This window comes from Solanum verrucosum, unplaced genomic scaffold (genome assembly GCF_900185275.1).
Source record: "Solanum verrucosum unplaced genomic scaffold, falcon-dt-bn FXZP01000210.1, whole genome shotgun sequence".
NCBI classification, from domain to species: Eukaryota; Viridiplantae; Streptophyta; class Magnoliopsida; order Solanales; family Solanaceae; genus Solanum; species Solanum verrucosum.
In genome coordinates this window covers 484,179-556,267 of record NW_026020045.1, presented here as the reverse complement: position 1 = coordinate 556,267, position 72,089 = coordinate 484,179, and the positions used below count along the sequence as shown (strand labels likewise).

The window sequence follows — 72,089 nt, the reverse complement described above, 5'->3', positions numbered from 1 at the left end:
GGCTGCCTTTTTTACCTAGCTACTGGACCAAAGGGTGAGCTAAATGGTAGGTCGCCAAGCTGGTTGGCGTGTCTCCCTTTAACCCCCTCCAATCGCCCTATGACCAGCCCATTTAGTGAGCTCACTAGAACAAAGGGCGAGCCAATGGTGCACTTGGCGAGCCCAAGTGTCCAAAGGGCGAGCTAAGACGGGAAGGTGCTGAAATTTTAAGTTACAACTTGTATTATGGTCCTTAGTCCTTTTCCAAAATTAAGTCCCTATTATTCTATTCCTTTCCTAGCAACATTATTCTATTCCTTTCCTAGCAACTATATAACCCTTTTAACACCTTCTTAGACCTAAATCCTTTCATTTAAGTCACTCCAAATAGAATCAAAAGAACCCACTTCCTCTCAAATATTTCTCTCTCTATAAGTTCCCAAAGAAGAAGAAGATGGAGCTAGGGTTTTGGATTTAAGGCGTTTCTTCATCAAATTTCTTGGGGAATCTTAGTAAAGGTATGGTGATCCTTCATCTAGGGTTAGCTTTCACCCTAAAGTCAATTTCAAAGAAGTTTTCAAGGTTTTCAAGTTCATGAAAAACCAAGGGTTTTACTCAATCTCATGGGTTCTTTCTACAAACAATTTCAAATGGTTTCTAATGGCATATATTGATTGTGTTGATGTTTAATTGAGGATTTATGATGAAAATACTATATGAACCCATGATTTCTCTCAATTTCTAAATTTGTGACTTATGAAGTGGGTCTATTGATTATGAATGAATGATGGTGGATTTATGCTTAGATTGATTTAGATTGTTGAATTGTATCATCATCTATGTCTAATTATGGTGAATTGTTGATGAATTGAGGTTTTGTGATCATAGCCTTGAAATGGTAAGTTTGACCTAATCTCATGTTTAAGTAGAATTGTGCTTGAATGGTTGATCCACTTGAAAGGTGGAGGTGTTTACTTACTATGTACATTGTGATCATGGCCTTGAAGGCATAGTTTGATGAATTGAAGTATTATCATGATATTGTATATGTGAAGGTATAATGTGAAGGATTTTGCATGTGATTTCAATGATATAATGGTGATCTTGTTTAGAAGTTAATTGTGTTAGGATTGAATGTTATCTCTCTATTAACACTCATGAATGTTGATGATGGGATGGGAAGGGTTCTATAATGTAATGTTGTATATCTTGAATTGATAGGCTTAAGTACCCTCTTCTTGATAAATGAAAGCTATGTTGAATGTGATATCTTGACTTGGTAGGCTTAGGCATCCTTTTCTTGAATAATGAATGTATCTTGACTTAATGTCCTAATGATTATGAATCGATAGGTCTAATGTTGGTAGCCCTTTCATAAATGACTAATGAATGTGTAGATGACTTAGAATTGGTAGACCTAAGGTTGGTAGCCTTTTCTTAAATGAATGAATGGATGTCTTAGATTGGTAGACCTAATGTTGGTACCCTTCTATAAATGACTAATGAGATATTTTAGACTATGTCTTGAACCGGTAGACCCAGTGTTGGTGGCCCTTCATAATGAGTCTAGAACCTAATGTGAATGTGTAACCTTGAAGCGGTAGACCTAATGGTGGTGTCCTCCTTCTTGTGTGAAATGATAAACTTAGAGACTGTAGACCCAATGGTGGTGGCTCTCTCTAGGGAAGTCAAGAGCTATCCTTAAAGTACCTTGAATCGGTAGGCCTATTGGTGGTGACCCTTTCTTGGGAAAGTACTTTGGGTCGGTAGGCCTAATAGTGATGGCCCTCTCAAGTACAACAATGTATGAATGAACTACTCTATCGGAATAGAGGCTAAGCACCGAGTGGATATGACCAAGATGGTGGCTCTCCCAATGTTAGGCTAGAGTCCAATGAACATCTTTCATACCCCATAACTATGTGCCTATATAGGATGCTTACTAGTTCTACCCTTGGAAAGTAGAACAACTCTTACGATGTGGGATAGTACATCGAATTTCATGATTTAGCTCTCATGGTCTAGTCGGTTAATGCCTATTCCAATCATGTGAGATGTGCACTCTGGTTTCTTGATAGGTACTACAAAGTGTAGGTAGTAGTATGTGATGTTATCTATACATTGCACGAGTAGGCTTTGAAAGGGCTATAGTGAGTTCTCTAAGCCTTAATGGCTAAATGTGTGAAAGTCCTCTAAATGCATGAATGTGTCCTAAATGAACCTAATGAAGAATGTTGGCTTAAATGCTTAAATATAAAGATGCATGCTATACTTGGATTGTATTTTGAGTACTTCCTTGTCATGATTTATTGTATATGAATGTACCTTGTCTATGGTGACTTCAAAGGAGTACTTAGTGTGAGTAGTAGTATGGGATGCTACTTGCACATTGCACAAGTATGACTTAGAGTTGTCTTAGATGATGGTCTTGATGTGATGATGTGATTCATGTGATGTTATGTGTCTTATATGATCTATTGTGTAAAGGTGAGAAGGATGAATGGTAAGTTCACTTTTGGTGACCTTAAGGTGGTACCTTAGTGTGGGTGGTGGTATGAGACGCTATCCATACATTGCACAAGGTATAGCTTGAGGGTTACTTGAGGTGAAGGCTCAAGGTGAAGGTAAAGGGTTATGTGTGATTTTGACTAAATATGTGACTTTGTATGTTGGTTGTGACTTATAATATGCCTCTTTGATCAATGTTCATGAAGTTTTACAAAAATGGCATAAAAGCACGACTTTCAACAAAATGTCCCCTTTTAAGCATGTTTTTGCATGGCCATCATAATTAGTACATTTTTGTAACCCATATTCTCTTATTTTTACTACAAGTGTAGGTTCCGACAAGTGATTGCATTCTCTAGTGAAGCTTGGTATTAGAGTTCTCTCAAGACATCTTTTGGTATGTCCTCATAGATCGAGGACATGGACTTTTATGTTTCTAGTTTTTCTTATGTTTTAAGATTATTGTTAAGACTTTGATTGTAAAGGGTCGTGACCCTATCTTGTTAAAGTTTGTCTAAGATTGCCATGTGAGACGTTAGACTTCTGCTTGCGTTTAAATGCTTTTAAAATGATGGATTGTATGATTTTTGAATAAAAAGTTTTAATTCCGTACTATTTTTATTACCTATGCGATGAATGAATGCTATGAGGCTTGTATAAGACCCCTTCGGGATTGAGTACGCCGTGTTACGACTAGGGAGTGCTCTCGGATTGTGACATATTTGATTGATTGGAACATGTCACTTATATATGTATCACATTTTTATTGAATTATGATTTTCGCATGTTATGTGATCCTAAAGTCTCTTCTATTTGATATGTATAAGGAACTTTTAAATTAAAATGATATTTCGGACTCAAAATTTGAATTTGTCATTTATAACTCAATTAATGGATTAGCCCATTGAATTTGGGCTTTGGACACATTCAATTACATAAGTTCATGAAAAAACTAGGAAAAATTAGTTAAATAGTCAAAATCTCTTACATAATTATTAAAAATATCAATATGTTAGTTATATAGCAAATAAACTACACAATAATATAATTAATTTCCTTTCCTTTTACTTCTCAAATTAGGCCCACATTGGACTCATTTTTACCCCACTACCCGATGAAAAAAGAAAAAAAAAACCTCATTACCCACTTTCCCCTCCTTCTAGGTTCTTATCCCAATTCCTCCTTTCTCTCTCTTGTGTTTTTTCATCATTGTTCTCTCCTTTCCTTTTCTAAGTAAATCATCTCTTCGAATTTCCTCTACTTTGTTCAAGAAATCTCACAATTATTTCAAATTATTTTTCACCCACCAATAAAGGTAAATACAGTGTCACTGAGTATCTTTTGAGATTTCCCTCTTTAATGTAATTTGAATTTTTCGTCTTTTAAACCGTAATGTTTGATTTTTTTGTGATTTGTTTTCATATTTGAGATATAGTAGATTGTAGTAATCTACATTAGCCTTCATATATTATATTGTTTGATTTTTTTTATAAGTTCATATCTAATCATTTTGAATTTTGCTTATAGGATTTTAGGTTTGGAGAAAGTAGCTGATTGTCACCGTAATGTTTGATTCAATGAGAATTACAAGAAGTGAACCAAATAATATTCAATTTTTTGGGATATTTCCTTTCATTTGATTTATATATTATCCAAGGATTGCTTGAAAATGTAGGTTCTGCGACTAAAATGGTGCAAGAGACAAATTGAAGTTCAAACTGATGAAGACCAACTTTCCGACTGTCAAAGCGATGAAGAGGTATTAAATTATGTTTCACAAAATTATTTGAAAATATTTTGAATGTTCCGTAGTCATAGTTAAATTTTTGTTTGCATGTTTATTTTTTATTGAGTTATATGTTGAATGTACAAACACAAAATTTGTATTTTGTTTTGTATTTGTATCTAACCCGTAATCGTATTTCATAGTCGACTTGCTGTGTATATTAATTATCCCCCTTTAACACAAATTTGTATTTTTTTTTTGAGAAATTGTATTTATTTTTTATGGTTATAGTCACCCCAAGAGTTTTTTTTGCAAATATGAATTTTGTAATTCATAAAAAATCAATTATATTCTTGCATAGTTTAAAGTCTCTCTTTTATTAGCTACATTATTATCTTGGGTTAGTGACGAAGAATATTATATTCTCTTAGCTCAAGTATCTATCCCAGATAAGTTGTATCCAAACTATAAATTATATTAGCTCAATCATGTAGTTGTTTAACATATGTATTCATTTGAATGTTTGTTGACACCCAATTTTGGTCTAACATTTTTAAAATTTGTAACTTTTAAGTTTTATTTATTCAATAGTTCAAAATACATTTTTAATAATTTTAAAAAAGTTTTTCGATATTTATCTTTATTTGTCGAAATTTTAGGATTTTCTATCCATTAATTGTAATTATAATATTTTTTGTCACAACTGGTTGACTACGTTCAAATATTTTTTCATTTTGATTAAATCATTATTTCTAGTAAATTGCATTTTTACATGACACTCGCTACGTTCATTACATTTTTTAATATTCATTTTATTCATTACATTTGTTAATATTCATTTTGATATCTTACATAGTTTAGAAATTCATTCAAATATGGATAAGATTTCTTACACAAATATTTTATTAACTAGTGATTTTTACCCACGGTTTCAAGATAATGGTATTGTACTATAGGTGGTTTCGATTTTCTATTTAAGCTATTTCTTGATCATTAAGTTAGAGGTGGTGGATAAGATTTTAGAGGTAAATTTCTTTAGTGTTCACAATTTTCTGGTAACAAGTCGCCGGACTCCGCCGGAATCCGGTGAGTCCACCACCCAAAGACTCCATTTTTCCTTTGTTTCTTCCTCGCTCAACAATTTTTCCTTTGTTTCTTCCTGGCTCAACACAGTCCCAAATGACCCACCTGAAACCACCAAACGACCCCATTTTTTCTCGTTTCCATCCAGCCACCATCACCCACCCTTCATTCTCTTCCTCAACCAGAAACCCGTTAGATTTCATCACCAAACAACCACCACTTCAGCCCAGTGGCAGAGTCAGGACTTCCAAGAAGGGTTTCCAAGTGCTAAAGTGAACCTGCTCTTCTTAAAAAGTGATAAAAAAATTGCTACACGAACACTTTAAATTTGTGTGTCTTTACTCTTTCAAGGCGCCTGAAACCACTAGGCTACATCATATTGTTGTGTTAAGGGTGTTCAAAATATGTTATTTAGCCATTTTGTTTATCATTTTACTTGCATATACGGTGTAATATTCCGACAAAGGTAGTCCAAGACACCTTGACACAAGGGTGGCTACGCCACTGGTTCAGCCCACCACTACCAGACCCCAAACGAGTTGGAACCACCACCAAAATCTCCTGCCATCAGACCAAAACTCCAATTCCACTAGCGCTGCCCCCGTCTCTTTGTTTCACCATTAACTCCGCCGAGCTCCAAGCAGCGAGCTCAACCCAAAACCCCATTCGTTTGTTCTTTTTCCAGCGAACATCAACAACAACTCCAGTGAGGAGTTTCAAACTCCAATGAGCCGAAGCAAAGAAGAAGAAAACGAGCCAGACCCCTTTCTTTTTTCTCCCTTTCGATTTTTTGTTTGTTTTTTTGCAAGTTATCATTGAGCTTTACTTCGGCGAACAAAATCCCATTTCCATTGTCCATTTTTCCCGGCTACCAAACCTCAATTAGACGAGCACCGAGTTCTCGTTTCGGTCAAATTTTTCGTCTCCAGTGAATAGCATAACCGACCATTAGTAGTGATTTATAGTATAGTAATTAATAATATATAATATGTAGTATTTAAGTGGAAGGTGGTGGGGCTCACTTATATATTTTATATAGTAAGTATTGGACATTTGTAGTGATTTTATTGGAACAATTGTAGTAAATCCTAGACTCTTCTAATATATAGTAATTATTAGTTTACAATTATTTTTATCCTTGTTATTGTTTTGTATAATATTCATGGTTATGATTTTAGTTGTTATTATTTTATTATTATTAATATTTGTTGGTAGACTAATTTTATATTTGCTGTCTATGTTTTATTATTGATAACATTTGCTTCGTTCTTCATTATTTTAATATTTTAGTGTAGTTATTAAGCTCTAAATCTAGTGAAGTTATCTCTTGTTGTTGTTGAGTTTTTTATAGAATTGTTATTCTGTTTAAGTAATTTGATTGCGATGACAAGTTTTTAGGCGACTAGGTTAGTGTAATTCGTTTTTAACTTGGAAAATATTTGTAAAGCCATTGTTAACGCTATTTTCATATTCACTTTGGATTCTTTCGTTTTTAATCGTTTGGTTAAATTCATATACGTTATTAATTAAAATTGGCCGATAAAGAAATTGTCGTCGATTTTCAAGGCTTCTCATGTTCATAAGACAGATTTTTATTTTAAGTTATTAATTATTTCATTTATTTTTATTCATATTTATTTATTACTAATACTTTTACTAAGTGTCTTTACAGATACCTCAGAGTCGCTTTCCATTGAAGCTAATCGAACGGAGTTCAAATTATATTTTTTATTCATTATTGTGTATATTATTGATATTAGGCAAACCTTAGGCCATTTTTGATACTATTGTTTGTGTATATCACATGTTTATTATACTTATATAGTATTTTTATCTCCTCCTCAATTTGAAAAAATAAATTCAGTCGGAACCTATAGTTGTAAATTTCGAAGGATGCCTAATACCTTCACTTCAAAATAACTTGAACCTCTTACCTAGAATCTATTGGTTTCGTAGAATTTTTTTATTAATTAATTGGTTTCCTAGTTTTTCCTAAAATTAGGTAACGACTCCTTTACATTTTTCTTTTTCTAAAATTGAATTAATTGATCATTCTTTGAGTTACCACGACGTTTCACCTTATTTGAATAAAGTAGGGATGTAAACTTTGTTCTTTGTTGATCTCAATTCAATTAGTATCTAAATGAAGAAGATTGTATTTATTTTATAATTTTTAGTCATAAATTCTTGTCATTCTAGCTTCTTTGTGTATCCCAATTTAGTTGTATCCATCATATGAATATATTAGATCCATTATGTCTCATGTTTATCTATCCTTGTATTTTTTTTTTTTGTATATTAGTATCTTTTCAGTTTGTATTTTTTTTTTTGTCTTAGTATGTTCTCTAATTGTATTCCTTTTCAAAATGCATTTATATATCAGTAATTATGTATCCATCAGGTATTTTAATTTAGCTGTATCCATCCTATGAAATATATTAGATCTTCTATGTCTCTTGTTTATCTATCTATTTTTCAGATTGTATTCTTTTTTTGTGTACTAGTATATTTTCAGATTGTATTTTTTTTTTTTTTTTTGTGTATTTGTATGTTCTCTGATTGTATTCTTTATTTAAAAATACATTTATATATCAGTAATTACAACAAATGTGTATTCATTTATTTGAACATATGCAAATAAATGATTTTTATGTGAAAAATCCACCTACAAAAGCTCCACATGTTTAGTGCATCTTTGTAACACCCCATAAAATTTTCTGAATTAAGACTCGAACCATCCTTCGTGTGAGTAGAATTTTACCGAGGAATTTAGAATTTCTTGAGTGTTAAGGTCACTAGATGAAGCACCTTGAGTTCCAAGAAGAACCAAAGAGAAAGTATTCAAGTCATTCCTAGTTCTTCTAAATTTTGGGTCAACTTCAAATGACCATAACTCCTAGTACATGATGGGTTAGGTGGGATACACAATGTCAAATTAAAGGTCTTCGAGTCCTCTTTCCAACGCCATCAAGTTTGCTAAATTTTGAGCTCTAAGTAAAAAGTTATGACTGATTTACTAACGACGCACAAATCTGGCAGCAGCTCCGCAATGGCTCTACGTTACGGAGCCAATACGGACCTCACTGCCTGCTGAAATATTATTTCGACTCCCAGCTCGTTTTGATTATTTCTTTAAGGATATTTTAGTCCTAAAAACCCTTATGAGGTCATCTAAATTTCCCTAAACGTGTAAAAAGATCAGTTTTCTTAAATCAAACCCTCTTATCCACTCCAAAAATTCTACCCTTTAAGAATTCAAGAAACGCTAAGGCTAGGGTTCTTCTTCCAAGATTTTCCTTCAAGTTCTTCAAGAAGATGGTTCTTTCAGGTATGTGAGACTTTCATAGCGTTGGGCTCGTTCTAGAAAGTTGAAAGTTAATGATTTTGAATTGTGTTCTTGAATATTGGCTTTCGTTCTTGAGTTAAGTTGAGACTGTTGAGTTCTTGAGGAAATCGTGTCGATTTTAGAGTCATTTATGAATAGATTCTTGTGTACATACACTGGGTATCTGAATCTAAAGAGAATTTGAGAAAAAAATTGAATTTAGGCGAACTAGTGTTCAAAAACGAAGAAGGAAAAAGTCGGGTGAATCTGGCACTTCACTCCGCGTTGCGGACCTGCCCTCCCTATGCCCAAAATCTTTCTCCACGTCGCGGAGGGTCTCCCTCATCCTGAAAATTTATTTCACAAAAATATTAAAATGCATCTCCGCATCGCGGACTTGCTTCCAGACAGTGATTTCTTGATCGTTTCTCATGTTTAACTATCTAAAAACACTCCTAAACATCTCGATATCTTTCCTATCACAAATCATAACCTTAAATTCATAATTCAAATTCAAATTCAAGGTAGAGTTAAGAGTTAAGTCTTGAGAGTTCTTTCGAACATTTTAAGAAAGTCCCTTTTTAGTCTTTTTGAGGAGTCTTCTACAAATTCAAATAACTTGTTTCAAGACTCGAGCAAGTGAGTATGCGAATGAGGAGAATGTATTAATGAGTCTACCTTATCATTATGATATCCTTCATATCATGAACCGTAACTCTTGAATGCATAATTCAAATTCAAGAGAGAGTTAAGACTGGAGTTCAAGAAAGCCTTTGACTTCAATTGTGAATCCTTTGAGATCAACTATTGATTCAACCTAAGTTTTGAGAAAGTAAGTATGAGAATGGGAAGTGTTGTATACATGAATTCCATGTTGTTTTGTAGACCCTCGAGTCGAGTCGAGTCGTTCATGCCCATAAATTCCGCATGAACTCCATAATTTTAGTATCTTGGAAAGGAGTAATATCTTCAAGTTCTAAGTCTTGAGTATTGATCCCCTAACCCTTTTGAGATTTTATTCCTAATCATGGGACAATTACCTATTGCCCAAGAAGTCCTTGAGTTATGTTGAGTTGTTCAAGCCCATAATTTCACATGAACCCTATGAGTTGAACATTCTTGAGATGAGTAGTATCCTAAAGTCCATGAGTTGAGTTGTTCATGCCCATAATTCCGAAGGAACCCTCTGAGTTGAGCATTCTTGAAATGAGTAGTATCATTAAAGTTCTTGAGTTCTGAGTTGTTGAGTTTCGAGTATCAAGTTCTATATATGGTTATTGAAAATCTTGAATTGAGTCGTTCACGTCCATCATTTGTCATGAACCCTCTTTTGAGAAGTCTTTTACAACTTTTTCTAAACTTGTTTTAAGACTTGAGCACTTGAGTTGAGATTGAATTGAGTTGTTCACGTCCATCATTCGGCATGAACCCTATTTTCAGAAGTCTTATACAACTTTTTCTAAACTTGTTTTAAAACTTGAAGCACTTGAGTTGAGAAAGAGTAGAGTCGAGTTCATTTTCCTTAAAATATTATATGGGAACTAAGTAGTCCCAAGAGTAAATGTTTTCACATTTAAAAGAGAAGGAAATTGAGATTTCCAAATGAGTTTTGAGTAGTTGAGTAAAATCTCTTTTTAGAGAAAGATTTTGAGTAATAATCTCAAACCACACAAAGGGTTATGTTTTTAAACATATGAGCTGAGCATATTTTGGGAGTAGTATTGAGCACCGATATGGGGACAAGTTCAGATAACTCAAGTTTCCATAAACCATGTTGCCAACGTGGTAGAAAGGGTCATACTTTGTAGATGATTTCTTAATGCTTTTAAGCATAGTTAGTGGATCCACTTAATTGAGAGGTCTTATGCCCTGACAAAGTATAGGACAGTTATGGCAGTGTGGGCGAGATGCTGTATTATCACATAACTCATAGTGATGGTTGTCGGCTAGAGAATATCCCACAAAGTTATATTATATTTTACTATATACAAATTGAGTTGTTTTTGCATTCTTCAATACATTGAGTTGCTATTTACTGTTTTAAAAGCTTTCCATATATTGCATCTTTTATTGTTGCTTTATCTTGAGTTGAGTATCCAGAGTTGAGTATCTTAAGTTGAGTACCTTAGAGTTGAGTATCATACCTTTGAGTTGAGTATCATATCTTTTAGTTGAGTATCATATCTTCGAGTTGAGTATCTTATTCTTGAGTTGAGTTTAGTTGAGTGCGTTGAGAATAGGTAAGTATGTTTCCTTTTTATCCAGTTCAAGCTTATGTTATGCTTTAGAATTCCCCTTACATGCTCGTACATTCCACATACTGAGCCATTTGGCCTGCATCGTTTCATGATGTAGATATAGGTATTCAGGATCATCAACAGGCGCTTCGTTGATATCACATGCAGTTCAAGTTAGCTATGGTGAGCCTCCTTGCTTCCGGGGGATTCCATTTACTTTCAGTTTGGTCAGGATGTCGTGGGTCTTGTCCTGACTTTCATCTTTGTCATTTAGAGGCTTCACAGATAGACAATAGAGTTTTAGAAGTCTGTTCATATATTTTGTTAAATGTTTTAAAGACTTAAGTCTCCTATTTATTGCGAGTTGAATATATTATTTTATTCATAGTTATCAATTTAGTATTGTTCAGATTATTTTAAAAGTTGGGTTTATTGAATTTAATTCAGTTTTTAAGCTTTGTATGCTTGAGTTAGTCTTCCGCTTGTAGTCAGCCAGGATGAGGGTTTGCTTGGGAACCAGAAATGGTTCTCGAGTGTCAGCCACGTCCAGGGTGTAGGCTCGGGTCGTGACAAACTTGGTATCAAAGCTAGGGTTTCAAGTGTCCTAGGGTGTTTATGAAGCTGTGTCAAGTAGGATCTTATTTATGGTTGTGAGGGCCCCACTTCTATAAATGAGGGACTACAGACATTTAAGAAAAGGTTCCATTCTTTCATACTTTTAATCGTGCAATAGAGCTATTTCATAGAGATTTATTCATACTCGTGCGTTTCTCAGAATCATTCGACTACCCATCATACTAGAGGTGGTTGAAAAGTAAAGCCCAATATCCTTATGGATGAGTTATTCTTAGCAAAAATATTGAGGAAGTCATGAGACTCCAGAGGGGCTGGAGAGAAGCCCATGAGTGAGTTAAGTGTTGAGTTTCAGAGGAATGCACTCATATTATATGAATCGTGCGTTGAGCTAAAAGAAAGTTGTACTCTTTTCCTTAAGCCTTGTTTCAGCTAAGATCCTTATGAGGAAGTATGTTTAGAGCTTGGGTAGTATTTTTACCCTAAAAGATAGTATTAATGACGAGATCATGAGCAGTAGTAGTGAAAGAGCCTAGGGTCAGAGGAAATTATGTAGAGGTTTAGTAATCTAAGTAAGGGAGATGGTGTTTTGACAAGCTATGTTACTATAGTCATGCACCTAGTAAGTTATTGATGAGGAGTTTTCCCTTATGGGTAGAGTAGGAAGTGATGAGTTGTGAGGATCTCATGATATGAGGTAGAGTAAGAGTTGCTGGTCAAGATGAGATATCATATATATAATTTAACCAGAATAGAGTTGATGCCGATGTGCCACCGTGTTATAAGAGGCTAAATTCATGTATTGAATAAGAGAATATAGTATTCATAATGTGATAGAGCTAAGATAGGCTTATGATTTGTTTGAGAGGGTCATGTTGACCAGAAGGTTATAGAACTGATCAAGTAATGAGGTACAGTATAGTAGGCGAGCAATCATATTGATATTCAGGTTTAGTAATAAACATTAAGCTAGAATTTGAGATGATTGGCATGATCAAGAGAATGATAACATGAGGGTGATGATGTTAGTCTTGAGATTTGATCTAGAAGACTTAACATAGAGTAGGTGAGGAATTGAGGTGATAGCTGCAATAAATATGAGTCGTACAAGTGAGAGACCCTAACCTTTAGATAAGGGCAGTAAATTGTGGCTAAGTCACAAGAGCAACTAGAGCATTAAGAGGTTAAGAGAAACACGTTAGAAAGAGGTCATAGTACCTGCTTATGGAGAGTTCGGTAGTCATGAGATAAACTTCTCCTGAGTAGTAGAGTAAAAGAGAATGTAGACTAGTTTAGAGATGATGAGATAGGTCCATAGCTTTCAAGTGTCAGCTTTAGACCTAAGGGGGAGATGATAAGATGAGAAATCAAGTCAAGTGTTGAGAATTTCTTAAGGAGCTGGTTAGTATGAGTCCATGGAGTTGTTAGAGTACTAAGCTTGATGTCACGACCTTGGGGTATACCCTAGAAGTAACACGGCGTACTTGACCCCGAAGGGGTCTCATACAAGCCCTTAGCATATCATGAAAATAAGATATTAGAAAAGTACAGAAAATTTTAAAACTTTATCCATACAATCGAAATCTTTATAAAATACAAGTAAAAGTCTTTACTACACTTTGTCTCAAACCATCTATACTCAACTATGAATTAAAACTCTTGGGACGCAACCCATACAATAGTCTCAAACATTAAATAAAAGACAAAGGAAATAGTGGGTTTTGTCCTCGAAGCTATGAGGAGTCACCGAATCTTCAACTTCTTGCTCCTTAGAAACCTATCTCCAAGAATAGAACTCAAATCTCCAAACCCTACATTTGATTAGAATGTAGGCAAAATATGCGTTATTACAAAATGTACTAAATATGTTAGCTAACATAACATCATAAGAGCATAAGATAAGGGTTAGTCAACATAAGACATAATCCACAATCATATGAAAATACTTCATGAAACATCAACTATAAGCATAAGAGACAATATTATCATCACAAGTAAAGTCTTCAATATAAGCATCATATAGGCATTATTCAACTCTTAGTCATTTATACCAAATAAGACTACACTCAAGTAACCTAAAAGCATACTTGTGCAATGCATGAATATCATCCCATAATACCATCCAAGCTAAGTATCCCTTTTTGGTCATCTTAAACATAGTCTATATACATGGTCAAGTCTTAGGCTTTTCTACCATAAGGGAACTATACTCCTAAGTAACCTCAAAGCACACTTGTGCAATGCATAAAAGGGATCCCATAATACCATTCACACTAAGCACAACCTTTAAGTCATTATAGTCATACTTACCCTCATTTGGTATCATTATTAGCTTATTTCATATAGACAAGGGAACTATCACCTTCAGTCAATCATATCATGGAAGGCAACTATAGCAACAACCCAAGCTAAACTTACACTATATAAGAGAACACTTCATAACTAGTTTAAATTAATACTTGTGAAATGCACGAATGACATCCTATACTACCACTCATACTAAGTACCACCTTAGGCTATCATGAGTGCTCACTAGTTGGGGACTAGTCCTTCCTTTCTATTTGCCATTAATCATTTAAGGTACTTCTCTATTTAGTACAAGGCATGTCACAACACATGAATGAATTCTATTTCTCAATTCAAGGCTACCAAGGAATGACACCCTAATAGGCTAGACCATGCTATCATCTTGCTAACATATGATGCTAATGCAAGCTACCCTTAGGAGAGTATGATTCTCAATCCTAAGCTACCCTTAGGAGAGTATAAGTCCTCTATCCTAAGCTACCATGAAATGGTCTTGGCCAAACCAAGTCATGCTATCATGAAGGCATCCAAATAATGCTAGTTCAAGCTACCTTAGAAGAGTATGAATCCTCAATCCTAGGCTACCATGACTACCACTAACTCAAGCTACCCTTGACATGCATCTTACAATACTAAGTGAAGCTACCCTTAGGAGAGTATGAATCCTCAATCCTAAGCTACCAAATCTTGGTTTTGTCTTACCAAGTCAAGCTATACATGAAGGGATTATATGTCACAACTTCAAGCTATTCTAGTCTAAAAAGCTTTGATTGATTTTAGGTTATTAAGCCAACCCAGATCATTCTATGTGAGAGAACCTTGCATCTCCTAGCATATTTGTGTCTAAGTGTGTAAATGAGAATAAACTTTCAACAATACACAACAAGATCACATTATATTAGCTTTACTCTCAAAGCCCTAGCTATTTTGATTACAATCCTTACTCTCAAAGCTTTACTTCTTACTATCATCATTATACCTAGATTTCAAGGTATTCTAATCACATTCTTCATTAATGGGTGACTCTAGTCATAATTGATCATAAACGTTCAATTTCAACTTTACTAGTCATGATCCATCATAGGAACTATAATATAATTCAATTCATGTCTATATATTCCTCTTCTTGAACAATTACTACTAAAACATCAAATTCTAGAAGATCAAATCTAAATCTTCACTTTCACCTTTCATGGCATAAACCCACATAATATCAAGTTCATCAATTAAACTAGGGTTAACCATGGAAAACACATAAATCATCATAGTATCATAATTCAATACTAAAACAATCAGAAACAAGTATTATCCACTCAATTGGAATCATACTCAAACACTACCCACAAGGTAGGAAGAAACCCTAGCTAGAATTGGGTTTTTGTCTTCACAATTGAGGGAAATCTGGGGGGGCTCTATGGGTGGAAGAACCCATAGATGAATAAGCTAACATACCTTGATTCAAAGCCCTAACACAATCTTGAAACAATGGAGGAAATCCACCCTACTTCCTTCTCTTCTTCTTCTTCTTCACTTCTAGAGAGAGAATTTCTTGAGAGAATTTGGGGTCTTGGAAGAATGATTTGATTGACTTAGTTTAGGGTTCTATTAGGCTTATATAGGTTGTTTAATAACTAAATAACCGACCTCACTTAACCCCTAACTAATTACCAATTAACCCCCAATCCCCTAACTTAAAATGATTTCACTTAAAATCTTCCCTACCCATGAGATCACACCCACAGACCGTGGGTGGGTCTATGGACCGTACTGGTCACTCATGGATGAGGGTTTGGGGATGGAAGTTGCAGGTAAGCTCATGCCTTGACCCACGACCTCTTCCCATGGGGCGTGGGTCCATCCACAACTCGTGGATGCCCTTCGTGGGAGGCCACTGTTTTGGACAGCTTTTGGGCTGTTTTGGGGTCCTCCTCAAGGACTCCTTGGTTGGTCCTTGAGGGGTCTTACCTTGACGCCCTAACCCTAAAACCCTCATTCTAAGTTCGGGAAGTCATTTTACGAGCTTAAACCTCATATCCAACTCTAAAAATCTCATGCAAGACTCTAGAACTCTCTAGTTTAGCTTATTAGTTTTCCGGGTATTACAATATCTCCCCCTTGGGAACATTCGTCCTCGAATGACATTTCTAACACCTCTCGGAATTAAAGACTCAAGACTAGCAGCCCATTATGCATGTAATACATCTAAATGCACACAACCAAGGAAGAAAGCTTCAATTCCAAGCTAAACATATTCAATGAAACACAAGGGAGTAGAAACTACATCTACCAACCCAAAATGCATGAGATTCTATATTTACTCATTTTCAAGGAGGAACTACCATCTCCTAACTAAAACATGCTCAACATATACTCATGGAGCCTAAATGCAAATTACTCTAAAAAAACATTTATTCATGGAGGAATCTTTCAACTCAAAACTAAGGCATGCTCATTAATTCATCTTATGAAGTCTATATGCAACTCTACTCGAATGCACTACAACATGAGGCAAAACAATGCATATAAGTCATTTCTATCAAGACCTAAACTTTTTCATGAACATGCATATAAGGAAATCATGGCAACACATAAACACACAATAACCTTGCTAGGTAGGCACACCATCTCCCCCTTGGGAGTAAGCCTATACAAACTCTTCTAAACATCATTCATACTAAAGACAACTTCAAAGTCCAACATAACAAGTCACAAAAGACAAGAAATCTGAAATTTACTAAAGCATGAAACACATATCGGTAGCAGCATGAGGAGATCACTCTTGATCTTCTCTAGATTGGAGAGCATAAAACCTATTCTTCTTTTGAGGCTCCACATCCCCACTACTAGAGGCAACTTGCTTATCCTCTCTTCTTGTAACCCTTCCCTTTGGACAATCTTTCATCTTGTGGCCACTCTCACCACAACTAAAGCAACCCTCTCTACCGGCCAAACACCTACCCTTATGTCCCTTACCACACCTAGCACAAGGGGGCCATAGGGACTCATTACTTATCCCTTGTGGCCTAGAGTTAGACACCCTTTCACCCTTATACTTAGGAGCATTAGAAGAGCCTTGTTTGGAAAAAAATTGTCGATTTCTAGAATGACCATGTCCATCAGACCCCTCATGAAAAAACTTATCATTATCCATCCTAGACCTCTTTTTCTCTCTATATTTTTCCTTTTTAAGTTTATCTTCCTCCATTTGTTGAGCATACACCATAAGACGTGATATATCCATATAATCATGGAGCATTGTCGTACGACATTCTTTTGCAACTATGCTGGACACCCCCGTCACAAATCTACTCATCATATCCCTCTGACTTGCTACCATAGATGGAGCATATTGATTTGAGCCGTCACAGTTTGGGCTTGGGTAGTCAAAGCTTGGGCCAACATTTGGAGAGCCGACCTAATCTCCGTATTTGACATCTCCGGGCAATCAATTGGAGCTTGAGGAGGAGCTTGGTGTGGAACCTCTTGCTCCACATTGCCTTTCTCTTCTCTCATAACATTTGCCCTTGTATTAGCCATACCCTGAAAATCAACGGGAACGGATTAGAAAAAAGACCTACTAGAGCCAAACTCTATGGCACGACTTAGAGAATGAAGAAGTGAGATTTCCTAAGCATCCAATAGCCTCCTATTCATAAATGTGGCACACTTCATATTTATAAACAAGACTCTACTAGACTTGTTTTAGACAATCCTAGAACCATTCTAAACTTTGTGCTCTGATTACCAAGTTTGTCACGACCCAGGGGTATACCCTAGAAGTAACACGGCGTACTTGAACCCGAAGGGGTCTCATACAAGCCCTTAGCATATCATGAACATAAGATAATAGAAAAGTACGGCAAATTTAAAAACGTTATCCATCCAATCGAAATCTTTATAAAATGCAAGCGAAAGTCTTTACTACACTTTGTCTGAAACCATCTATACTCAACTATGAATTAAAACTCTTGGGACGCAGCCCATATAATAGTCTCAAACATGAAATAAAAGACAAAGAAAATAATGGGTTTTGTCCTCAAAGCTATGAGGACTCACTAAATCTTCAACTCCTTGCTCGTTAGAAACCTATCTCCAAGAATAGAACTCAAATCTCCAAACCCTACATTTGATTAGAATGTAGGCAAAGTATGCGTTAGTACAAAATGTACTAAATATGTTAGCTAACATAACATCATAATAGCATAAGATAAGGGTTAGTCAACATAAGACATAATCCACAATCATATGAAAATACTTCATGAAACATCAACTATAAGCATAAGAGACAATATCATCATCACAAGTAAAGTCTTCAATATAAGCATCATATTGGCATTATTCATCTCTTAGTCATTTATACCAAATAAGACTACACTCAAGTAATTGATACGCTCAAATTACACCCCCCTAAAGAAGTATACGCGATCGTTATCAAGTAAATAACCCAACTTAGAGGTTGGGGTCGATCCCACGAGGACTATGGTTTAGACTTAAACTTAACTTACAATTATATTCGTTTAGTCAACGTACTTCCGAAACAAGTAATTAAAGGAGGGGTATTTGTGAAAAAAATTCTGGAAATTATGTGAATAATCAGTGAGCAAGATTCAAACTTTAGTTGTTATCAAGATGAGAGAGAAACTAGGGTGTACGTGTTCCCCATAAGCTTATAATGCGGTAATCCTAGTAATAGTAATCCTTTCCTAATGTATTACATGCAAAGTGATAAGTTAGGTATCTCTAATTCCTTGGTTCGACAACTAGAGAATTTCACCCTGCACCTTGGTCCGGCTACGAGTGTATAACTTACTAACCGTTACCTTTACCTCATATTAGACATCACATTAATGTATGGCTTAGTTTTCAGCCTCACACCAATTGACATTAGACTATTATATAGTATCACACTAAATCTATGTTGATAATTTTTTTCTTATGAACTACATCCTTGGTCCGGCAAGTAGCAAAAAGGCAAGTTCTAACGTTTACATCCGCTAAAAAGACTTCTAAACGAAAGAATTATCAATGCATGGAATAACACTCTTCAAAATTTACTTAGTTACTATTCATACTTGGTTAATCGCTCATGGTTCCCACAACCCTAGTTGTCGATTTAGTTACCCATAATAGCAAGAACACAATTCATATTTTAGATGAAGAAATCATGAACTTACGTAATAAGTAGAAGAAACCCAGAATCTCAACTTGAATTTCAAAGTGAAAATCTTCAAAACGAACTTAAGGAAAACAAGAATTGCTAAAATTGCAAGTTAATCTCCAAAGCCAAAAACTAGAACAAAAGTAATAAGGTCTAACCCCCAAAAACGAGGTTTACATGCCCTATATATAGAATAACAAGTCCCAACTAAAAAGGAAATGAAAGAGGGAAATAAAGTTTCTGGATGCGGTTGTAATTGACGAGACTGACCTACGACCGTGGACTGACCTACGGTCCGTAGGTCCCTTCCGTGATTTGAGACTTAAGGCAAATTTTCAACTTAACAAATCTCCAACTTCTCAGTACGGAATGACGACTCAACAGCACAGACCGTGACTCGATCCACGGTCCGTAGATCCTCCTACGTAGTTTCATACTTAGACTTTTGAAATCATGTACTGGAACCATCTTCTCCGAACCATTTGACGGAACTGCAGGACGGCCCGTAGGTTGATCTACGGTCCGTCACTTGTAACCGTGATTCCACACTTAGTCAAGAATTCCCTGATTTTCCTCTAAGCCTTTCCCATCGATCTACGCCCTTCACCTATGGACCGTGACTGGACCTACGGTCCATAAGTCACGTCCGTAGGTGGCTTTTTCTGCAACATTTCTTCAGCTGTCTCCTAACTCCCACGTCCGAACTTATTTCCTGCAAACACGATAAAAACACATTAATACCAATACAAAATGGCTCTAGACACACCCAACTCTTAAGTGAAATGTATTAAAAATACCGTGAACTCACGGTATATCAACGCCCTCAACTTAAATTTGTTGTTTGTCCTCAAGCGACACACTAAGACTCTAAACGACACTTGTATAAAAGCAAACATTCAAGCACAAGCAGTCACATGGCTTACTATCCCGGCTCTCTTTTTGAGTGCAAATCTTTTCTCTTAGACTCAACAAGCTAACTCATTCGGATCATAATATGACAAAGATTGACCAATCAACACACAACATACACTGTTTTTCTATCACCAAGGTACCAACTTTCCGACAATGTAACTAGTGCCCTTACTTCAAACGAAATCCCTTTTTCACACAATGAATATAATTTTGAGTACAAGGATTCATTCAACACACGCTCAGAAGTAATTTCAAGTACAATTAGTGCTCAATTCCTTAGGCTTGCCCTTATTTTCACTCCTTAGACTCTCCAAACTAGTTGCTAGGATCACTATAGGACTTTTCTTAACTTGTAACGTAGGCTCGGGGTGGGTTAGGTGTGGTACATTTAGGTACTTTTTAGTGACTTTCTGCCCTCCTTGACATTACATTGGTTATTTACCTCTTCCTTGACCTATTTTTGGCAACTTTTCATCTCCTTTCCCATAACTCTTTTCAACCAAGGATGCAACTTTTGACTCTTATTTCTCATTTTCTTCTTTTTCTTTTACTTTCTTTTCTTTCATTTCTTTACACACTTTTCTTTTGCTTCTGTTGCACAAAGTCACATCCTCTTTCATACCTTCTCCTTTTTTCAACACAAAACTCTTTTCATACCCTTTTTCCATTTGGTTTCCTTTTTAATAGCCATCCTCAACTTATGCATTTTGCATTAGTTGAGGCGCACAATGTCTGATGTCGGACCAGGGCTAAGATCAAGGTAACTTTTGGGCTCAGCCACCCTCAACTTAGAATTTTGGCCTAAGTCGAGGTGCACATGTCTAAGGAGGGACAGGGGCCAAGACAATGTTTTTAAGGGAAGGTGAGTTAGGTGAATCAAAAGAATTGGTCAATTTTAGGCTTAAATATTTGGATCAAAAGGGGATAATGCTACCATTTGGTTAGATCATTTTAGGCTTAAGTGGACTAATTTGAACAATAGCCTATGATCACTTCCTAACTTCTAGCTTAGATTATCCTAGCAGGACCAACGGGGCAAGTTCTAGATTGGTACAAAACGGTCTGAACAATCAACTATTCTCACACACTCTTGGCACATAGTTTCATTATCAGATTACCCAGTTCAAGTTATAGCTTAAGTCATGAGATCAAGTTGGTTCTTTATCATGCCATACTCAGAGCCAACACATTCAACTCATTCTAGCCTACATATTTTAGCACATATCACAAATTTTGGACGTGTATCATTTTTTTCATTCATTATTATGCCATCATGCTTCATTATTTCTCATGACTCTACACATACATTCCTAACACATGCCGATTCAAAAGAAATTAAAACAATTTCTTGGGGAAAAAGAACACAGGCAAGAAAACCGCAAGAGAGGATTATGAGTTGGGTTACTTAGACTTCACCCTATCACTTAAAATCTATTTACCCCACCCCCAACAAAATAGAGCGCAATTGTCCCCAATGCACAAAATGTAAAGATTAAACGATTGGGTGAAGCAAACCTGTGGCGCATAGCGTCGAAGACTCATCAACAAGTGGGTGGGTTCGGTTTCCCGGAGCCCGCTGGAACAACACTTAGGTCACCCTCAGTAGTGCCCACATCATCTATCACAACACCATCAATAGTGCTATCAATCACTCTTACCACACCATCAGTGGTGCTCACATCATCTTGCACAGTGGCCTCAGTGGTGGGCTTGGAACTCGAGGCTCCAAGAGTACTCTCACGAACCCTCTCCTGGCACAATTCCTCATCCACAATAGAGGCCTTCCTCACATGCTCATGCTGCTGATGCTCAATCTTCTTTGCCCTAGCATCCTCGGTAGTGTCAGAAATATGACTAGAGCAGTGCCTCTTCCCACGAGCACGGGTGGGCTCGGGCTGTGCTACGTCATCTATGAATAAAGCATCCAACACTGTATCATCAACCAGTGCAGTAGGTGCAGACTCTGGCTCGTCTGTGGGTGGGGCAATGATGGCATCAAGGTCAGTTCAGAGATTGTCTAATTCGGTCCGGATAGAGGAAAGATCTATGATGGGGGCTGGTCATGCAAGGACCCTTAACTCGAAGGCGTCTAGGCGCTTATGAACGGCCTGGACCTTCCAGTCCATCATGGTCTCCCTCCTAACCTCAAATTCTGCAATAGACCGCTGCATCCATGGCCTCACATGTTGGAGCAACATGTCCATCTGAGCCTCCAATTTCTAAACTTGAGCTAAGGGTACAACAACATCTCCTGAAGATGGGGTGGCTCTAGATGAGCTAAGGGCCCGACTGGCGGCCTGAGATGGGGAGGCCGGGGAATTATCAGTGTGGGCTGGAGGGGCAGGGTCATCACCCTGCATCTGCTCCACATCATCTACTAAATCTGCTCCTAATAGGAGCACCACAATCTGTGGTCCACGTTGTGGGGAAGCTACGTTGGCCTCATCTCGAATAAGGCCGATATCAAGAGTCTCAATCGCCTGTACCAAAGTGTCACAATGCCAGATAGGCACCCCAGAATCCCTGCACAACTGGAAGATCATACACGGGAAGGGTAAAGTGGTGGTGGTTCTAAATTCCCTCTCATGGATCTCCGCTAACAACATGTGGGAAAAGTCGATCTCAAACCCAACTACCAAGGCCGCAACCATCACTGCTATGTTCCATGTAAGCGAATTATCGACCTTAGTGGGCGATATCCTGTTTCGCACTAAAAGCCAAAAGAACGTGGCCACCAAATTTAGGGTGGCCTTTCGAATACCCAAGCGCGGTGTGCTGACCCACTCTGCATGCTCTACATCCACAGCTATGTGCCTGGCCATTTAAAGTAATACGACCTCCTTCTGCTCTGCATTCCGCTGGAACGCTCCACTCATCACAATGTCCCACCGGTAGTCAAATTTGGTTGTGTTTAGTGCCCAGACTGTAGAGGAATTGGCTGATGGTGATCTGCAATATGTCCACCGAAAAGCCTCGAACTAGAGTGGAAGTGAGAGGGTCCTGGGATGTGGGATTGGACCTCTTGTCGATAGAACCACAGAGTGTGGCAGCATAAGAGGCATATAATTCTCTCACTATCTCCTTACTATAGGTCCTAGGGCTCCAATCTATCCACTCACATTTATGTTTTTGATAGAGCCGGTGGATGTCAAGTATGGTGTGTAGGCTCCCCGTGAGAACTCTGCGCTCTTCAGTGATCAGTCGGGCCTTCTTCATCTTCTCATTTAATATCGAGACATCCCTATATATCTGCCATTGACCTTCCACACAACATTTATTAAGCTCTTCAGCAACTAGAGCAGGGTCGGTGTTAGGTGGAATTGGAATATTCCCCGAACTAGTAGTCTCATCAGACGAGGCAGCCCTATCATGTAAACTGGAGCTGAAAGCAGGGGAAGACTTAGAGCCAAAAACAGAACCAGCCGGTGACCCGATCAATGTGTTCTCCTCATCAAACTGGGAGTCAGTGACTACGTCGGTAACCACCTGCTGGGATTGATTCCGAGTAGCACGAGGTGTAGTAGGGGATGTCCTTGTGGCCAGTGGAACATATGCGGGATCCTTCTCCGCATCCACGTCTTCATCAATCAGCCAAAAAGTTGGCGCAATAGATTTTTTTGTCCCTCTTTATGTAGGTCACTTGGTCCCCGACAGCGGCGCTAAAATTTGATATGCTCAAATTACACCTCCCTAAAGAAGTATAAGCGATCGTTATCAAGTAAAGAACCTAACTTGGAGGTTGGGGTCGATCCTATGAGGAATATGGGTTCTGTGGTCTGACCTACAGTCCATAGGTTGGTTCCGTGATTTGAGACTTACGCAATTTTTTAACTTCACAAATCTCCAACTTCCCAGTACCGAATGACTACTCAACAGCACAGACCGTGACTCAATCCATGGTTCGTAGATCCTTCTCCATAGTTTCATACTTAGACTTTTGAAATCAGGTACTGGAACCACCTTCTCTGAACCATTTGACGGAACTGCAGGACGACCCGTAGGTCTATCTACGGTCCGTCACTTGTAACCGTGATTCCACACTTAGTTAAGAATTCCCTGATTTCCTCCAAGCCTTTCCCATCGATCTACGCCCTTCACCTATACACCGTGACTGGACCTACGGTCCGTAATTCACGTCCGTTGGTGGCTTTTTGAGCAACATTTCTTCAGTTGTCTCCTAACTCCCACGTCCAAACATATTTCCTTCAAACACGACAAAAACATATTAATACCAATACAAAATAGCTCTAGACACATACAACTCTTAAGTGAAATGTATTAAAAATACCGTAAACTCACGGTATATCAGTAACCTAAAAGCATACTTGTGCAATGCATGAATAGTAGCCCATAATACCATCCAAGATAAGTATCCCTTTTTGGTCATCTTAAACATAGTCTATATACATGGTCAAGTCTTAGGCTTTTCTACCATAAGGACACAATACTCCTAAGTAACCTCAACGCACACTTGTGCAATGCATGAAAGGCATCCCATAATACCATTCACACTAAGCATAACCTTGAAGTGATCATAGTCATACTTACCCTCCTTTGGTATCATTATTAGCTTACTTCATATAGACAAGGGAACTATCACCTTTAGTCAATCATATCATGGAAGGCAACTATCGCAACAACCCAAGCTAAACCTACACTATATAAGAGAACACTTCATAACTAGCTTAAAGTCATAATGGCATCCCATACTACCACTCATACTAAGTACCACTTTAGGCTATCATGAGTGCTCACTAGTTCGGGACGAATCCCTCCTTTCTATTTGCCATTAATCATTTAAGGTACTTCTCTATTTAGTACAAGGCAAGTCACAACATATGAATGAATTCTATTTCTCAATTCAAGGCTACCAAAGAATGACACCCTAATAGTCTAGACCATGCTATGATCTTGCTAACATAACTTTATTATGCTAAACTAACTAACTTGGAAGGCATACTATCGTGCAAGTCCAAGCTATCCTATGAAGGGTACAAGTGTTCCATCCTCGCTACCATGAAGTAGTCCCAGACCAACTAAGTCATGCTACCCTTACAATCACACTATGATGCTAATGCAAGCTACCCTTAGAATAGTATGATTCTCAATCCTAAGCTACCCTTAGGAGAGTATAAGTCCTCTATCCTAAGCTACAATGAAATGGTCTTGGCCAAAACAAGTCATGCTATCATGAAGTCATCCAAATAATGCTAGTTCAAGCTACCCTAGAAGAGTATGAATCCTAAATCCTAGACTACCATGACTACCACTAACTCAAGCTATCCTTGACATGCATCTTACAATGCTAAGTGAAGCTACCCTTAGGAGAGTATGAATCCTCAATCCTAAGCTACCAAATCTTGGTCTTGTCTTACCAAGACAAGCTATACATGAAGGGATTATGTGTCACAACTTCAATCTATTTTAGTATAAAAAGCTTTGATTCATTTTAGGTTATTAAGCCAACCTAGAATCATTCTATGTGAGAGAACCTTGCATCTCCTAGCATATTTGGGTCTAAGTGTGTAAATGAGAATAGACTTTCAACAATACACAACAAGATCACATTATATTAGCTTTACTCTTAAAGCCCTAGATATTTTGATTACAAGCCTTACTCTCAAAGCTTTACTTCTTACTATTTTCATTATACCTAGATTTCAAGGTATTTTAATCACATTCTTCATTAATGGGTGATTCTAGTCATAATTGATCAGAAAGGTTCAATTTCAACTTTACTAGTCATGATCCATCATATGAACTATAATCTAATTCAATTCATGTCTATATGTTCCTATTCTTGAACAATTACAACTAATAACATCAAATTCTAGAACATCAAATCTAAATCTTCACTTTCACCTTTCATGGTATAAACCCACATATTATCAAGTTCATCAATTAAACTAGGTTTTACCATGGAAAACACATAAATTCATCATAATATCATAATTCAATACTAAAAAAATCATAAACAAGTATTATCCACTCGATTGGAATCATACTCAAACACTACCCACAATGTAGGAAGAAACCCTAGCTAGAATTAGGCTTTTGTCTTCACAATGGTGGAAAATATAGGGGGGCTCTATGGGTGGAAGAACCCATAGATGAATAAATTAACATAGACCTAACACAAGCTTGACACAATAGAGGAAATCCGCCCTACTTCCTTCTTCTTCTTCTTCTTCTTCTACTTCTTCTCATTTTCCTTCATCTTCTGCTTCTTCTCATTCTCCTTCTCTTCCCCCTCCTCCTCCTCCTCCTCTTCGTCCTTCTTCTTTTTCTTCTTCTTCTTCTTGTTCTTCTTATTCTCTTCCATCTCCCTTTCCTTCTCCTTCTTCTTCATATTTTTCTTCTTCTTCTTGTCTTCTAGAGAGAGAAATTCTTGAGAGAATTTGGGGTCTTGGAAGAATGATTTAATTGACTTAGTTTAGGGGTCTATTAGGATTATATAGGTGGTTTAATAACTAACTAACCGACCTCACTTAATCCCTAACTAACTACCAATTAACCCCCAATCCCCTAACTTAAAACGATTTCACTTAAAATCTGCCCCACCCACGAGACCGCACCCACGGATCGTGGGTGGGTCTACGGACCATACTGGTTACTCGTGGGTGAGGGTCTGGGGCTGGAAGTTGCAGGTAAGGTCAGGCCTTGACCCACAACCCCTTCCCATGGGGCATGGGTCCATCCACGACTCATGGATGCCCTTCGTGGAAGGCCACTATTTTGGACAACTTTTGGGCTGTTTTGGGGTCCTCCTTAAGGTCTCCTTGGTTGGTCCTTTGGGGGTCGTACCTTGATGCCCTAACCCTAAAACCGTCATTCTAAGTACGAGAAGTCATTTTATGAGCTTAAACCTCATATTCAACTCGAAAACTCTCATGAAAGACTCTAAAACTCTCTGGTTTAGCTTACTAGTTTTCCGGGTATTACACTTGAATGTGGTGTTGTTAAACATTAGGTGGTTCTTGTTGTGAGCCCAATGTGGTGGTAAAGAGTAATAGTTTTGGGGTGAGATTTCTTATAGAGGGGTATAGAACCTGAACCTAAGGATTTGGGTTAAACTTGAATATAGAAAGAGCATACCATTATACTCAGACCTTAGTAAGAGTAATCCTGTTCCATACTCAGTCTAGTCGTCATTCGAGGACGAATGATCCCAAGGGGGAGATATTGTAACACCCCAGCAAATTTGCTGAACTAAGATTAGACCATCCTTCGTTGTGAGTAGGATTTTACCGAGGAATTAAAATTTGTTGATTCTTAATGTCACTAGATATAGCACCTTGAGTTCCAAGAAGAACCAAAGAGAAAGCATTCAAGTCATTCCTAGTTCTTCTAAATTTTGGGTCAACTTCAAAAAGCCTTAACTACTAGTAGAGGATGAGTTAGGTGGGCTAAAATATGGAAAATTAAAGGTCTTCGAGTCGTCTTTCCAACACCACTGAGTTTGCTAAATTTTGAGCTCTGAGTAAAAAGTTATGACTGACTTACTAACGATACCCAAACCTGGCAGCAGCTCCGCGATGGCTCCGCGTTATGGATCCAATACAGACTTCATTGCCTGCTGAAAAATTATTCCGACTCCCAACTCATTTTAAATATTTTTCTAAGGATATTTTAGTCCTAAAAACCCTTAGGAGGTCATCTAAATTGCCCTAAACGTGTAAAAAGATCAGTTTTCTTAAATCAAACTCTCTCATCCACTCCAAAAATTCTACACTCAAGAAATTCAAGAAACGCTAAGGCTAGGGTTCTTCTTCCAAGATTTTCCTTCAAGTTCTTCAAGAAGATGGTTCTTTCAGGTATGTGAGACTTTCATGGCATTGGGTTCATTCACCTGCACACCAATCATGTTTAGTCTAGCAAAATTCGTTCTAGAAAATTGAAAGTTGATGATTTTGAATTGTGTTCTTGAATATTGGCTTTAGTTCTTGAGTTAAGTTGGGATTGTTTAGTTCTTGAGGAAATTGTGTCGATTTTAGAGTCGTTTATGAATAGATTCTTGTGTACATATACTGGGTATTTGAATCTAAGAGAATTTGAGAAAATAATCGAATTTAGGCGAATTGGGGTTAGAACATGAAGAAGGAAAAAGTCAGGCGAATCTGGCACTTCACTCCGCATCTCGGACCTGCCCTCCCTATTCCAAAAATATTTCTCCGCATCGTAGAGAGGTCGCGGACCCCTCTGCCTCAAAATTTATTTCGCGACCAAATATTAAAATGAATCTCTGCGTCGCGGATTTGCTTCCAAACAATGATTTCTTGATCGTTTCTCATGTTTAACTATCTAAAAACACTTCTCAACATCACGATATATTTCCTATAAAAAATCATAACCTTGAATTCATAATTCAAATTCAAGGTAGGGTTAAGAGTTAAGTCTTACGAAATTCTTTCAAACATTTTAAGAAAGTCCCTTTTTAGTCTTTTTGAGGAGTCTTCTACAAATTCAAATAACTTGTTTCAAGACTCGAGTAAATGAATATGACAATGAGGAGAATGTATTCATGAGTCTACGTTATCATTATGATAATATCATGAACCGTAACTATTGAATTCATATTTCAAATTCAAGAGAGAGTTAAGAGTAGAGTTCAAGAAAGCCTTTGAGTTCAATTGTGAATCCTTTGAGATCAACTATTGATTCGAGCTAAATTTTGAGAAAGTAAATATGAAAATGGGAAGTGTTGTATACATGAGTTCAATGTTGTTATGTAGACCCTCGAGTCGAGTCGTTCATTCCCATAAATTCTGCATGAACTCCATAATTTTAGTATCTTTGAGAGGAATAATATCTTCAAGTTTTAAGTCCTGAGTATTGATCCCCTTACCCTTTTGAGATTTTATTCCCAATCATGGGACGATTACATGTTGCCCATGTAGTCCTTGATATGAGTTGTTCATGCCCATAATTCTGCATGAACCTTAAGAGTTGAACATTCCTGAGATGAGTAGTATCCTGAAGTCCATGAGTTGAGTTGTTCATGCCCATAGTTCCACATGAACCCTCTGAGTTGAGCATTCTTGATTGAGTAGTATTATTGAAGTTCTTGAGTTCTGAGTTGTTGAGTTCTGAGAATCGAGTTCTATGTACACTACAGGAAAAGTGTGAATTACATGGGGATTTTCCTAGGGATTAGTATGAAAATCCGCATGTAATTCACCCATAATTCCGCATGAACCCTCTGAGTTGAGCATTCTTGAAATGAGTAGTATCATTGAAGTTCTTGATTTTTGAGTTGTTGAGTTCCGAGTATCGAGTTCTATGTATACTACAGGAAAAATGTGAATTACATGGGGAATTTCCTGCAATTTTTCATAATAATCCCCAGGAAAATCTCTATGTAATTCACCCTTTTCTTGTAGTGGTATGGTTATTGAAAATCTTGGATTGAGTCATTCACGTCCATCATTCGGCATGAACCCTATTTCGAAAAGTCTTTTACAACTTTTTCTAAACTTGTTTGTTGGCTTGACCACTTGAGTTGAGAAAGATTAGAGTCAAGTTCATTTTCTTTAAAATGATCTATGGGAACTAAGTAGTCCCAAGAGTAAATGTTTTCACAATTAAAAGAGGAGGAAACTGAGATTTCCAAAAGAGTTTTGAGTAGTTGAGTAACATCTCTTTTTAGAGAAAGATTTTGAGTAATAATCTCAAACCATAGAAAGAGTTGTGTTTTTAAACATATGAACTGAGTATATTTTGGGAGTAGTATTGAGCACCGATACGAGGACGAGTTCAGATAACTCAAGTCTCAATAAACCATGTTGCCAACGTGGGTAGAAAGAGTCATACTTTTTAGATGATTCCTTAATGCTTTTAAGCATAGCTTAGTGGATCCACTTAGTTGAGAGGTCTTATGCCCTGGCAAAGTATAGGACAGGTTTGGCAGCCTGGGCAAGACACTGTATCATCACATAGCTCATAGTGATGATTGTTGGTTAGAGAATCTGCCAAATTGAGTTATTGTGTATCTTTACATACAAATAAGAGTAAAAGAGTTTTATTGTATTTTTAAATACATTGTGTTACAAATTACTGTTTTAACTACTTTCTTTTTAATGCATCTTATTATTTCTTTTATATTGAACTGAGTTGTGTACTTCTGAGTTCTTAAGTATCCTTTACTCGAGTTGAGTTGAGGTGAGTATGGTTTCTTTTCTTTTTATCATTTCAAGCTTGCTGGTTATGTTCAGTGTTCTCTTTACATGCTCGTACATTCAATGTACTGATTCCATTTGGCATGCATCATTTTATGATGCATATACAGGTAATCAGGATCAGCAATCGACGCTTTGTTGATCCATTCGAGTTCCAGCTAGATATGGCGAGCCTTTTTGCTTTTCGAAGGGTTTCACATTGAATTTACATTTCTGTTTTTGTTATTAGGATGTCGTGGGTCTTGTCCCGACGTCCATCTTAGTTAGTAGAAGCTTCATAGTAGTAGTTGAGAAGTTTGTTTCACTTTCATTGTTGATGTTCTAGACTTGAGTTTCCTCTTTGTACCAGTGGATGTTTTCTTTAAAATATTCTGAGTATCTATTTTGAGATTTTGAGTAAAGTTTTACTTTTGAGTTCATATGTTGTTGAGTAAGTCTTCCGTTGAGAGTTGAGCTAGGCCAAAGGTTCGCTTGGGGCCAATGATGAGTCCACAATTTGGACTCATTAATGGCTATGTTTTAATAGAATTAGCATCCTCAAATGCATATTCTATCTCAATAACTGATGTAAACCCTTGAGTTTCAGGTATTTGGAGTTAGAGACAAACTATGGACACTATTGGGCAAAAAGAACAAAGAAAGCCTTAGGAATGAATAAAAAAAGGCCTGATGATTGATGATGTCATTCAGCGAATCGCCAATATCATTCAACGAAATGCCAAATTGCCAAGATACTGCCTAAAGTTACAGAATACTGGAGCTAAAATGGGGGAAACTTCAGCGAACAGTAACCATATTCGGTGAATCGCCGATCTAGTCGGCGAAGGACAACCAGGTCGCCAAAAGTATAAAGGAAGATACAAGCAAGTGCTGATATGAGACATGGAAGGATGATGGGCGAATTGCGGAGTCATTTGGCGATACCGACCTAGATCGCCTAAAGTTACAGTAGACAGACCAAGAAAAAGAAAAAAATGAAGGCGAGATGAAGAGCAATCGGTGAATAACCGATCCGTCAGCGATACCTGACTTACTTTACCGAGTAGCTCTAAGCAATGACATTTAAGACTTGTTTAAATTAGTCTTGGCTAGAGAAAGAAATTCATTCAGAAAGGGAGAAAAGAATTATTGAGAGGGAAAACACTACCAAAGGGTTGGGAGAATGATTTTAGCAAGATTTTGTAAGAGAGAAGATTATCAATTGAATTTCATCTTGTACCCAATTATGGGGGGTGATAATTAATTCTGATCTTTTTATTTTTGAGATGAGTGGCTAAAACCCTTTACTTGGGGTTTTGATCATGAAGCCAACTGTTGAATATACTTAATGGGTGTTTGTTAATTGCTGAGAATGGTGCTAATCTGAAGTGGGTCTAAGTTGTTGCTGTGTTTCGAGATTGAATTGCGTTACGTTGTGTGTCAATTTCAGTGTCGTGCACTTGCTCGAGAGAGAGGTGTAAGGCCAAGGTGGCAATCTTAGCATCCTTAGTAGTGGGTTTTGTTAGTTTCAGCTCGAGAGAGTGAAACAAGGAGCTTGTCCTTTGTATCCAGCTCAAGAGAGTGGATTTGATGAGGGTAAAAATCTCGGCTTCATTCAATCAGTATTGAAGTTCAAAAGAATTCAACGTAGAGAAGGTAATTGTTCGAGAGAAAGTTACTTTACATAAGGTTCGACCTACCCACAATAAATTAGTCTATTATGAACAGTAATGTTTACCCATTTTATTGAGATTTAATAGTTGGTTGATCAATTCCCTGAGTTTTACTTTAATCTTTGATAACTTGAGTTGAGCTATAAGTTTGAATTGGTAGTTAAAATCTGAAATTTGAGATTTGAATATTAATTATGCAAGAAATGTTTGGTTGAAGAGACTGTCATTGTACTTCCATTTAAGTGATTCGAATGAAGCACTACTCCCTGTGGGATCGACAACCCACATAGTTGTGTTATTATACTAAAGAACGATCGTTGGCATTTAGTATTGGATGAAATGCTACTTGACACATTAATCAAAATGACGCCGCTGCAAGGGAGTAGCATTACTTAGGATTCTTTGATTGAAGATTTGACACTCTAAAAATTCGTTGGCTGTATTTGAAGTAGTTTCGGCTACTTTGTGTAGGTAGTGGCTGGAATACGTGAAAGTGAGCATGAGTGAAGAAGAGATGAATGACAGCTGAGCACGTCATCGAGAAGGTATCGACGACATCAATAGTGTTTACGACCCAGCTCAATCGGGTGGAATAGGTGCAATCTGCATCCCACGAACTGAAGAGAGTGCGATGTTTGAAGTCACTAGCACAATTCTTCATCTTCTCCAAATGAGGGGAATATATGGAGAGCTAGATCACGAAGATCCATATGAGCATGTGAGAAATTTTATTGAGGTTTGCAGCCCTTTTTCATTAAAAAATGTGTCTCAAGCATCAATTCGGCTACAGTTATTCCCACTGTCCTTAACAAAAGAAGCTAATAAATGGTTAGCCGAGTTACCAAACAATTCCATCACATCATGAGAAGTGTTGGTTGTAGCCTTTAACACAAGATTCTTTCCTCCATCAAGGATGATGAAACTTAGAGACAAAATTCAAAGTTTCAAGCGACATGAGGGAGAACCCATCCATGAAACACGGGTGAGATTCAAGAAGCTCCTACTTAAATGCCCAACTCATGGGCTACCAAATGATTTGTTACTTCAATATTTCTACCGGAGTCTAGATTCCGTTAATAATGGAGTAGCTGATCAATTGGTATGAGGAGAAATAATGTTATAAGCATTTTAGGTAGCTTAGTTTCTTCTGGATGAAATGACTAGGATAAACCAAGCATGGTACACCCAAGAGGATCAGGTCTCTCCATTTCATTTTCGACTAATGCAAGAATAACTTGATAAAGAGAGAGAGATGAGAACATCAAGAAGATGTTAACTCAAATGGAAGTTCTACAAGAGCACATGAAGGGGACATGTGAAGTATTTTGACTTGAGAAGGGTTCTTCTTTTGGTTACTCAAGGCCGGGGGAGAACCAAGGTTGAAACTTCAAAAGATATGAGGAGGGTTTCCACCCACGCCATCAACAGCAAGGTGGAAATCAAGGTTGGAACTATAAAAGGGGAGAAGAACAAAGAAGATATCATCAGGATTGGGCTGAGCAAGATGATTACTGGAAAAAGGAATATGATCATGAGGAGAACCAGAATTACTCAAGTGAAAGCCCAAAATCAAATGGGAGTGCAGGCAGCGCCTGGGTGAATGATTTATTATCACGCATACTTAATAAAGTTGAGGGGTCGGATGATTTGTTGAAAGGAATGAAAGATGACTTTTCATCATTGAACAGGAAAGTAAATTCTCATGCCGATACCATCAAAATACTTGAAGGACAACTGAGTGTATTATCTACTCAGTTGACATCAAAGGCACCGATGGAAGATAACGAGAGAGGGCTGGCTGTAGTTACACGTAGCGGAAAGGTGGCAATAGGTAATGTGATGGGAAATGAAGATACTCAAAAGCATGAAGAAGGTAAAGCTATGGAGGAACAAAAATCACTTATTCAACCAAACCTTTCTAAAGAACTGCAAAAAGAAGTGGAACAACTTGTTCAAATTCCAAAAGTTATACAACCTTTACCCAAAATACCTCCACCATTTCCCCAATGCTAAAAAAAGAAGAATGAAGATGAGAAGTTCAAGAAGTTCTTGTCGGTATTTCAAAAGCTATCAATAAACCTTCTGCTGGTGGAAGCATTATTGGAAATGCCAGGATATGCCAAGTTCATGAAAGAGCTAGTCACAAAGAAAAGGAACTTGGACTGTGAAACAATTGAAGTGTCCCATAGTTGCAGCGCAATTATGATTAAAATGCTGATCACAAGGAGAGAAGACCCCTGGGCATTCACCATCCCTTGCACCATTGGCATGCTCCAATTCGCGAAATATTTATACGACTTGGGGGAAAACATCAACTTAATGCCCTATGCAATATACAAGCAACTCGGTTTGGAGAACCGAAAGCAACCACCATGAGACTCCTGATGGTGGACCGGTCAATCAAACATCTTGGTAAAGGTAGATTGGTTCATCTTCCCGGCTGATTTTGTTATTTTAGATTGTGAGATCGACACCGAAATCCCCATTATTTTAGGAAGGCCATTCTTGGCAACTGGGAGAGCATTGGTGGATGTTGAAAGTGGAAAATTGAATTTTTGGGTGAACGATGATGATATAACATTCAATATTTGTAAATCCATGAAACACCCAAGTGAAATTCATGTGGTGTCCACCGAGGATGTTATTGATGAGGCGGTAGCTAGTGTGAGCCATTTGATGTGCATGAATGAACCACTTGAATCTGTGCTTACTAATTATGATGAATCCAAAGTTCAGGGCTATGAGAAAGTAGTAGCTGCCTTAATGGGATTAGGAGCATATTCAAAGAATCCAATCAAGCTGGATATTGACCAAAAAAATAGAGAAAGTCCTCTTGCAAAGCCGTCAACTGATGTACTACCTAATCTGGAATTGAAAGTCTTGCCCGCTCATCTCCAATATGCTTTCTTGGGGGTAAACAACACTTTACCAGTGATCATTGTAGCTGATTTCCTTGAATGACAGGTGAGTTTACTTCTTGAAGTATTGCGAAAGCATATAAAAGCTATTGGATGGACCATCGCTGATATAGTGGGCATTCCCCTTAGTATCTTTACTCACAAGATTCAGCGTGATACAGATTGTAAGCCTAGTGTAAAGCATCAATAGAGATTGGACCCACCAATGCAAGAAGTGGTAAAAAAGGAGATCATCAAGTGGTTAGACGCAGGTGTGATCTACCCTATTACGGATAGCAAATGGGTAAGCCCGGTGCAATGCGTACTGAAAAAAAGAGGTATCACGGTAGTCCCAAATGCAAAGGGGGAGCTTGTGCCGACTAGATCGGTGACCGGGTGGAGAGTATGCATGGATTATCAGAAGCTAAACTCATGGACTGAAAATGATAACTTTCCAATGCCCTTTATGGATCAAATGCTTGACCGACTATCAGAGAGGGGATGGTACTGCTTTCTAGATGGGTACTCCAGTTACAACCAAATCTCTATTGCGCAGGAAGACCAAGAGAAAACCACCTTCACCTGTCCTTATGGAACGTTCACATTCAAAATAATGCCATTTGGGCTATGTAATGCCCCAGCGACATTTCAGCGTTGCATGTTATCCATTTTTGCGGACATGGTAGAAGACTCTATGGAGTTCTTCATGGATGACTTTTCAGTCGTCGGAGATACATTCGAAGAATGTTTGGCACACTTGGGGCAAGTACTCCAAAGATGCGTGGAAACAAACGTGGTTATGAATTGGGACAAATTCCACCTCATGGTGAAGAAAGGCATAGTTCTTGGGCACAAGGTGTCACAAAAAGGATTGGAAGTCGATAAGGCAAAAGTTGAGGTGATTGAAAAATTACCCCCGCCGATTTCAGTTAAGGGTGTTCGCAGCTTCTTGGGACACGCCGATTTCTACCGGAGGTTCATCAAAGACTTCTCAAAGATTGCATACCCCCTTTGCAAACTCTTGGAGAAGGAAGTGACGTTTTATTTTGATGACACTTGTATGATGGCGTTTCAAAGCTTGAAAGGAAAATTAGTATCCACCCCAGTCATTATCAACCTTGATTGGTCCGAATCTTTCGAAGTAATGTGTGATGCTAGTGGCACAGCACTGGGAGTGGTATTGGTGCAAAAATGCAACAAAATTTTTCACCCAATTTATTATGAGAGCAAGACTCTAAATAGTGCTCAACATAACTATACCGTCACCGAACAAGAGTTTCTTACGGTAGTTTATGCATTTGAGAAATTCTGGGCATATTTGTTAGGTACTAAAGTAATTGTTCACACTGATCATGCTGCACTCCGTTACTTGATGGCAAAGAAGGATGCAAAACCAAGGTTGATAAGGTGGGTGCTACTATTATAAGAATTTGACTTTGAGGTCAAAGATAGAAGAGGTTGCAAAAATCGGTGGCTGACCACTTATTGAGGTTGTAGGGCAAGGAGAATGATGAACCTGAAACTGACATAAACGATTCCTTCCCTGATGAACCTGAAACTGACATAAACGATTCCTTCCCTGATGAACATGTGTTTGCAATCTCCCTTGAAAAGATTCCCTAGTATGTAGATTTCGCAAATTACATTGTGTGCGGACTAATGCCGAATGAGCTGAACTTTTACCAACGAAAGAGGTTCATGTTCGACGTTAAAAAGTACTTATGGGATGAACCTTACTTGTTTCGTGAATGTGCAGATCATATCATTAAAAGGTGTGTTCCAGAAGAAGAGGCGGTAGGAATTCTCCATGCTTGTCATGCGTCGCCAGTGGGAGGCCACCATAGCGGGGTGCGTACAACCGCTAAAGTTCTCCAGAGTGGATACTACTGGCCATCCCTCTACAAGGATGCGTATGAATTTGTAAAGAAATGCGCCCAATGTCAAAAGCAAGGTGGAGTATCTAAAAGGCACGAGTTACCCCTTACTCCTATTTTAGAAGTGGAGCTATTTGATGTTTGGGGAATCGATTTCATGGCCCCCTTTGTGAGCTTGTTTGGAAATAAGTATATCTTGGTGGCTGTAGATTATGTTTCCAAATGGGTCGAGGCTGTTGCACTTCCAAACAACGAAGGAAAAAACATCGTCCAATTTTTGAAATGCTACATCTTTGCGAGATTTGGCACTCCTAGAGCAATTATTAGTGATCGGAGATCCCACTTTTGCAACAAGTGGTTCTCCGCTGCATTAAGTAAGTATGGGGTGAAACACAAAGTGGCAACCCTATATCATCCCCAAACAAGTGGCCAGGTTGAAGTGTCATACCGGAGATCAAAAAATTCTTGGCCAAAACCGTGAATGCCAACAGAACCGATTGGTCTCGAAAGCTCGATGACGCACTATGGTCATACCGAACTGCTTACAAAACACCTATTGGGATGTCTCCGTATCAACTATTTTGTGGTAAATCTTGCCATCTACCTGTTGAGTTGGAACACAAAGTGTTGTGGGCACTGAAAGCCTTAAATCTAGACTGGACCAAGACCTCAAGGGGGGGAGTGGAACAGTTAAATGAATTGGATGAATTCTGATTTAGAGCTTATGAAAGTTTATCCCTCTACAAGGAAAAATGAAGAAGTGGCATGATGCTAAAATCCTTAGGAGGGAGTTTAGAGTGGGAGACTGGGTGTTACTATACAATTCACGACTTCGACTCTTCCCGAGATAGCTCAAGTCCAAGTGGTCAGGACCATTTAGAGTGAAAAGAGTATTCACCAATGGTGCCATAGAAGTTGAGGGGCAAGAGGGACCTGCATTTACGGTGAATGGGCAATGCTTAAAATTATACTTTGGAGAATGCTAGGAGATTTCTTTAATTGAGGTGGTGTACCTGGAAGATGCTTGAGAGAATCTTTACGTCGTGCCACGATGTTAAATAAGGTGCTTCATGGGAGGCAACCCAAGTGTTAGTGTTTTGAATAATGTGTATTGATTTTGCAGGAGTAGGGATCATAAGCGAGACAGAAGTTTTCCTGGTGAGTCACCGAACTATTTCGGCGAGTACGAGTACTCGGCGATCAGTTCACTCCATGGACAACCAGACAACTTAGTGAAGATTCCTTGTGACCCTGCTCTACTTGTTTACACGCTAGATTGTTTTCATTTCTTATCAATCTTTATTTACTGTTAATATTTAGTTTGCTTGCAAAAAATACCCACTCTCTACCTACATTTGGGACAATGTTGACTGTTTTTGGTGGGGGTATTCCACTGCTCATCTCTCAATGTCCTCAGCATTAACAACACCCCTTGTTTGTGTGAAATGTGACTGTTCTTGTGCAAAATTGAGTCTCAGTTTTGATCAATATCGATGACTCATATAATGCTCATAATTGAACGAACATGAATGTACGGATACGATGAGACCAAGTGAAGTTATATAGTCAATATGTGAACTTTGCATCTCGTTGTGACTAGCCAAGTATCAAATTGATTCTCTTGTGATGAACGTTGCACACTAGCAAAATTGTGGAGTCTTGCTTGACTTTGGTGTCAATGCCTTGTGTGATGAGCTTAATGTGAACCATGCATGATAACACCTAGAATTTTGCCCGTTGGTCCGGTTGACTAAGTAATGCTATTTCTCGATATGATCTTAGGCAACTTCGAAGAGTGTGAGCTAATTTGACATATACCTCTTTTGTGGCCCACCTTGTGAGTGTGTGAACCTCTTTTGAACACCCTTTGAGCCTTACCTTTCTTTGGAAGAAACTTGATGAAACCATGACCTTTCTTAATCCACTACCCATAATCCTCGTGATTCGTGATTGATTAAATAGCCAACTTAGGCCAAAAACCTAAGTTGGGGGTGTGGTGAAAAGAAAAGGCGAGTCAAGAAGTGCAAGAAAAGTCCCCTTTAACCCATGGTGTTGAGAAAAATGGAACCCCTCCATACAAAAATAAAGAAGAGAAAGAAAAGAAAGAAAAAGAAAACGAATGAAAAAGTTGTGAAATAAAGTACAAAAGAAACGGGGTTCCGAACAATCCATAGAAGTGAATAATGGGATTACTTATGAGCACTAAAGAAGATGATAAATGGAGAGGAAAGGGAGTGTTGAAAGCACCACATTTTACGAGGATGAAAGTCACTGAGCCTAAATGCCCATACCTTTCACTCAGCCCCAATATAAGCCTTGAAAAGACCTTTTTTATCTTGAGTGAGCTAAAACAATTATTGATTGGAAAATACGGTCAAACCTATGGGTGAAAACATGCATTGTGTTCTTCTTTGTGAGAGTGAGCGTTGCACTTGATTCCGGAATTTGAAATGATAAAACCATTGTGTGTAATATGTAATCATTCTTTGTGTGAGGGCATTTGAATACCTTTGTTGAGCTCGAACTTGCATTTGAAGCAAGTATAGTGAGCTTGAGAATTTTTGACAATGGTGTGTCACAACTTGAATCTTTGAGGATACAATTGATCCTTGCATGAGTAAGTTGAGCCTTGTTGTGTACATTCATGATTGAGTCTTGTGTAGCACTGTTAGAGACATCCTTTTTGAACTGCTGAACTTGTGTTTTACTCGAGGACAAGCAAAAGTTTAAGTTGGGGGTATTGATGAGTCCACAATTTGGACTCATTTAAGGTTATATTTTAATAGAATTAGTGTCCTCAAATACATATTTTGTCTTAATAACTGATGTAAACCCTTGAGTTTCAGGTATTTGGACTTAGAGACAAAGAATGGACACTATTAGGCAAAAAGGAACAAAAAAAGCGTTAGGAATGAATAAAAGAAGGCTTGATGATTGATGATGTCGTTCGGCGAATCGCCAATATCATTTAGCGAAATGCCAAATCGCCAAGATACCGCCTAAAGCTACAAAACGTTGGAGCTAAAATGGGGTGAATTCGGCGAATCGTCGATCTAGTTGGCGAAGGACAACCAGGTCACCAAAAGTACGAAAGAAGATACAAGCAAGTGTTGATAGGCGAGATGGAAGGATAATGGGTGAATGCGGAGTCATTCGGGGATACCGACCTAGATCGCCTAAAGTTACAGAAGCCAGACCAAGAAAAAGCAAAAAATGAAGGCGAGATGAAGAGCAATTGGCAAATCGCCGATCCGTCAACGATACCCGACTTACTTCGCCGAGTAGCTCTGAGTAGTGACATTTCAGACTTGTTTAAATTAGTCTTGGCTAGAGAGAGAAATTCATTCAGTAAGGGAGAAAAGAATTATTGAGAGAGAAAACACTACCAAAGGGTTGGGAGAGTGATTTTAGCAAGATTTTGAGAGAGATTTTGTAAGAGAGAAGATTATCAATTGAATTTCATCTTGTACCCAATTATGGGGGGTGATAATTAATTCTGATCTTTTTATTTTTGAGATGAGTGGCTAAAACCCTTTACTTGGGGTTTTGATCATGAAGCCAACTGTTGAATATACTTAATGGGTGTTTGTTAATTGCTCTGAATGGTGCTAATCTGAAATGGGTCTAAGTTGTTGCTGTGTTTCGAGATTGAATTGCGTTACGTTGTGTGTCAATTTTAGTGTTGTGCACTTGCTCGAGAGAGAAGTGTAAGGCCAAGGTGGCAATCTTAGCATCCTTAGTAGTGGGTTTTGTTAGTTTCAGCTCGGGAGAGTGAAACAAGGAGCTTGTCCTTTGTATCCAGCTCGAGAGAGTGGATTTGATGAGGGTAAAAAGCTGGGCTTCATTCAATAGTGTTGAAGTTCAAAAGAATTCAACATAGAAAAGGTAATTGTTCGAGAGAAAGTTACTTTATATATGGCTCGACCTACCCACAACAAATTAGTCTATTATGAGCAGTAATGTTTACCATTTTGTTGAGATTCAATAGTTGGCTGATCAATTCCCAAGTTTTACTTTAATCTTTGATTACTTGAGTTGAGCTATAAGTTTGAATTGGTAGTTAAAACCCGAAATTTGAGATTTGAATATTAATTGTGCAAGAAATGTTTGGTTGAAGAGACTGTCATTGTACTTCCATTTAAGTGATTCGAAGGAAGCACTACTCCCTGTGGGATCGATCCCAACTCACATAGTTGGGTTATTATACTAAAGAACGATCGTTGGCATTTAATATTGGATGAAATGCTACTTGATACGTTAATCAGCCAACAATGGTTCTCGAGTGCCAGTCACGTCCAGGGTGTAGGCTCGGGGCGTGACACAACATTTCTAACTCTACGAATAGTGATAAGGTTTGTGTACACTTTATCCTTCTCATACCTCACTCGTGAAATTTCACTAAGTATATTATTAATTATTGTTGTTAATTGACAACTAATATGAGATAGAGAAAGTATATGTTAAGAATTTATATTTAAAATGAGAGTAGATAACAAAACTAACAATATCACGGAGGACCAAGAATATATATTTAAGAATAATATTTATTTCATATAAATAATTGACTTTTTTAATTAACATAAATAAAGTATACATTTATATTTATTACTATTCTTCTTCTTATTATTATTATTATTATTATTATTATGTTTATTAGATAACTTTCTTTGTTATATTTGTGATTATTTTTTGGGGGACGAATTGTTGTATTGTATCTGTTAGTTATATAGTAGTAGTAACAACATTTGTAAAAGTATACATTTTTATATTATATTATAATAATAATAAGCAAAGGGAAAAAAATAATACTCAAACTTAAATTTCACTCCCGCCATCTTATGTGCACCCTTTCACTTCTCTGTAAGTCCCTCTCCCCTCCCCCTTATTTATCTCAGTTTTTAATTTGATTTGAAATTTTTATGTGTAATGATTTTCTAATTTTTTTCATAATTTTTACAATATGAAATTTTTAGGTTGATTGAGATCAGTTTTTACAATATAATTTATTTTTATTTTACTCAGTCTTATATACTAAAGTTCTTGTTATGCGTGAATTCGGTGAAAGATTGAACCACAAATTTATTATGGAATAGGGTTTGAAAAATACTTTAACTTTGACTGAAATTGCTATTACGATACCAAACTTTATGGAGGATCTTTTACCCCCCATGAACTATTTAATAGTGTATTTTTTACCCCTTGAATTATTTAATAGTGTATTTTTTACCCCTTGAACTATTTAATAGTTTATTTTAAAGGTATATATGTGCCACATGGACAAATTACTATTTATAATTATGCAATATTTTTTATGTCCACGTGAGCACATATATACCTTTAAAATACACTATTAAATAGTGCAGGGGGTAAAAGGTCCTTTCCAAAGTTTTGTATCGTAACAACAATTTCGATCAAAGTTCAGATATATTTCAGACCCTTATCCCAATTTATTATATTCAAATTTATTTGTAATAAGTTATTTTCACGGTTTAAATCGGTGAGTATTGTATTAGAACATATATATTTTTGTTGATGTAAAGATAATTTTCCGTCTGTATGAGTTTTATAAATGATATTGAAATTTGAGATCTATATCCATAGGTTTTAAGAATTTCAAAAAATTATAGGTTTGTTTATTTCTTTGCTGACTTTGTATTTTTTCTTAGTTTTTATTTGTTAAAACATTTTAGGAAAGAATTATCCAAGACATATATATTTTCTCTTTGAAATTATATATACACAGTTACACATAAAATGTCACTCCCCGAACCTACATCCTGGACGTAACTTGTCACGACCCAAAAATGGACGTGATGACACTCGTCTTATCCCACCAAGACAAGTCAGCCTAAAACCCAACCATGGTGATAAAGTACAGAAATAAAATAAATTAAAGGTTTAATAACAATCACTAATGTGGATAACAAGTAATTTAACCAAATCTTCTAATCCTGGTTGTCATGTGTACAAGCCTCTAAAGTGTTACAATTGATTCAAAAGAAAAAAAATACAAGTCTCAAATGACATTGTTTCTAGAATATATCAAGATCATAAGTAGGAGTAAAGAGGTCTGTTGAGATGATAAACAACTACCTCACAAATGTCCACAGGAAGCCGCAGACAAGAAAAGAAGAGAAAGTATCACGAAGGTCCGGGCTAGGGACCTACAAAAATGTAGAAGCAAGGGGTGAGTACCAAACCATACGGTACTCATCAAGTAACTTCTAAACACAAGCTAAGGGAATAGAATACAAGTACTCCTTACACCCCAACCGAACCTCCACAACTACAACCTGCATAAAACTAGCCCAACCTAACAGTTCATAATTTACATAGCACACAACTCAACAACAACACTCTAACAATTACATATCCTCAACAACAAGCTCATTATTCATCAATCACAAGTTCCACATAATGGCACTCACAAGATTAGCAAAACACAATATCAAGTTCACTAATGATAAAGATGTGCAATGCAATGCCAAGTATAGTGATGCATGTCTGGCCTAGTGATACACACCCGCTGTCTCTCAGTCCGAGACCCATGGGGAAAATATCTGTTCATGCATCCGTCACGGCGTGCGACACGACCCTCGATAATAAAATCTTTCGCGGCGCACGACACCTTCTTGAAATGGTACATCATCTTTAATTTCTTATTCTTACTCAATCCACATAACACTTATCACAATCATGTCTCAGAACCAATGCAAAAAAAATATTCACATAAATAATGAAGAGATGACCATTTTCATAACAATGTACAATTCACAACAACACAATCGTGATACAACATCAACAATGAATCAACATGTCTTTCAAACCATTCTCAACATATCACACACCAATAATTAATCACATTGCCTTTTATTACCCTTTTTCCATCATTAAAATTATTCAACATGGACAAATCAACAACCCATTACCAAGTCTCATTACTCCCCAACACATACCACAAGGAAATACATGATTCTATGCACTTAACAAGGGTTTAAAAACTCACTTGCCTCAAATAATCGAACAATTACTCTGGGACTTGAGCCTTCCCATTTCGTTGGGCTTCCAAATCGATGCAATCTATTCAAATAAATAATCACAATAAAATTTTTGAAACTACACCTCCTATATCACAATATGTCTAGCTTAGACTCAAAAATCACCCAATATATAATCAAGTTTCTAATCTTGATGTCAATTAACATGACAACTCTCATATTTTTCAAATTTCAAGCTTAGGGTTGAATTTCAATTTTTCTAATATCATAAATATAATGATATTCATATATTTTTATATCCTTATATTTAATTACACATAATAATGTATCAAACTAGGATAATTATATAATATGATGGTTATAAGACATATTTGAAAAAGAAAAGAACGGAAGCAGTACGTTTTTCTATTGAATAGCTAAAACTAACGTTCCTTTATCACTTGGCAATGATTAACTAATGATTGGGCTACAGGTTTGTCCCCCATAACGTTGCACACAGTTAACAATTCCCACTTTCTTTATCCCAACCTAATTGACATAATAACAATACAATTTCAATGTCATTTCAAATATAACGGTAAGATACCAAAGACTAGATAATATTTACCTGAAAGTGAAGTTTGCGATTCCCACGTCGGTCGCCTCTTAGAACAGGTGATTTCTGTTCTCCTTTTATTTTCTTAAATTATGAACCAAAAATTCTCAACCCTAACAATTTATTTCCTTATAGGGGTTAAGTGGTATATTGCATTAAACAAATTATAAACTTAACCCATAAGTATTAACTAAAATTAGTTATTTAATAATTAACCGTCAATTAATTAACTCTAGTTAAACGAATTTCCAAAATTTCTTAAAATGACCTTCCGGGCCATTACATTATCCACCACTAAAATTCATGTTCATCCTCGAATATATACAAGAAGAATGAAGAATAACCGACGTTACCAAAAGCCTATGGTATAATTTCCAGAGTCAATGTTTATCTCTCCAAGTGAGCTCATCCTTAAGACCATTCCATCAAGAGTAACTATTAAGAACTGAACTGTCGAATCAAAATTTGGCAGATCTATAAATAAAGAGTGATTATAAAGCCACAAACTAACTCATGAACACAACCTACACCGAAACCCACTAGACTATAACACAACCATCATGACGAATCTTTTCTAACATAACCACAATAACCTTCTGAATCAATATCGGCTACAACCAAAAGTGAACATGAGCCAACCACCACACACTCATAATGCACAAACCATGATGGATCTTATCAAGATTTCATTCTCACAATATAATATTTTCACGAGCTTAAGTTATAAAAATATGATCTTCAGATGTCGAGTACTCATCAAAAGAAGATCAAACATATCTAACCTAAAGATGAAAATTGTCCAGTAACCGCCCAGCAAGGCGATACACCCAAGTATATTGAACCCCTAACAAAACTGTCAAAATGCTAGATCAATAACTATGATTGTAGACAAACCTTAAGAACGACAAAACTAGATCCAATGGTCTCCACATTCAATAAAACATAGCCAAAAAGTGATACCGGTGATGAGATAAATCTTAAGTTTGTTAGACAACTGTCACGCCCCGAGCCTACACCCTGGGCGGGACTGACACTCGAGAACCATTGTTGGCCCCAAGCGAACCCTTGGTTTGACTTACTTACTCAACTGAAGACTTAATTCAACAAAGACAAGTCAATGCAATAGACTGGAATGTTATAATGGAACATTCAACTTGGCCATTAAGGCAAACTCAAGTCTTAACATAAGATAATGACAATGAAAATACTAAAGAACTAACATCTGACTGTCTATGAAGCCTCTAAAACAACTGAGATGGATGTCGGGACAAACCCCACAACATCCTAATGAATGAAATACTGAAAGAACTAAATGCAATAAAAAAGGAGTCCTCCGGAATGCAAGGAGGCTCACCAACTAAGTCTGAAGTGCTCAACTCGATCAACGATGAGGTCGATGCCGATCGTAGGTACCTGTGTCTGCATCATAATAAGATGTAGGCCAACTGGCATCAGTACATTGAATGTACGAGTATGCGAGTTGGAATGCTAAACACAACATAAGCTTGAAAGGAATCTGAAGAACTTACCTGGCTCAACTCAACTCAACATAACTGAACTCATTTCAATATAAAGTAGTTTAAAACAAGTGCAATATAAAGAAAAGCTGTTTAAAACATGATGTCAACTTTGTGTGTATGCAAAGACACATATAACTCTGAAATGCATGTAAAAATACAAATAAACTGTGTATTTAAGAATATAATTACTTCTGTGGGAGTTTCTCTAACCGACAACCATCACGTAAGAGCTATTGTGATGATACATCATTTTGCCTCACGCTGCCAGGGTTGTCCCATACCTTGCCGAGGGTATAGAACCTGACCTACTAAGTGGATCCACTAGTCTATGCTAAAAAGCACTAAAGAAATCATCTAAAAAGTATGACCCTTTTCTACCCATGGTGGCTACATGGTTTATGGGGGCTGTGAGTTTTCTGAACTCTCCTCATATTGGTGCACAATACTACTCCCAAAAATATTAAATTAGCTCTTATGTCTAAAAACATACTTCTTTCTGTGATTTGAGATTAGTGCTAAAAAACATAGCTCAAAGTCTATCTTGGAAATCAAAGTTTCCTCTCTTGCATCATTTAGAAAGCGATTACTCTTTTTTGAAAACTAGCCCAAAGGCTCTTTGGAAATCGAGGTTTTCATTCTAGTTTAAATGTGAAAAACATCTTAAACCCTTTGGGAAGACATAGTCCTTATATTTTGAAGAATTGAACTTCAAGCTTTGCTCTTTAATCATTACTCAACTTGAACTGTAAGTCTTAAAACATAGTTAAAACATTTGGAAGAGACTTTTGGATAACTCTAAGAACTTCTCTTGACTTGACTCTTACTTCTCTTGACTTTGATCTTAACTTTCCTTGAATTGGATTATGGATTCAAGGTTCATGATCTCATGTTTATGGATGATTTCATGATGTTCACATGTACCTTAGAGTGTTGGAATCAACTAGAAAAAATAGGTACATTGCTAAGGAACAAGTACTAAAAGGTGGGGAACGAATGGGGAGAACTGGCGTCCCTGGTGCTCTTAGAGGTGCGGGGCGCCATCCCTCAAAATTCAGAGAACAAGTTGGGGCACGCTGGCTGGCGCGGCGCCCCAAGGGTGAAACTTCAGAAACCATTTTGGGGCGCGCTGGCTGGCCCGACGCTCCACCCCCTTCCCAAGGTGTTTGACGACTTTTCCTGCTCATTTTTCATCTCTAAACTCTCTAAACTTCAATGGTTCTTTCCCCAAATACTTAGAATCATTTGTTCCCTCAATATACATAAGATTCTACTAGAAAAACACAATTAACAACATGAATCAATCTCAAGAAAACTCCAGCAACACAACCCACACGACTTTAAACGAATTTCAACAAGAACTAAGGATTTACTTTCAAATCTAATAATTTCGCTGAAATTGAATCATGATTGGCACATGGGTGAATTAAACCAATGCTATGTGATCTCACATACGTTGTAGTGATCACCCCTGACGAAATACACAAGCTAAACTCGACGATCTTGACGAATCTTGCTTCTCTTCTCCTTTTTCCTCTTCTTTTCTCTTTTCTCCAAGCCCTAGTGTATTTTGGTAAAAGCGTAAACTGATATAATTCTGATTAGACCCTAAATTAATTACCAAAAATGAAATAAAATAATTGGGCAAGGAAAAGACCAAACTACCCTTTCAAAATCCGAATTGGACTTTCCTTATTCCAGTAGCCCAACTTCCAAAGGGGATAACTCATTTATACAAACTTGGAATCTCGCAAACTCAGCGGAGTTCGAAAGAGCATTCCAAGAGCTTTCCTACCATATCTGGAAGTACCTCTAACTCATCCTGAGCTAGAAGTTATGGCCGTTTGAAGTTGACCAAAACTCAACTTATTCTAACTTAACAAAATTTCCAGATTTTCTTTCTTTCCAAAAATGACTATTTCCAATTATAAGCTTCTTCCTAGTTATTTAAAATTGCGAGATGTTACAATATCTCCCCCTTGGGAACATTCGTCCTCGAATGAGATTACCCTTACTAGGCTAAGGGTGTAACATTTAACATTCAGTTCAAGCACCGACAAGCAAATGCAAAACAACATGCCAACTTATAAATAAATACTAAGAAAGGATTAGTACCTTAATTCAGAACTTCTCCGGATTCAAAGAGATGTGGATATCTCTTCTTCATATTCTCCTCAGCTTCCCAAGTAACTTCTTTAACAAATTGGTTCCTCCAAAGGACTTTGACTGATGCTACCTCTTTTGTTCTCAACTTGCGAACTTGACGATCTAGAATTTGAACCAGAATCTCTTCATAAGATAAACTGCCCTTGATCCCAATATTTTCAGTTGGTATGATCAATGAAGGAACGCCCATGCACTTTTTCAACATGGAGATGTGACACACCGGATGAACCGCGACTAACTCTTGTGGTAGCTCCAACTCATAAGCTACATTACCTACCCTTTTTGATATTCTGTAAGGGACAATATACCGGGGACTAGGCTTCCCTTTCTTATCAAATCTCATAACACCTTTCATTGGTGAAACTTTAAGATATACCCAATCATCTACTTCAAACTCTAACTCCTTTCTCCTAACATTAGTGTAGGATTTCTGATGACTCTGCGCTGTTTTCAACCTCTCTTGAATCACTTTCATCTTCTCCATAGCTTGATGAACCAAATATGATCCTATCAACCCTGCTTCACCAACTTCAAACCATCCAATATGAGATCTACATCTTCTCCCATAAAGAGCTTCATAAGGCGCCATTTGGATGCTCGAGTGGTAACTATTGTTGTAAGCAAACTCAATGAGAGGTAGGTGATCATCCCAATTACCTTTGAAATCAATCACACATGCCCTTAACATATCTTCTAAGATCTGAATAGTGCGCTCTGCTTGCCCATCTGTCTGAGGATGAAAGGCAGTACTTAAGTTCACCTTTGAACCCAAGCCTTTCTGAAAATATTTCCAGAACTGTGCAGTAAATTGTGCACCTCTATCTGAAATAATGGAGACCGAAACCCCATGAAGTCTTACCACCTCTTGAAGATACAACTTAGCATAATCCTCTATTGAATGGGTAGTCTTTATCGGCAAAAAGTGGGCTGATTTTGTCATTCTGTCGACAATCACCCAAATAGAATCATGCTGTCTGCGAGACCTTGGTAAACCTGTGATGAAGTCCATATTAATCATCTCCCACTTCCATTCTGGAAGTTCTATATTCTGAGCCAAACCACCGGGCCTTTGGTGCTCTACTTTAACTTGTTGGCAATTTGGACACTTAGCAACAAGTTCTGCAAAGCCTTTCTTCATACTATTCCACCAATACACCTCTCTCAAATCACGATACATCTTTGTGGAACCCGGATGAATGGAATATCTAGAGCTATGAGCCTCCTCCATGATCCTCTCTTGGAGTCCATCCACCATTGGTACACACAACCTACCTTGATATCTCAATACTCCATCTCACCCTTGTTCAAAAACTAATACTTTTTGCTGATGAACATTTGCCTTCAATTCAAGAAAAAATGGATCTTGGTCTTGATTTTCTTTCACTTCTGACACAAACGAAGATTAAACCCCATTCATCACCACTACTCCTCCTTCCGTGGGATCCATTAGTTGGACTGCTAAGCGTACAAGTCTATGCATATTTTTTGCTAACTCTTACTTTTCCTCCTCAACATGTGCAGTACTACCCATAGACAACCTACTTAAAGCATCAGCAACAACATTAGCCTTACCTGGGTGGTAAAGAATACTCATGTCATAATCCTTGAGTAATTCTAACCACCTCCTTTGTCTGAGATTAAGCTCTTTCTGAGTGAATAGTTATTGAAGACTCTTGTGATCAATGAATACATCAACATGAACACCATACAAATAATGACGCCATATTTTCAAAGCAAATACTACGACAACCAACTCTAAGTCATGGGTTGGGTAATTCTTCTCATGAACTTTCAACTGTCTAGAGGCATAAGCTATGACTTTGCCATTCTGCATTAACACGTAACCCAAACCAACTCTAGACGTATCACAGTAGACAACAAAGCCTTGCATACCTTCTGGTAAAGTCTAAACTGGGGCAGTAGTCAACCTCTTTTTCAATTCCTGAAAGCTTTTCTCACAAGCTTCAGACCATTGAAACTGCATTGTTTTCTGAGTCAACTTGGTTAAAGGGATGAGTAACCCTCTACAAACCTTCTATAATAGCCAGCCAAACCTAAGAAACTCCTAATATCATTTGGAGATATGGGTCTAGGTCAATTCTGCACTGCCTCAATCTTTTGGGTATTAACTCTAATTCCATCATCGAAAACTATGTGGCCCAAGAACGCCAAAGACTCAAGCCAAAACTCACATTTAGAGAACTTAGCATATAACTCCTTATCTTTCAAAGTCTAAAGAACTATTCTGAGATGGCTTGTATGATCTTCTTCATTCCTTGAATAGATTAGTATGTCATCAATGAAGACGATAACAAACATATCTAAATAAGGTTGAAAACTCTATTCATAAGGTCCATGAACGCTGCAGGTGCACTAGTTAAACTAAACGACATGACCAGAAATTCATAATGACCATAACGGGTCCTGAATGTTGTCTTGGGAATATCACATTCTCTTACTTTCAACTGATGGTAGCCAGATCTGAGGTATATTTTTGAAAAACAAGAAGCACCCTGAAGCTAGTCGAAAAGGTTATCAATTCTCGAAAGAGGATACTTATTCTTGATGGTTACCTTGTTCAATTGGCGATAATCTATACACATCCTAAGGGAACCATCTTTCTTTCTCACAAATAAGACCGGAGAGCCCCAAGGTGAGACACTTGGTCGAGTGAAACCCTTATCTAGCATATCTTTCAACTGCTCTTTAAGCTCTTTCAACTCTGCTAGTGCCATTCTATATGGCGGAATATAGATAGGATGAGTATCTGGAAGAACATCTATACCGAAGTCTATCTCTCTCTCAGGAGGGACTCATGGTAGATCATCTGGAAAAACTTCTGTAAACTCTTTTACTATAGGAACTGACTGAATATGAGGTATCTCAACACTAGATTAATTAACTAAGACTAAGTGATAGACACACCCCATGGAAACTAACTTTCTTGTCTTAAGGTATGAAATGAAACGACCCTTAGGCACTGCTGAACTACTTTTCCACTCTAAGACTGGCTCATTTGGAAACTGGAACTTGACAACTCGAGTTCTACAATCAACTGAGGCATAACAGTCATGAAGCCAGTCCATACCAAGAATGACATCAAAATCTACCATGTCTAACTCAATTAAATCAGCCATGGTACTCTTGTGATTGACGGAAATGGGACAATCACAATAGACTCTCTCTGCTAGAATAGACTTACCAACAGGTGTAACATAAGGAGTTACAAAATACAAACTCGTGTCCGCAACCATTTTTGGAGCATAATGGGACAATTGGGTGAACTTCAACCCATATTCATGAACACTCAAAGAATCTTGCTTAAGTGTAAGGAACTCTCGTACCTTAGCCTCTTTCAGTTCTCGGGGAAAGAAAAGCCCCAAGAAAGTCTCCTCAAAACAAGCCCAACTCGAAGATGGTGCATCCTCAGCTCTACCCCCTTTCCACTGATCAAACCAAGTCCTAGTAACATTCTTCAGTTGATATGCAGCTAGTTCAACTCACTCAGTATCGGCAACATGCATGACCTCAAATACTTTCCTTAATAAAATTCTCTGGATCCTCAGTAGTGCTCAAACCCGTGAAACTTAGAGGATTCATCCTCAAGAACTCTTGGATCCTAGAAGTATCAACACTTCCTGTCTAGATCCTTTTTGTTTCCTAACTTGTTTGGTCACAACTTGGCTCAACATCCGGATAGCCTCACGGAACTCAGCATTGGTAAGTTCTCCTTGAGGTTGCACTTCGGGTGCATTTGGTAACTCTTGTTCCTCAACATTACGTCTAGCAGGACGACCCTTGACAACTCTTCGTAGAGGCATGATTATTTGAAAACGTGCGCAAGCATGAATTAAAAGGAAACTTTTTAGAGATCAAACTCTAACGTACAAATTGAGTGTGAAAGAAGTGAGAAAATTTCCTAAGTGTTGCAGCCCCCTAATTATAGTTGTGGCGCTTCACACTGATAACTAGGACTCTATAGACGCAGCTTCATAGACTCTCTAGGACTCTTGAACTCTGTGCTTTGATAACAATTTTTTCACGCCCCGAGCCTACACCCTGGGAGAGACTGACACTCGAGAACCATTGCTGGCCCCAAGAGAGCCCTTGGCCTGGCTTACTTACTAAGCGGAAGACTTAATTCAACAAAGACAAGTCTATGCAATAGACTAGAATGTTATAATGGAACATTCAACTTGGCCATTAAGGCAAGCTCAAGTCTTAACATGAGATAGTGACAATGAAAAGACTAAAGAACTAACATCTGACTGTCTATGAAGCCTCTAAAACAACTAAGATGGATGTCGGGACAAACCCCATGACATCCCAATGAATGAAATAATGAAAGAACTGATCAACGATACGCTGGATGCCGATCCTAGTTACCTGTGTTTGCATCATAATAAGATGCAGGCAAACTGGCATTAGTACATTGAATGTACGAGTATGCGAGTTCGAATGCTAAACACAACATAGACTTGAAAGGAATCTGAAGAACTTACTTGGCTCAACTCAACTCATTTCAATATAAAGTAGTTTAAAACAAGTGCATTATAAAGAAAAGCTGTTTAAAATATGATGTCAACTCTGTGTGTATGCAAATTTACATATAACTCTGAAATGTATGTAAAAATACAAATAAATTGTGTATTTAAGAATGCAATTACTTCTGTGGGAGTTTCTCTAACCGCTAACCTTCACGTAAGAGCTATTGTGATGATACAACGTTTTACCTCACATTGCCTGGGCCGTCCTATACCTTGCCAAGGGTATAGAACCTAAACTACTAAGTGGATCCACTAGCCTATGCTAAAAAGCATTAAAGAAATCATCTAAAAAGTATGACCCTTTTCTACCCATGGTGGCTACATGGTTTATGTGGTCTGTGAGTTGTCTGAACTCTCCCCATATCGGTGCTCAATACTACTCCCAAAAATATTATATTAGCTCTTATGTTTAAAAACATACTTCTTTCTGTGATTTGAGATTAGTGCTAAAAACATAGCTCAAAGGCTATCTTGGAAATCAAAGTTTCCTCTCTTCATTTAGAAAGCGATTACTCTTTTTTGTAATCTAGCCAGTAGGCTCTTTGGAAATTGAGGTTTCCTTTCTAGTTTAAATGTGAAAAACATTTTAAACCCTTTGGGGATACATAGTCCCCATATATTTTGAATAAATGAACTTCAAACTTTACTCTTTAATCGTTACTGATCTTGAACTTTAAGTCTTAAAACAAAGTTAAAACATTTGGAAGAGTCTTTTGGGTAACTCTAAGAACTTCTCTTGAATTGACTCTTACTTCTCTTGACTTTGATCTTAACTTTCCTTGAATTGGATTATGGATTCAAGGTTCATGATCTCATGTTTATGGATGATTTCATGATGTTTAGATGTACCTTAGAGTACTGTAATAAACTAGAAAACATAGGTACATTGCTAAGGAACAAGTACTAAAAGGTGGGGAACGAATGGGGAGAACTGGCGTCCCTGGCGCTCTTAGAGGCGCGGGGCGCCAGCCCTCAAAATTCAAAGAACAAGTTGGGGCATGCTGGCTGGCGGGCCCCCCAAAGGTGAAACTTCAGAAACCATTTTGGGGAGCGCTGGCTGGTGCGACTCCCCACCCCCTTCCTTAGGTGTTTGACTACTTTTCTTGCTCGTTTTTCATCTCTAAACCCTCTAAACTTCAATGGTTATTTCCCCAAACACTTAGAATCATTTGTACCCTCAATATACATCAGATTCTAATAGAAAAACACAACTAACAACATGAATCAATCTTAAGAAAACTCCAACAAAACAACCCACAAGAATTCAATCTAATTTCATCAAGAACTCAAGGATTTACTTTCAAATCTAATAATTTCGCTGAAGTTGAATCATGATTGGCACGTTGGTGAACTAACCCAATGCTATGTTATCTCACATACCTTGTAGGGATCACCCCCGACGAAATTCACAAGCTAAACTCGATGATCTTGACGAATCTTCATTCTCTTCTCCTTTTTCCTCTTCTTTTCTCTTTTCTCCAAACCCTAGTGTATTTTGGTAAAAGCGTAAACTGATCTAATTCTGATTAGACCCTAACTTAATTACAAAAAGTGAAATAAAATAATTGGGCAAGGAAATGACCAAACTACCCTTTCAAAATCTGGATTGGATTTTCCTTATTCCAATAGCCCAACTTCCAAAGGGTATAAGTCACTTATACGAACTCGAAATCGCAAAACTCAGCGGAGTTGGAAAGATCGTTCCAAGAGATTTCCTACCATATCTGGAAGTACCTCTAACTCATCCTGAGCTAGAAGTTATGGCCGTTTGAAGTTGACCAAAATTTAACTTATTTTAACTTAACAAAATTTGCAGATTTTTTTTCTTTCCAAAAATGACTATTTCTAATTATAAGCTTCTTCCTAGTTATTTCAAATTGCGAGATGTTACAACAACGATAAATATTCATGGTAGCTTTCCTATAAATTCTCATAAACAAAGTTGTGCATGTAGAACTATTGGAATACTTCAACTACTTCAAGAAAACACCAAATATGTCATATTTAAAATGATCACTACCCAAGGATGTCACCCTACCAAGAGGACAACTGCAGGATCGGTTCATCCAATCCACCCCTAGGAGTCACCCATAAATGGGCATAAGTAGTGAATCATACTCCAAATCAAGTCCATAACAGAATAGATGGTCACATAAGAATGTGAAGAACCAAGGTTGAATGCACTAAATGCTTTTTCAAAAGAGCCCATATCAAATATTTTCATTAACTTGACTTCATCTCTTTGATTTTTAGCTACCCACAATCCATAGGTCTGGTTGATACGCTCAAATTACACCTCCCTAAAGAAGCATAAGAGATCGTTATCAAGTATAGAATCCAACTTGTAGATTGGGGTCTATCCCATGAGGAAAATGGTCTAGACTTAACTTTAACCAACAATTATATTCGTTTAGTCAAATTACTTCCAGAAACAAGTCATTAAAGGGGGGGGATTTGTGAAACAAATTGTAAGAATTCAGTAAGTAATCAGTAAACAAAAGTCAATTTTGGTTGTTATCAAGATATGAGAATTAACTAGGGATACGTGTTCCCCACAAGCTCATAAAGCAGTAATCCTAGTAATAACAATCCTTTCCTAGTGTACTACATGCAAAGTGGTAAGCTAGGTATCTCTAAATCCTTGGTCCGGCATCTAGAGAATTTCACCCCGCACCTTGGTCCGGCTACGTGTGTATAATTTACTAAACCTTACCTTTACCTCATATTAATCATCACATCGATGTTTGGCTTAGTTATTACTTTGCACCAATCGACACTAGACTATTAGATAGTATCACACTAAATCTATGTTGATAATTCTTTTCTTGTTGATTACCTCCTTGGTCCGGCAAATAGCAACAAGGCGAGTTCTAACGTTGCACACCGTTAAAAGTACTTTTAAACGAAAGAATTATCAATGCATGCAAAACACTATTCAAGAATTGCTTATTTACTATTCATACTTTGTTAATCGTTCATGGTTCCCACAACCCTAGTTCTGGAGTTTAGTTACCTATAATCATATGAACACAATTCATTATTTTAGATGAAAGAATTATGAACTTAGGTAATTGAGAATAACAAACCCGGAATTTCCACTTGAATTTCGAAACCAAAACCTACAAAACCCACTTAGGAAATAAAAAATTTCTAGGTTTGCAAAAAGTATCCAAAGTCACAAAGTAGAACTAAAGTAATAAAGTCTAACCCCCAAAACTAAGGTTTACTTGCCCTATATATAGAAAAATAAGTCCTAACTAAAAAGAAAACGAAATAAGGATATTATGTTTAGGTACGCGTCTTCATTCCACGAGACTGACTCACGGACCGTCAATGGATCTATGGTCCGTGAGTCACTTCCGTCACCCTGGACTTGGGCAATATTTTCAGCTTCCGAAACTCAACTTCTCTGAAGCAAACGACAGACCACTAGTACGCAACGTAGATCAATATACGGTCCATCGATCCCTCTTCGTGGCTCCACACTTAGAATCTTCAAAAATCAGGTACTGGAACCCTCGCAGTATCATTCTACGGATCAACAGTACGGTCCGTAGATCAATCTACAGACTGTCAATGGCCACCGTGGTTCCACACTTGGTCAGATTTCCCTGATTTGCCTTTCATACCTTGCCTGCTGATCTACGATCACCAATCTACGGAGCGTCAATGGACCTACGGTCCGTAGATCACCTCCGTAGATGCCCTTTTCTGCACATCTTTCAGTTGTCTCTTTATTTCTGCATCCAAACATATTTCCTGCAAAAACACAATAAAAACACATAAAAACTAATACAAAAAGGCCCTAGACACACACAATTCTTAAGTGAAATGTATTAAAAATACCGTAAACTCACGGTATATCAACACCCTCAACTTAAATTCGTTGACTCTAATCGACACTTGTATAGAAGCAAGCAATTTAAGCACAAGCAATCAAATAGCTCTTTATCCCAACACTCTTTTCGGGTGCAAAGTCTGTTCTCTTAGACTCGACAAGCTAATTCATGCAGATCAAAATATGACAAAGATCGACCAACCAACACACAACATACACTATTTCACTATCACCAAGGTACCAACTTTCTGACAATGTAACTAGTGCCCTTACTTCAAACGAAATCCCTTTTTCACACAATGAACATGAATTTGAGTACAAGGATTCATTCAACACTCACAATCAGAAGTAAATTCAAGTACAATTAGTGCTTAATACCATAGGCTTGCCCCTATTTTCACTGCTTAGACTCTCCAAACTAGGATCTAGGATCACTATAGGACTTTCTTGGCTTGTAACGTAGGCTCAGGGTCAGGTGTGGTACATTTAGGTACTTTTTAGTGACTTTCTGCCTTCATTGACATCACATTAGGCTTTCTACCTATTTTTGCCCTATTTTTGACATCCTACCGTTTTACCTTCTTTCCCTTGATTCTCTTCAACCATGGATGTGACTTTAGACTTTGTCGCTCTTTATTTTTCACTTTCATCTTTTTCTTGCATTTTATTCTTTTCTTTAGCTTTCAACAAGTCACATCCTTACCAATCATTTCTTTTTTTCTTTTTCAACATCAAATTCTTTTCATACCCATTTTTATTTTGGTTTCCTCTTTCATAGCCACCCTCAACTTATGGATTTTCCATTGGTTGAGGTGCACAATACCCGATGTCGGGTCAGGGCCAAGATTGAGGTTACTTTTTACATTAGCCACCCTCAACTTAGGCTTTTGGCCTAAGTCGAGGTGCACATGTCCAAGGAGGGACCGGGGCCAACATAGTAGATTATGGGAAGGTGAGTTAGGGGTTTAGAAAGAAATGGTCTAATTTAGGCTCAAAGCATTTGGATCAAAGGGAGCATTTATTTCATTTGGTTGGATTCTTCTTTTAGGCAATTATGGACTTATCAGAATAAGGGCGTTTGATCACTTCCTAGCCTCTAGAGTAGATTGTCTTAGCAAGATTAACCGGGCAAGTTCTAGATTAGCACAAAAACTGTTTGAACAATCAACTATTCTCGCACACACTTGGCACATAGTTTCATTATCAGATTATCAGATTACCCAGTTCAAGTTTTAGCTTAAGTCATGCCATCAAGTTGATTCATTATTATGTCATACTCAGAGCCAACACATTCAACTAATTCAAGCCTACATGTTTCAGCACATATCACAAATTTTTTGGATGGGTATCATTTTTTCAATAAGCTTTTGCCATCATGCTTTATTCGTTCTCATGGTTCTACACATACAATTCTAACACATTCCCGTTCAACATAAATTAAACAGTCTCTTGAGGGAAAAGAACACATGCAAGAAAACCCCAAGAGAGGATTATTAGTTGGGTTACTCAGACTTCACCCTATCACTCACAAACTATTTACCCCACCCCCAACAAAATAAGGTGAAATTGTCCCCAATACACAGAAAAAGTAAAGAATAATGGATTAGGTGAAGCAAACCTGTGATGCACAACGCCAAAGACCTATCAACAAGTGGGTGGGTCCGGATACCCAGAGCCCGCTAAATCAACACTCGGGTCACCCTTAGTAGTGCCCGCATCAACAAGGACAACACCATCAGTAGTACTATCCGCAACTCTAACTGCACCATCAGCAGTGCTCAAATCAATCCTCACGGGCACAAAACTCGATGCCCCAGCAGCAGCCTTAAGCGCCCTTTTCTGGCGCAACTCCTCATCTAATATGTTTTCACCCATAGGTTTGCCCTTATTTTCCAATTGATTTTCAATTTGGCTTACTCAAGATAAAAAAGGTCTTTCTAAGGCTTGTAATGGGGATGAGTGCAAATGTATGGTCATTTAGGCTCAATGTCTTTTTCCTCGTGAGATGTAGTTTTCTCAAGGCATTCCCTTCTTTTCCTTTATCAATTCTTTTTCTAGTGCTTCTAAGTCATCTTTTTATTCACCTCCATGGATTTCTTGGAAACCCGTTTTCCTTTGTACTTTATTCCACACACATTTTTTTTGAAGGGTTTCCATTGTTCTGCAACACCATGGATTAAAGGGGACTTTTCTTGTACTTCTTGACTTCTTCTTTTCCTTTTTACCACACCTCAAACTTAGGCTTTTGGCCTAAGTTGGCTATTCGCTAAACCACAAATCAAGAGGATTATAGGTGGTGGGTCAAGTAAGGTCTAGGGCTCATCAAGGTTCTTCCAAAGAGGGGTAAGGTTCAAAGGGTGTTCAAAAGAGTTTCACACGCTCACGGGTAGGCCACAAAAAAGGTATATGTCAAATTTGGATCACACTCTTTAAAGTTGGCTAAGATCATTTCAAGAGTACACATTTCTAAATCAATTAGACTATCATGGAAAATTCTAGGTTTATTCATGCATGGTTCAACGCAAGCTAATCACAGAAGGCATCGACACTTAAGTAAAACAAGAGCACACACTTTCGCTAGTGTGCAACGGTCATTACAAGAGAATCAATTCGATAAATGGCTAATCACAATGAGATGCAAATAGTTTACATTCTATGCAACTTCATTTGCCCTCATCGTAGCCGTACATTCATGTTCGTTCAATTGTTTGCACTATTTAAGTCATCGATATTGATTGAAACCGAGACTTACATTTTTACAAAAGAACATGCACTTTCAACAAAAGCGGTGGCGAAAATTTTCAAAAAATAATAATAATTTTTTGGAAGGGTTAAAATCATTTTGCAATTAAAAGTAAGCGGAGCCACAATCTCAAACATCTACAGAAAAGTAGTGTAACAACAATTTTAAACAGAACAACCAAATATATATAAAGCACGAACACAAATAACACACAAAAGGTGTGGGCCTCACCCCACCACAATAAAAAAAGTATTTGTCCTCAAATATATAACAATAATCCAGAGGTCAAATTAAAGAAAGATAGAGACAGGGCTAGAGAATAATCTTGGTTAGGTAGCTGTTTAGAGTTGGAGTCCTTCAACAGATGTCGCGTAAAGCAGAAGGTATTTTGGGGGCATTTGGTGCATTTCAGAGTGATTCATCAAGCTCTGTACAACTTTTCCTAGAATTCAAATACGGCTATCTTCAACCCACTATTTCGAGTGATTAATCAGCTACCTTTTTGTGTGTTGCCCTGCAGCTTATCCCGTTCGTTCCCATTTGGTGATAGCGCTCTGACTTCTGGGAGATTCGGCGCTTCTCTCAACAAATTTTTACTTCATCGAGTTTTACAAAACTTTTCACCAGTAATGGATGTTCGAACGGTGGCGACCATTGGGGTTGCCGATCAGGTGGTGTAATCGCAGAAACCTTCCTGAGCTTGCTGACTTTTACCGACTCCAGGCTCAAAGGGAGTCTTGAGTCAAACGACAAAATATCATTGATCACTAGCGTCTTCGGCAACTCGCCAACTGGGTCTGCTGCTCGTCATTCTGCACCTCTTTGACACCTACCACACTTCAATTTGTAAAACTAAGACACTATTATTTTACTAGTATGCAAATATAAGATAATATTGGGTTTTGGGTTGCCTCCCAAAAAACGGTTGAGTTAACGTCGCAGCACGACGCAAGTCAAAGACTATTCTTTATCCTCGAAATCACCCATGGTGTAATTAGGTAAATCTTTGGCGAACGGAAGATAGTGGCCCATCATCAAATGGGTGATTTGAGCATCCTACAGCTGGATGATCATGGAGTTCGAAGTAGTTATTTTCTTTAGCATATCAATGTTGTCCTTCATGTCATTTAGTTTCTTATAACTCTCATCAAGTTTTTGTTCGATGAGTGAGGAGGTATCATTACTTTGCATACCCTCATGCCTCTTTTCCTGTTTACACTATAGAATGGAGAAGTTCTTTTCCTTCTCCCTGGCTTGCTCTTCCAATCCCGTCACCTGTTTGGATAGAACATCTACTTACGCCACCAATTTATCCCATTCATATTTCTTTTGGGCTTCTTTGTTGGTTTCAACCATTTTATTAGGTAGTGTTGCAACAACTTTATAGGGTTGGTTTAGTATTCCTCCTTAAAAAAGGTGCTTACCTATGGTTCTGTTTTCGAGTTCGAGACCCCGATAGAAGCAATCCAACAATGTCTTATCAGACATTCCATAAGATGGGCATGTCTGTAAAATTGGTTTGAATCTCCACCACAATTCTGGAATTGTCTCCTCGTATGCCTGTTTGAACTTCAGTAGGTTACACCTGAGGTTCAATAGCTTTAAAAGAGGATGATCTGTGTGATATCCATAGTGCTCATCCATTTTTGTTTCTCTGCATTGGTCTTAACACAAGCAAAACAAAACTATAACTAAGATTAGTAAAGCTTAAACTAAGAAAAACCAAGAATTCTACTTAATTAAGAATTCCCAAACAACACCACCCCCCGGCAGCAGCGCCATTTTGATGCTTATAGTGACCACCGACACTAACCTACGGTGCGAGTGTCTACGATCGTCGATAATATAGTAACCCAACTAAAGGTTGGGGTCGTATCCCAAGGGAGTGGTTTTGAGAATTATTAGCAAAATAAAATTTAGTTCTAATTAGTCGTAACTAAAGACATTAACGAGTAAAACATAGTAAAAAAGGTGGTGACACAAAACTGTAAAATATCAATTGGGGGTTGTGTCACAAGTAGTAAAAACAATAAAAATAACAAGGAAATTAAGTATGGGGAAGAGTTCTAGGGGTGTGACCGCAATACAAGTTGAGATAAATCATTGAGTACATGCTTTCGATAGGAAATTTGTAAGATAACAGTGATTAGACTAAGCTTTAGATGGAAATAAGTTCCCTCTCGGGCAACTAACCCCGTTTAAAATGCGTTCCTCTAGGCCACCCATTTGCCGCATTAAGGCCAGCCTAAACCTTACCCCACTCACTCTCTCGAGTAGAGTGTTAGGATATGGGACTAGGGTTCACCCTCTCGGGCTGAACCTCATGTAGACTTACTTCTTAGGCCATCAGTCTAGCGGTCTTGGTTTTGCGACCTCCCTCTCGGGAAAGCCGAAAACACATGGGTGGTTTTGTATTTGCAACTACAAACCCATTAAATTAAACCACAAACACTAGGTGAAATTACCATTAAAATACATCTAACCTATCAGCAAGCAAGACCCAACAACAATATCAACACATATTTGCTAAATCACACCCCAAGAATGGGGGTTTTTAGCCACACATAAAGAAATAATAAAATATACCTAAAATGATACTAAAATCAAATGAGTATAAGGAATTAAACCTTGATTTAAGCAAAGGAAGAAGAATGGAGAAGACCCACTTCCAACTTGGGGAAGATGAAATCCTTATTTCTTCAATTCACCCAAAAAACCCTCTCCAAACTTGAGAGAAAATATCCCAAAAAAGTACTATTCTATTCTAAAAATTATAATAATGGTTCGACTCTGTAAAATTAATAAAGAGTTTAATATTTATAGAATTCAGTAATTAGTGTTGGCGGATCGCTCGACGAGGTTAGTCGAAGTCGCCGAATGACTCGGCGACTCGCTCTTCTTTGGTGTCATCGCTGTTTCATGCTTGACTTCAGCATCTTCACGTTTTGGACCATTGGGTAGTATAGTACAGCTTCGTGGAACTATTCGGCGAAGCGCCGACTACTCATTTCATTGCCTTTTTTATCTTTCTCCTTCAAGGCTTTGCGTACTAGAAAAAAGGGCTGAGTGCGTCCCTTCGGCGAATCGCCAAGTTGGCGATGTGCAGGCTTCATCTTCTTCGTTCTTTTAAGCCTTTTTGTTACTTTTTTAGCCTAAGTGTCCATGCTTCCACTAAAATTTTAAATACCTGAAACTTAAGAGTTTTCATCAAATATTGAGACAAAATAAGCATTTGAGGACACTATTTCAATCAAAATAAAACCCTAAATGAATTCAATTTGTGGACTCATCAACACCGCAACTAAAAATTTTGCTTGTCCTCAAGCAAACTCAAGTTAAGTCGTTCAACAAGGTGTCTCAAATAGTGCAACACAAGACTAAATCATGAACATATACAACAAGACTCAAATTACTTATGCAAAGATCAACTGTATACCCAAAGATTCAAGTTGTTACACACCACTACCAAAGATTCTCATGCTCAAAATACTTGCTACTTGTGCAAGTTCAAGCTCAACAAAATGTATCTAAATGGCCTCACATAAAGAATGATTCCATATTCACACACAGAGGTTTGTCAATTCAAAATCAGGAATCAGATGGAACGCTCACACTAAAAAAAAAGGAACACAATACATGTTTTCAACATAGGTTTGCCCTTATTTTCCAATCGATTTTCAATTCGGCTTACTCAAGATAAAAAATGTCTTTCTAAGGCTTGTAATGGGGATGCGTGCAAAGGTATGGTCATTTAGGATCATTGACTTTTTCCTCGTGAGATGTGGTATTCTCAAAGCATTCCCTTCTTTTCCTTTATCAATTCTTTTTCTAGTGCTTTTAAGTCATCTTTTTATTCACCTCCATGGATTTCTTGGAAACCCAATTTCCTTTGTACTTTATTACACACACATTTTTTTTGAAGGATTTCCATTGTTCTGCAACAACATGGGCTAAATGGGACTTTTCTTGCACTTCTTGACATTTCCTTTTCCTTTTTACCATACCCCCAACTTAGGCCTTTGGCCTAAGTTGGCTATTCGCTAAACCACAAATCAAGAGTATTATAGGTAGTGGGTCAAGTAAGGTCTAGGGTTCATCAATGTTCTTCCAAAAAGAGGTAAGTTTCAAAGGGTGTTCAAAAGAGTTTCACACGCTCACAGGTAGGCCACAAAAACGGTATATGTCAAATTTTGCTCACACTCTTTAAAGTAGCCTAAGATCATTTCAAGAGTACACCTTTTAAATCAATTAGACTATCACGGCAAATTCTAGGTTTATTCATGCATGGTTCAAAGCAAGATAATCACACAAGGCATCGACACTTAAGTCAAACAAGACCACACACTTTCGCTAGTGTGCAACGGTCATTACAAGAGAATCAATTCGATAAATGGCTAATTACAACGAGATGCAAATAGTTTCCATATTGTGTATGCAACTTCATCTGGCCTCATCGTAGCCGTACATTCATGTTCGTTCAATTTTATGCACTATTTAAGTCATCGGTATTGATCAAACCTGAGACATAAATTTTTGCAAAAGAACAGCCACTTCCAATACAAGCGGTGGCAAAAATTTTCAAAAAATAATAATAATTTTTCGGAAGGGTCAAAATCATTTTGCAATTAAAAGTAAGCGGAGCCACAAGCTCAAACATCCACAGAAAAGCAGTGTAAAACCAATTTTAAATAGAACAACCCAAATATATATACAAAGCACGAACACAAATAGCACACAAAAGGTGTGGGCCTCACCCTACCACAATAAAAAAATTTAATTATCCTCAAATATATATTAGTAATCCATAGGTCAAATTAAAGAAAGATAGAGATAGGGCTACAACATAATCCTGGTTAGGTAGCTATTTCAAGTTGGAGTCCTTCAACAGATGTTGCGTAAAGCATAAGGTATGTTGGGGGCGTTTGGTGCATTTTCGAGTGATTCATCAAGCTTTGTCCAACTTTTCTTAGCATTCCAATGCACCAATCTTCAAGCCATGCTTTCGAGTGATTAATCAGCTAACCTTTTATGTATTGGCCTGTAGCTTATCCCATTCGTTCCCATTTGGTGATAGAGCTTTGACTTTTGGGAGATTCAGCGCTTTGTCAAACAAATTTTTATTTCATCGAGTTTTACAGAACTTCTCAGCAACTGTGGATTTTCAAACAGCGGCGACCATCGGGGTCACTAATTAGGTAGGCGAATCATCAAAACCTTCCTGAGCTCGCCGAGTTTTACCAATTTGAGCCTTAGAGGGTGCCTTGAGTCAAACTATGAAATATCATTGATTACCAGCATCTTCGGCAACTCGCCAACTGGATCTGCTGCTCGCCATTCTGCACCTCTTTGACACCTACCACACTTCAATCTGTAAAACTAAGACACTATTATTTTACTAGTATGCAAGTATATGATAACATGGGGTTTTGGGTTGCCTCCAAAACAGCGCCTGAGTTAACATCGCGACATGACGTAAGTGAAAGACTACTCTTCGTTCTTGGAATCACCCATGGTGTAATTAGGTGAATCTTTGACGAACGAAATATAGTGGCCCATCATCAAATGGGTGATTTGAGCATCCTGCAGCTGAATGGTCATGGAGTTCGAAGTAGTTACTTCGTTTAGCATATCAATGTTGTCCTTCATGTCATTTAGTTTTTAAATCATGCTCATCAAGTTTTTGTTGGATGAGTGAGGGGGTATCCTTACTTTGCATACCCTTATGCCTCTTTCCCTATTTGCACTCTCGAAGGGAGAAGTTCTTTTCCTTCTCCCTGGCTTGCTCTTCCAATCCCGTCACTCGTTTGGATAGAACATCTAATTGCACCACCAATTTATCGCATTCATATTTCTTTTGGGCTTCTTTGTTGGTTTCAACCATTTTATCAAGTATTGTTGCAATGACTTCATAGGGTTGGTTTAGCATTCCGCTTTCAAAAAGGTGCTCAGCTATGCTTCTATTTTTGGGTTCGAGACCCCGATAGAAACAATCTAACAGTGTCTTATCAGTCATTCCATGGGATGGGCATGTTTGCAAAAGTGCTTCGAATCTCCACCACAATTCTGGACTTGTCTCCTCCCCTGCCTGTTTGAACGTCAGTAGGTTATGCTTGTGGTTCAATTGCTTCAGAAGAGGATGATCTGTGTGATATCCATAGTGCTCATCCATTTTTATTTCTCTACGTTGGTCTTCACACAAGCAAAACAAAACTACAACTAAGATTAGTAAAGCTAAAACTAAGAAAAACCAAGAATTCTACTTAACTAAGAATTCCCAAATAACATCACTCCCCTGCAGCGGCGCAATTTTGATGCTTATCGTAACCAACTACACTAACCTACGGTACGAGTGTCTACGATCGTCGATAATATAGTAACCCAACTAAATGTTGGGGTCGTGTCCCAATGGAGTGGTTTTGAGAATTAATAGAAAAATAAAATTTATTTCTAATTAATCGTAACTAAATACATTTATGAGGAAAAACATAGTAAATTAAAAGGGGGTGACACAAAAGTGTCAAATATCAATTGGGAGTTTTGTCACAAGTAGTAAAAACAATAAAAATAACAAGAAAATCAAGTATGAAGAAGAGTTCTTGGGGTGTGACCGCAATACAAGTTGAGATAAATCATTGGGTACATGCTTTCAATAGGAAATTTGTAAGATAATAGTGACTAGGCTAAGCTTTAGATGGAAATAAGTTCCCTCTCGGGCAACTTACCCCGTTTCAAATGCGTTCCTCTCGGACACCCATTTGCCGCATGAAGGCCAGCCTACGCCTTATCCCACTCACTCTCTCGAGCTGAGTGTTAGGATATGTGACTAGGGTTCACCCTCTCGGGTTGAACCTCATGTCGACCCATTTCTTAGGCCATCAGTCTAGTGGTCTTGGTTTTGTGACCTCCTTCTCGGGAAAGCCGAAAACACATGAGTGGTTTTGTATTTGAAACTACAAACCCATTAAATTAAGCCACAACCACTATGTGAAATCACCATTAAAATACATCTAATCTATCAACAAACAAGACCCAACAACAATATCAACATATATTTGCTAAATCACACCCCTAGAATGGGGGTTTTTAGCCACACATAAAGAAATAACAAAATACACCTAAAATGATACCAAAATGAAATGGGTATAAGGTATTAAACCTTGATTTAAGCAAAGGAAGAAGAATGGAGAAGATTCACTTCCAACTTGGGGAAGATGAAATCCTTCTTTCTTCAAGTCTCCCAAAAAACCCTCTCCAAACTTGAGAGAAAAAACCCCAAAAAAGTACTATTCTATTATGAAAATTATACTAGTAGTTCGACTCTTACAAATTAATAAAGAGTTTAATATTTATAGACTTCAAAACTTAGTGCTGGCGGATCTTTCGGTGAGGTTATTTGAAGTCGCCGAATGACTCGGCAACTCGCCTTTCTTCTGTCTCGTCGCCGTTTTGTTCTTGGCTTCAGCATTTTCACGTTCTGGACCATTGGGCGGTACTGTACAGCTTCGCGAAACTATTCGGCAAAGCGTCAACTGCTTCTTTCAATGCCTTTTTGATCTTTCTCCTTCAGGGCTTCGCGTACTAGACCAAAGGGCGGAGTGCGTCCCTTTGGCGAATCGCCAAGCGTGCTTGGGTACGCGCATGCTTCAGCTTCTTCGTTCTTTTCAGGCTTGTTGTTCCTTTTTGCGCCTAATTTCCGTGCTTCCACTAAAACTTCAAATACCTGAAACTTAAGAGTTTTCATCATATATTGAGACAAAATAAGCATTTGAGGACACTATTTCAATCAAAATAAAGCCCTAAATGTGTCCAATTTATGGACTCATCAACACCCCAAACTTAAACTTTTGCTTGTCCTCAAGCAAACTCAAGTTCAGCCGTTCAACAAGGTATCTCAAATAGTGCTACACAAGACTAAATCATGAACATGCACAACAAGACTCAAATTACTTATGCAAAGATCAACTGTGTACTCAAAGATTCAAGTTGTGACACACCACTACCAAAGATTCTTATGCTCGAAATATTTGCTACTTGTGCAAGTTCAAGCTCAACAAAAAGTATCTAAATGCCCTCACATAAAGAATGATTCCATATTCACACACAGAGGTTTGTCAATTCAAGATCAGGAATCAGATGCAATGCTCACACTCAAAACAGAGGAACACAATGCATGTTTTCACACATAGGTTTGCCCTTATATTCCAATTAATTTTCGATTTGGCTTACTCAAGATCGAAAAGGTCTTTCTAAGGCTTGTAATGGGGATGAGTGCAAAGGTATGGTCATTTAGGTTCAATGACTTTTTCCTCGTGAGATGTGGTATTCTCAAAGCATTCCCGTCTTTTCGTTTATCAATTCTTTTTCTAGTGCTTCTAAGTCATCTTTTTATTCACCTCCATGGATTTCTTGGAAACTCGATTTCCTTTGTACTTTATTCCACACATTTTTTTGAAGGGTTTCCATTGTTATGCAACACCATGGGTTAAATGGGACTTTTCTTGCACTTCTTGACTTTTCCTTTTCCTTTTTACCACACCTCCAACTTAGTCTTTTGGCCTAAGTTGGCTATTCGCTAAACCAGAAATCAAGAGGATTATAGGTAGTGGGTCAAGTAAGGTCTAGGGTTCGTCAAGGTTCTTCCAAAGAGAGGTAAGGTTCAAAGGGTGTTCAAAAGAGTTTCACACGCTCACGGTTAGGTCACAAAAGAGGTATATGTCAAATTTGTCTTACACTCTTTAAAGTTGCCTAAGATCATGTCAAGAGTACACCTTTCTAAATCAATTAGACTATCAGGGAAAAATCTAGATTTATTCATGCATGGTTCAAAGCAACCTAATCACACAAGGCATCGACAGTTAACTGAAACAAGATTACACACTTTCGCTAGTGTGCAACGGTAATTACAAGAGAATCAATTCAATAAATGGCTAATCACAATGAGATGCAAATAGTTTTCATATTGTCTGCAACTTCATTTGGCCTCATCGTAGCCGTACATTCATGCTCATTCAATTGTATGCACTATTTAAGTCATTGATATTGATCAAAATCGAGACTTAAATTTTTACAAAAGAACAACCAATTTCAAACCAAGCGGTGGCAATTTTTTTTGAAAAATAATAATAATTTTTCGAAAGGGTGAAAATCATTTTGTAATTAAAAGTAAGCGGAGCCACAAGCTCAAACATCCACAGCAAAGCAGTGTAACAATAATTTTAAACAGATCAACCCAAATATATATACAAAGCACGAACACAAATAGCACACAAAAGGTGTGGGCCTCACCCCACCATAATAAAAAAAAGTATTTGTCCTCAAATATATAACAATAATCCATAGGTCAAGTTAAAGAAAGATAGAGATAGGGCTAGAGAATAATCCTGGTTAGGTAGCTGTTTCAAGTTGGAGTCCTTCAACAGATGTCGCGTAAAGCATAAGGTATGCTGGGGGCATTTGGTGCATTTTCGAGTGATTCATCAAGCTCTGTACAACTTTTCTTAGCATTCCAATACGCCTATATTCAATCCACGTTCTTGAGTGATTAATCAACTACCTTTTTGTGTGTTGTCCTGCAGCTTATCCCATTCGTTCCCATTTGTTGATAGCGCTCTGACTTCTGGGAGATTCGGTGCTTCGCCAAACAAATTTTTACTTCGCCGAGTTTTACGGAACTTTTCAGCAACTGTGGATGTTCAAACGGCGACGACCATTGGGGTCGCCGATCAGGTGGGTGAATCACCGAAACCTTCCCGAGCTCGCTGTGTTTTATCGACTCCAGGCTCAGACGGTGCCTTGAGTCAAATGACGAAATATCATTGATCACCAGTGTCTTTGGCAATTGGCAAACTGGGTCTGCTGCTCACCATTCTGCACCTCTTTAACACTACCACACTTCAATCTGTAAAACTAAGACACTATTATTTTACTAGTATTGAAATATAAGATAATATGGGGTTTATGGTTGCCTCCCAAACAGTGCCTGAGTTAATGTCGCGGCACGACACATTTCAAAACTACTCTTCATCCTCGGAATCACCCATGGTGTAATTAGGTGAATCTTCGGTGAACGAAGTATAGTGGCCCATCATCAAATGAGTGATTTGAGCATCCTGCACTGAATGGTCATGGAGTTCAAAGTAGTTATTCGTTTAGCATATCAATGTTTTTATTCATGTCATTCAGTTTCTTATCATGCTCATCAAGTTTTTTTTGGATGAGTGAGGAGGTATCGTTACTTTGCATACCCTCGTGTCTCTTTCCCTGTTTTCACTCTCGAAGGGAGAAGTTCTTTTCCTACTCCCTGGCTTGCTCTTCCAATCCCGTCACCCGTTTAGATAGAACATCTACTTGCACCACCAATTTACCCCATTCATATTTCTTCTGGGTTTCTTTATTGGATTCAACCATTTTATCAAGTAGTGTTGCAACGACTTCATAGGGTTGGTTTAACATTCCACTTTAAGAAAGGTGCTCAGCTATGCTTCTATTTTCGGGTTCGAGATCTCGAAAGAAGCAATCCATCAGTGTCTTATTAGTCATTCCATGGGAGGGGAATGTCTGCAAAATTTCTTTGAATCTCCGCCACAATTCCAGAATTGTCACCTCCCCTGCCTGTTTGAACGTCAGTAGGTTATCCCTGAGGTTCAATAGCTTCTGAAGAGGATGATCTATGTGATATCCATAGTGCTCATCCATTTTTGTTTCTCTGCGATGGTCTTCACACAAGCAAAATAAAACTACAACTAAGATTAGTAAAGCTAAAACTAAGAAAAACCAAGAATTCTACTTAACTAAGAATTCCCAAATAACACCACTCCCCGGCAGCAGCGCTATTTTGATGCTTATCATGACCAACGACACTAACCTACGGTACAAGTGTCTACTATTGTCGATAATAGAGTAACCCAACTAAAGGTTGGGATCGTGTCCCAAGGGACTGGTTTTGAGAATTAATAAAAAAATAAAGTTTAGTTCTAATTAGTCGTAACAAATGACATTAACGAGTAAAAACACATTAAGTTAAAAGGGGGTGACACAAAAGTGTCAAATATCAATTGGGAGTTTTGTCACAAGTAGTAAAAACAACAAAAATAACAAGAAAATCAAGTATGGGGAAGAGTTTTTGGGGTGTGACCGCAATACAAGTTGAGATAAATCGTTGGGTACATGCTTTCGATAGGAAATTTGTAAGATAATAGCGACTAGGCTAAGATTTAGATGAAAATAAGTTCCCTCTCGGGAAACATACCCTGTTTCAAATGCTTTCCTCTCGGACACCCATTTGCCACATGAAGGCCAGCCTACGCCTTACCCCACTCACTCTCTCGAGCTGAGTGTTAGGATATGGGACTAGGGTTCACCCTCTCTGGCTGACCTCATGTCGACCCAATCCTTAGTCCATCAGTCTAGTGGTCTTGGTTTCACGACCTCCCTTTCGTGCGAGCCAAAAATACATGGGTGGTTTTGTATTTGCAACTACAAAACCATTAAATTAAACCACAACCACTAGGTGTAATCACCATTAAAATACATCTAACCTATCAATAAGCAAGACCCAACAACAATATCAACACATATTTGCTAAATGACTCCCCAAGAATAGGGGTTTTTAGCCACACATCAAAAAATAACAAAATACACCTAAAATGATACTAAAATCAAATGGGTATAAGGAATTAAACCTTGATTTAAACAAAGGAAGAAGAATGGAGAAGACCCACTTCCAACTTGGGGAAGATGAAATCCTTCTTTCTTCAAGTCTCCCAAAAAACCCTCTCTAAACATGAGAGAAAATATCCCAAAAAAGTATTATTCTATTCTGAAAATTATAATAATGGCTCGACTCTTAAAAAATAATAAAGAGTTTAATATTTATAGACTTCAGAAATTAGTGCTGGCGGATCGCTCGGCAAGGTTAGTAGAAGTCGTCGAATGACTCGGTGACTCATCCTTCGTCTGTCTCATCGCCGTTTCGTGCTTGCCTTCAGCAACTTCACGTTCTGGACCATTGTGCGGTATAGTACAGCTTCGTGGAACTATTCGGCGAAGTGCCGACTGCTCCTTTCATCGCCTTTTTTATCCTTTTCTTTCAGGGCTTCACGTATTGAAACAAAGGGCGAAGTGCGTCCATTCTGCGCATCGCCAAACGTGCTTGGCGATGCGCAAGCTTCAACTTCTTCATTCTTTTCAGCCTTTTTGTTCCTTTCTACGCCTAAGTGTCCATGCTTCCACTAAAACTTCAAATACCTGAAACTTAAGAGTTTTCATCAGATATTGAGACAAAATAATCATTTGAGGACACTATTTTTATCAAAATAAAGCCCTAAATGAGTCCAATTTGTGGACTCATCAGTAACATAGGCTCAGGGTCAAGTAGGATACATTTGGATATTTTAGTGACTTTTCTGCCCTCCTTGACATTACATTGTCTATTTACTTATTTTCTCAACCAATTCTGACATATTTTTATTTTCTGCTCTTTTCCTTAACTTTCTTCAGCAGAAATGTGGCTTGCTTTTTTCATTATTCTTTTTCACTTTTCTTTATCACTTTTCTTTTTCTGTTATTCAACATCATTATCACTCTTTCTTTTTTTCTTTTGAATCCAGTCACATATATTTCTTTCCTTTTTCTTCTTCTACACACAACTCTTTTCATACCCTTTTCTTTCAGCCTCTTTTTTCATAGCCACCCTCAACTTATGTATTTTGCATGAGTCGAGGTGCACAATGTCCGTGGTCGGACCAGGACCAAGATTAAGGTACCTTCTGAATTAGCTACCCTCAACTTAGGCTTTTGGCCTAAGTTAAGGTGCACATATCCAAGGAGGGACCAAGGCCAAAACAATCTTTTAGGGAAGGGGAGTTAGGTGTATTGAAAGAAGTGGTCTACATTAGGCTCAAACATTTGGATCAAAGGGAGAATTTATTTCTTTTGGTTGGATCATTTTAGGCTGAAGTGAAATCATTTGAACAAGGGCGTATGATCATTTCCCAATTCTTAGCCTAGATTGTCTTAACAGGTACAATGGGGCAAGTTCTAGATTGACACATACTGCATGAACATACAAAAATATCTCACCCACTCTTGGCACATTATTTTATTATTGAAGCACTTAGTTCAACTTTTAGATTAAGCATGCTATCATACAGTTTCCTTTCATGTCATATGAAGATCCAACACATTCAAACTATAGATCTCACACATTTTCAAAATTTTTGGACAGGTATCAATTTCATGTTTCTTATGCCATCATGCTATCATTCTTTCTATCTACTAC

General features: G+C 37.7%; 1 pseudogene; it reads right to left on the bottom strand.

Moving 5' to 3' along the window:
• Positions 1–47,647: 47,647 nt before the first annotated feature.
• LOC125821774 (uncharacterized) lies at positions 47,648–50,936 on the bottom strand (annotated as a pseudogene).
• Positions 50,937–72,089: the final 21,153 nt, after the last annotated feature.